Consider the following 54,538-nt stretch of genomic DNA (forward strand, 5'->3'; position numbering starts at 1 on the left):
CACATCCAGCCTGTAATCCCTGTAAACTGGCACGGTGTAGTGGCTCACACCTGTAATCCTAGCACTTTGGGAGGTTGAGGTAGGCAGATCACCTGAGGTCAGGAATTTGAAATCAGCCTGCGCAACATGGCAAAACCCTGTCTCTACTAAAAATATAAAATATTATGGGTGTGGTAGCATGGGCCTCTAATCCTAGCTACTCTGGAGGCTGAGGCATGAGAATCCCTTGAACCCAGGAGGTGGAAGTTGCAGTGAGCTGAGACTGTGTCACTGCACTCCAGCCTGGGTGAAAGAGTGAGACTCTGTATCAAAAAAAAAAAAAAAAAAAAATCCCTGTAAACTAAGTCGCTGTGTCCAGAGAGTGACATACCCTGAAGCAAGACAGTGAAGGTTTACTGCTGCCCCTGCCAGATCAATGCAAATGACTCCTGGTGTTTGGACCAGAATAAGCATTGACCAGCTCTTGTTGCCTATTAGAACCCAACAACTGTGCTGATCTGTCCCAAGAAGGACCACATCTGGAACAGTGCCTGCAGTTGGGGTTCTTACCAGAATAAATAAGTTTATCATAATGCTCTGTTGTTCTTCAAGGCCATCTTTCTTCTATTCTGGCCAAACTGAAGAGGTAATGGTGCTGTGATGGGACTCACCTCACATCTTTCAAAATTTGATAGTGGCATTAATCCCTGGGTGAAATAAGGTACAATTTTTTTTTTTAGACAAAGTTTTGTTCTTGTTGTCCAGGCTGGAGTGCAACGGTGTCCTCTTGGCTCACTGCAACCTCTGTCTCCCGGGTTCAAGCGATTCTCCTGCCTCAGCCTCCTAAGTGGCTGGGATTACATGCATGTGTCACCACGCTGGAGTAATTTTGTATATTTAGAGGCGCGGTTTCTCCATGTTGGTCAGGCTTGTCTCCAACTCCCGAGCTCAGGTGAACCACCCACCTCAGCCTCCCAAAGTACTGGGATTACAGGCGAGCCACTGCACCCCGCAAGGTACTATTTTTGATTTATTTTCTTGGTAGTTAAGGAGTGCTCCAGAGCCTTTCATATAGCTCCTCCTTTCCAAATGTCCTTGCCCCATGGTTTAGGAAGCCAATGTCAGGATTCTGCCCCTGTCGATACCAACAGCAACTCTCCGTATAACTGCAGTTTCAAAATACATAGCCCAGGAACGAGGCAGACTTCATGCAAAACTTTTACCTTTTTTTCTTAAGACTACTTAAGTGTAGTAGTGAGAAGGGAGGAAAGAGTAGAACAAGGAGTTCGATCAGTAACTGACTGTGAACAATCAAGATAACTCACTACCTTCGGACCAGCCAAAACTTTTACTTTTTTAAATCTGTGCCATGTGCATGTATTATGCAGTATATTCACAAAAAGAAAGAAGGGGGGAAATCCCATTTTTAACAATTAAATACATAATATTAAGTTTTTTAAATTCTCCTTTGTTTACCACTCCAAAATCCTCTCCTGCACATACTACTTTTTGGGAAACACCTAGTCATCTCATTTTTATCACACTGGTTGTACTATGTACCTACATGTCCACCCTCCCCATCAGACTCAGGATCAAGGAGTCGGGTCTGAGTGCCGCTGTCCCAGGCACAGAACGCTGGACCCCCAGTAGACCATACGTTGCAAATAAAGAACTTCGTCCCTTTCAACTCAGGCCGTCCACGAGCCCAGGAGTTCTGACTAGATGACGTACAGCAATCTTTTGCAGGCCTTTATGGTGCCTCAATAGTTCTCCCCTGCAAAATGGGAATGATCTGTACCTGCCTGGCTGTGCTGTTGAAAGGAGTCAGACGACGGGTGTGAAAGTATCCTAACACTAAATTCACTCATCCATTAATTCACTCATCCATTAATTCACTCATCCATTTAACAGGCAATTATTAAGTGCTAGGGTGGTGCAGCGCTATTGCCATCGCGTTACACTTGTTCCTCCGGCAGGTCGCATCCTTCCCATCCAGCATAGGGGGAAAGGGCGTCTCCCCACCAGGCTTTTCTCCCACAGAACTCCGGGTGGTGACCTTATTCAAAATGGCGCAGGCGGCCTCGGGGCCTAGTGCGGCGGCGCGGACTCCGCGTACCCTCTGACCTTTTGGCAGCAGGCGGAGGAGGAGCCGGGCGCCGCCATATTGGCTGTTGTCCTGTGAGGGGAGCGGCGACGGCGGCGGCGGCGGCGCGGCAAGTGGAGCGAGGGAGTGGCGCGAGCGGCAGCATGACTCGGAGGCGGAGCAGGCCGAGCGGCGGCGCAGGCAGGCGCGAGCGGGCTCGGGCCGCGGGGCCGCAGAAGCCCCAGGCACCCGAGCCTCCGCCGCCGCCGAGCCTGGAGGCGGGAGCGGGTGCAGGCCCCCCGGAGGCGGCGGCGGAGCCCGACCGCGACGGCCCCAGAGAGGACGACGAACCCAGCCTGGTGCCCGGCCCGCAGGTAGGAGCGAGCGAGGCGACTTCGGCGGCTCGGGCGCTTTCACCTCCCCGGAGCGGGAGCGGGAGTGGGGTGGGGTTGGGGATGGGCCATCCTGCCGCGGCTGGAGCAGCAGCCTTCCCCCGGGGCGGGCGCCGAGGCTTTCTCCTCAGGGGTGGGAATGGAGGCTGGACCCCTGTCCAAAGCCGAGGCTCGGTCCGCGCTCCTGCGACTAGGCTGAAGCTGCTCCCCCTCCCCGCCGCCCCGGGCTGGAGCGGAGACTAATATTCTGGCCGTACACCCACACTGGGACCAGGCTGTGATCCCGAGGCCGCAGCTCCGCTCTCGGCCCGCCACCTCCCCCTGGGCCCACCTGCTCCCTCAGCCACAGGCCATCTCGGGGCTCTGGGGCTGGAAGGCTGCACCTCTTCCCTCTCCCCCGGGAGCGGCTCCACTCCGTCCCCCTGAACCGCCTGCAGCCGCGGCCACCTCAGCAGCTGTGTCTCCTGGCGCCTCCTCGCCATACCCAGCAGAGCAGTTGGAGCAGACAGCCAGGCTGCCCGGAAGACTTTCTGGTGGGGCTTCTGCACTGAGGTGGAAACCCAGCAGAACCTGCCATTTCTCCCCTCCCCTGCCCCGACCCTCACATCCCGGGTTTGGAGAATCCTGCTGAGAGTGTACAGTAGGAGGATTCTCCAAAGCTTCCAGCTTGCCACCTGGAAGAAGGGCACTTTCTTTTGAGCAAAGGCGATAATGGGAGGTACCCTGCCAGTGTTCACTAAGAGGTGGGGTGACATGGGCTGTGGTTGCTCTGGGAGGGTTGTGGCACTCGGGGCTGGGTGGCTCTCCCTAAGCTTGCTCTGACAAAAGAGTTTTGAGTTGGTCTTTTGGCTGAGCCTGCCCAGGAAGGCAGGCTCCTGCAGGAGTCTTGGAGGGTCGGATGCGGCGCCGGATGAGGATGAGGCGTGGCGGAAGATGCGTTTGGCTCTGCAGACACTGCATCGGGCAGCAGGGGACTCTGGGAGGCTGGTGCAGCCAGAAGGCATGGCTCTTGACAGCCTTCTAGTAGAATCTCTGGAATTGTGCATGTGAGTGGGGTTGCCGTTTGGGGTACCTTCCCACAAAGCCTCCCCTGACCTCCCCAGTTGCGTCAGGTGCCCCCTCTGTGCCCACAGCCCTCTGTGCCTCCCTCTGGTATCGCTCCCCTTTCTGTGATGAAACGTTCTGTTGATATGTCTGTTACCTACCCTGGACTGTGAACTCCACAGGGGCACAGGCTATGCCATCTATCTCTGATCCTCCACGCCTCGTCCAGGACCCTGCTAACACAGAATAGAAATAACTAGGTGAATGAGAGAAAAAATGAATCAGTCCGGAACCTGTACTTATTGTAACCCAGTTTTCATGATTTCCTTTGTGTCTCAAATCACAATAAGGTTTTTAATTAATGAAAATATCACCACTTATTGAGTGTCAGAAGCTCCACCTTCATCCCCATCCCCATCTCCTATCCTAGGCTGACACTGGTTCCATAGGAGACTCCCCAGTTTGGAACCCAGACCCCTACAGGGTCTAGCTTCCAACCCTGAGGCCGCTTCCCCCACCAGCCTACTCTGGGCCCTCCTGGGAGTGCTGTTGTCCTAAAAGGGAGAATGGGAGAAGGGAGAGCGGGGAGCTCTTGTCTTCTCTTCTTCCCATTCAGCAGACCATAGAATACTTGAGGGTCTCTGCCACATAGAGATGCTAAAAAGCTTGGATGATGGCTCAACAATTCAGTTTTTATTGAGGACACAACTTTGCCAAGAGCTCTGAGCTTCATTAATTTCTTTGACATCTAGGTTCCTACCATATTCTTATCCACTCCATTGCTTGACCTGCTTCATTCATTTGTGCTGGGCACTTAACATACCTTACTTCTAATCTTCCCACCTCCCTGTATTTCTCCTCAGCTTTTAGCACAAATATGATGAATTAACTATTAATGTAATTATTTGTTTTTATTTGTGAACTCTGAGAGTTCAGGTGCCATGTCAGTTACCATTGTATCCCTGTGCCTGGTGGTTAACAAATGTCGATCAACAAACTGGAGGATATTATTACCCCATTTTTCAGATGAAGAAACAGAAACTCAGAGCAACTAAACATTTGCCCAAATGACTCCAACTATAGGTGTCAGACAAAAGAAAAGGACTCTTAGGTACTTTAGGGGATTTTTAACAAGGCTTTTTTTTTATTTAACTACAGCCACAAAGAAGGGAAACAAATTGGTAAATTCGATTCTGATTATGCCCCACTTTTACTGGGGATGGGGTCTGGAAGCAGGCTTTTGTGCCATGATGCAAAGCACCTAGTATAAGATTAGCATTCAGTGGGAGCCAGAGTTCCTCACCAAAGACATCGTTCTGCCTGTAGGAATGTCTTTGGTGAGGAACTTTGGCTCCCACTGCCACTCATAATCCTGTCTTACATATACAGAGTGGCGAAGGAAGGTGAAACTCAGTGTCGTATACCAAACTGAATCCAAAGGTGACAAATAAGACCACTTCCAGTCCACAGGCTTGTTAGGCTCACATGTTATTTTGTTTCTGTTTTTGTTTTCATTTGAGCCAATTTTTTACAGATCAAAAGGTTTCGTACACATATTTGGGGCTCTTTTTTAAACTAAAGATATGGTGATGCTGGGCCCACTTTTCCACGAGGCGCTAATCAGTAATCTCTGAGTAGCATTTGGCCCCTTTAGATAGCATATGCTCCTTAGGCCTCTTCTGGTTCTCTCCAGGCCCTTTCACTCATTTGCATAACCTGTACTCATTTAAAGCAAGACCTTGAGTTTAACTGGGATCCCAAATGGCTTAACTTTCAATTTTTTCAGGCCACTAAACCACATCTGTACCCTAACAATCCAGATCCTTGTTTACATCACAAGAATACTGAAACAGTTACCACATTATTAGCAAAGGAAAAATAGCAACAACAACAACAAAGAACAACTGAAAAAGCAATTGAAGGAGGCAATGGGGAATAGTGTTTAAAGACTTGGATTGAATTCCCAGCTCAGCCTCCTAGCTTTGTGACTCTGGGCACATTGCTTCTCTCTGACTCCATCAAGAACTTCACAGGAGACCTTGGTGGCCCACACCTGTAATCCCAGCACTTTGGGAGACTGAGACAGGATGATCCCTTGAAGCCAGAAGTTTGAGACCAGCCTTGGTGACATAATGAGATCTCTGGCTCTATAAAAAAAAAAAAATCAAAACGTAACTGGGCATGGGTGCACACCTGTAATCTCAGCTACTTGGGATGCTGAGGTGGGAGGATTGGTTGAACCCAGGAGTTCAGGTTACCCAGGACTTCAAGGAACATGCCACTGCACCCCAGCCTGGGGGACAGAATGAAACCCTATCTCCTTCTTTTAAAAAAAAAAAAAAAATAGCCAGGTGCGGTGGCTCATGCCTGTAATCCAAGCACTTTGGAGGCCAAGGTGGGCAGATCACCTGAGGTCAGGAGTTCAAGACCAGCCTGACTAACATGGTGAAACCCCATCTTAAAAAAAGAAAAAAAAATAATAGGCTGGGCATGTGGTTCAATGCCTGTAATCTCAGCACTTTGGGAGGTGGGACAGGTGGATCACCTGAGGTCGGCAGTTAGAGACCAGCCTGACCGACATGGAAAAACCCCATCTCTACTAAAAATACAAAATTAGCCAAGCATGGTTGTGAAGGCCTGTAATCCCAGCTACTTGGGAGGCTGAGGCAGGAGAATCGCTTGAACTTGGGAGGCAGAGAGGTTGTGATGAGACAGGATCTAGCCATTGCATTCCAGCCTGGGCAACAAGAGAGAAACTTTGTCTCAAAAATAAAAATATAATAATACTTCATAAGAGAAGCAACCTATGTAGCAGCTAGTACATAGATAGGCACCTCACCTAAGAGTTAGAGGTGGTTGTGCCAGGTGGCCATACAAAGCCTGAGTGTTCTGGCCTATTAGCTCTGCTCCTATCTTTCTTGGACCACTCAATTTGTAATCCAGGTAAACCCTCAATAAGTCCCCAGGAGACTTACTAGGATATAAACCAGCAGTTGGTGAGGAGAGGTGAGCTCATCCTACCCTTCCCCACCTTTTGTTCCCCCCACATCATTCTCTGGGACTTTGCCCAGTCTAGTTTAAAGGGACTCTAGAGATCCAATTCTCTCACTGCTCCCTCAAGAAATGGGAGCAAATGATCAGTCAGTATCTTTAATAAAACCATCTCATTATGTTTAATTCACTCAGCAGTTACCAAAACAACTTCTGTGTCAGGACCTTTATTTGGGGTGAACAGATGGATAAGATAGTCCCTGTCTTTGGGGACCTCCCCATTAGAATCACTGCCTGCCCAGTCTGTACCTCTTCCATTGCCAGAGGGAGGAAATGATACTGAGTGGATCCCTGCCACCTCTGGTTCTTTGCAAGCCAGTAGAGACTTGCTATGTAAAAATGTCAAAAGACCTTTTAAAATGAAGACTTACCCACTTAAGATTTTATTTTATTTTATTTTTTAAATTTAGAGATAGGGTTTTGCTATGTTGACCAGGCTGTCCTCAAACTCCTGGACTCAAGTGGTACTTCTCCTTCAGCCTCCCAAATAGCTGGGACTACATATACATGCCACTGCACCCAGCTGAGTTTAAAATTTTTAATTTCTGATATCAGATAGATGACCCTAACACCTTTACTTACCTCATTTAGAATTTTTTAGAGCAGGATCTATATTTTAATTCATTTGGGGGATCATGTATTGCGTGTGGTCCTTATGTACTCAATACACGGCTGTTAAACTAAATTATAATAATAAGTAAGGATTCTACCACTTTTTTCTTATCTGTCCCCCACAACTGGGCCAGGCTGGCAGTTATTCATTCATTTAGGCCAGCCATTCGCATGCTGTGATGCCCAGTCTTACTCTCACATGGCATTTATTGTGCAAATACTAACCGATCCCAGCTCTGCCAGGCCTGGGCTAGCTGCACTTGCAGAAGTGAATCAGACATAGTCCCTTACCACAAGGGGATCATATGTGTATGTGTCTAGAGAATATGTGTATAGTAATTGCAGTAATGCTAGAAGGAGGTAGAGCATCGGCTCCCTCTGACTAAAGGTTCAACTCCTGGACCCTATTTAAGTAACCTCTGGAAGTGTTTCAGTCTCTTGGTTTGTATTTTCATGTATAAAATGACAATCAGCCTTACAAGGTTAACGTTAGGGTCTAACAAGTGCTATATGGTTAACACAAGTGGTAGCTACGAGTACTGTAGATATTTGGTGTTGGGGTTACCCAAGACATAACCTAGAGGAAGATGGGTCAGAGAACGCTTCTCAGAGCTGAGTCTTCAAGGTTGTATAGAAGTTCTCCAGAGGACAAGGTGGGAGAAAGTCTAAACAAAGGAAGGAACTTATACAAAGACCCAGGGCAAGCACCACTCATTTGGAGAGTGGGGAGAGATCAGGCTGAAGGAGCTAGCAGCATTCTTGAAAACCATGCCAAGAGGTTTGGGCCTAATCCTATAGTGGTTAGGAGTCAATGAAAGGTTTCAAGCAGGAAAGAGAACATGATGTGCTTCAGTACATTTTCTGATAGCATGTGAGGAAGTAATTCTCAGTGGGAGAGACAGCTGTGACTGCTTGATTCCACCTCTCCCTTGCCCCAGCCTAATAATCATCAGATCCCCTGTGCTTTGCTGGACCCTAGCCCAGACTTACAGAATCAGTCTCCAGGTCTGGATCCCAGGTATCTATTGTTGAATTACCCAAGTGATTCTCATATTTGGCTGGGTCTGAGAGCTGCTGAATTGAGGGTGTCAGGGGTATCTTTGAGGAGACCTAGGGACCATAGGCTTCCCAGAGAGAAGCTTTCCCGTAAGCAACAATAGAAACAACCTTAGTTTAAAACAGAACAAAAAATGCTCCCCCAGTTCTGATCTGTTAATGATATTCACCAACTGCTAATCCATACACTAACCTGTGCCTACTCTGTGCTACAGTCTCTGCTGAATGACTGCAATATAGTGACTTGTGGGACACAGACTCTGCCCTTGAAAAGCTCACAGTATTGTGGAGAGGACAGATCTTACCCACTATGATATATATGATCAGCTCTATTCTAGAGATATGTTTTTAAACAAAAAAAGTGTTAGGATATCCCAGAGCAAAGCCAAGTTCATTCTTCCTATGGACCTAAGAGGATGTAACACCCAAATCAGCCTAAAAAAAAAAAAAAGAAGAAAGAGGCAGAAGAAACAGGATATGTGAAGGTGTGACTATATGTATTTGGTCCTTCTTGGCAGGATGTGCAGAAGCAGAGAAGGACTGAGGAGAGGCATGCCACATCTTGGGAAGGGCCCTGTGTTTGTGCTTTTGTTTCTGTGCCCATGCACCTACCTTCATCCTTCAAACTCTGGGTGGCTCTGAGCACAGTAACTGCATGGTTGTGCTGCCTGTGGGTCAACATGATGCTGTCCATCTCCCCTTCATTCCCCAAAGCCCATTAGCTCTCTTTGTTGTTCCCCCCTCCATTCTTAGCATGCTTAGCACAAGTAGGAGCTATAAGATCTATCTACTCTGAAAAGTGATGTAGGGAAACTAAGGCAGAAAGAAGGGGCTGGTAGAACTGTAAACATGGGAGGTTTTATTAGGAAGTTATAGTCAGAAAACATGGAACTGGGGGTTCAAAGAGGCCTTGAAGTCACTTGTCTAGTCCTCTTCCTTTGCTTCAAGAAATAAATTTGATTTGGGCAAGTCTCACTTTTAGTAAGTTTCCCTGTCATTTCTTCCAGGGCAGAAGAGGCAAGAAACTAACGGGTTTTGAGCACCTACTTTGTGCCAGGCCCAGGCCAGGTACTTTACATAATTTATTTCCTTCTTTCCTCACAACTCTGTAAAATGTAGTTTTATTCCCATTTCACAAATGAGGAAATTAAGGCTCAAAGAAATTGAGTAATATTCCAGATCATATGGAAAATGACAACTGGGATTTGAACTCAACTGTGTGTCTCGTCCCCAGAGTTCATGCTCTTCTCCCCTCCATGAGTAACCTGTGCTGGGGTTAGAGGAGCAGAGTGGTAGTTTGACCTGGAGATTCTGGTAAATCAGCACCTTGGGACCTCCTTGTGGCTGATTGCACCCAGGAGGCAGTTCAGTGGATGAGCCAGCCTTGTGGGGATATTAAAGCTGAGAAAGTTTTAGGTTTAAGGTCACTAGGGTCAGAGAGACTCACTCCCAACTGAGCTTGTACAACCAGAAAGAATTCTCCACTGACACAGTGTGAAACAGCTGTTTTACCTCCTGGAAGGGCCTGAGCCCACAGCCTGCATGGAATTTTGGATAAAAGCTCCTGGGAACTGAGGTGGGGTTGTGTCAGCTCTCTTACTTCTTGTTAGCATTAGAATGGTCTGAGATTCTTCTCACTGATTGCCCTCTCATCAGTGGCTCAGAGCGACTCATAGCATGTTGGGAGAGGGACTGATTTGGCACTGTTTTAAATTCTGCCTTGGTGTTGAACAGCTGAGACATGAGCCATATGGGCTTTAAGCATTCATTTATTTATTCAGTGAATGACTGCAATGTGCCAGGCCCAAGCCAAGCCTAGGTTCCTGGGCATATTTAAATGACCAAGGTCCATACCTTGCCCCCAGAAAGCTCACATTCTATCAGGGATTTAGGGACAGACAGAATACATCTATGGCACAGTTCAATGATGCTATACTAAATAGAATGAATTCTGCTTAGGTTGACCAGCAAAAGCTTCATTGACTTTCAACCAGAATCTTAGGGAATGAGTAGGAATTTACAAGGAGTAGATGTTTCCCAACACTTAGTGCAGTTGGCAGGAGGCAGGGGCTCTGAGAATGTTGAATGAGGGAATGAATGGGTGAATGGAAGAGTAAGTGATGATAACTATGCCAGTGAGTTTTTCTAGGCTGAAGATTAATCATTTTCTCTGTTTCTGAAAGGGAATTTTAGCTGCTGGTGTTGTCCTCTGCCTGCCTTGGTGACAGAGAGGCTCTTGGAGTTGGGTGCCTTGAGAGTAGAGTGCTCTAATGGGCCATTTCAGAATATAATTTGGGACCTGTTGCCGGGCGGCTCGTTAGATACAGCATGTGCCTTGGGGAAATCCTATATAAACATACACAGACTCTGGAGATGAAACAGAATCCATGGGGTGAATGAGGCCAGGTTTAGTGCTGGAAAGTCAATCCAGCTTCAGAGTAGTCCTTGACAGCTGTTTGGTCTGGCAATGGGTTATTCCAAAATTGTGGACAGAAAGGCCAAGCTAGAAAACAGAGTCATGCCCCAATAGCTATCTTTTTTTTTCTTTTTTGAGACAGGCTCTCCCTGTCACTCAGGTTGGAGTACAGTGGTGCAATCTTGACTCACTGCAACCTCTGCCACTTGGGCTTGAGCAATCAATCCTCCAACCTCAGGAGACCCTTATGTATTCCTAAAAATTATTGAGGAACCCAAAGAGCTTTTGTGTATGTTGTTTATATCTATTGATATTTACCAAATTAAGTATTAAAGCTGAGAAAGTTTTAAAATATTTTATCAATATTTAAGAGAGACAATATTAAATCTATTGTGTTAACATAAATAACAATTTTTAATGAAAAGTGTATTTTCCAAAACAAAATTAGAAGAATGGCCAGGCGTGGTGGCTCATCCCTCTAATGCTAGCACTTTAAGAGGCTGAGGCAGGCGGATCACTTGAGATCAGGAGTTCGAGACCAGCGTGGCCAACATGGTGAAACCCCATCACTGCCCTCTAGCCTGGGTAGATTTCATAGCAGAGCAAGATTTCATCTCAAAAAAAAAATTAGAAGAATGGTTTTGTTTACATTTTTGCAAATGTCTTTTCATCTGGCTTAATAGACTAAGGCTGACTTCTCATATACGCTTCTGTATTCAGTCTGTTGCAATACGTTGTTTTTATTGAAGTATATGAAAAAAATCCAGTCTCACACAAATATATAGGTAAAAAAAGGGAGGGGTGTTTCAGTAGCCTTTCCAGATAATTTTCAGTATTGAATATGAGCCCCTTATCAGTGAAGTCTTCATACTCATTTGTATTAAAGTCTGTTGGTCAATCCAGTGCTTTGAATCCATCATGTTTTGGTCATTTAGAAAATAGGCTCACTGAATTTTGTATATCTTCCAAATGTTTTCCATACCAAAAGATAACTTTTTTTTTTTTTTGAGATGGAATCTCACTCTATTGCCAGGCTGGAGTACAGTGGCACAATCTCGGCTCACTGCAACCTCCACCTCCCGGGTTCAAGCAATGCTCCTGACTCAGGGAGTCTCCTGCTTCTGAGTAGCTGGGACTACAGGCACATGCCACCATGCCCAGCTAATTTTTGTATTTTTAGTAGAGACGGGGTTTCATCATGTTGGCCAGGATGGTCTTGATCTCTTGACCTTGTGATCCACCCGCCTCAGCCTCCCAAAGTGCTGGGATTACAGGCATGAGCCACCACGCCTGGCCTTTTATTTATTGATTTTTTTGAGATGGAGTCTAGCTGTCACCCAGGCTGGAGTGCAGTGGCACGATCTTGGCACACTGCAACCTCCACCTCCCAGGTTCAAGAGATTCTCCTGCCTCAGCCTCCTGAGTAGCGGGGATTGCAGGAGCCTGCCACCACACCCAGCCAAATTTTGCATTTTTAGTAGAGACGGGGTTTCACTGTGTTGGCCAGGCTGGTCTCGAACTCCTGACCTCATGATCTGCCCACCTCAGCCTCCCAAAGTGCTAGGATTACAAATGTGAGCCACCGTGCCCAGCCTAAGATAACATTTATTAATATCACCACCAAGTTCATCAGAAAAGTCTTTGGAAGCTGTCAAGCTCATGATGGATACAAGTTTCAAAATCCTAATATTTACTTGAAAGCTTGCATTTTATATCACTGACCACAAATACCATCAGTTGTTTTTCTTGAAGTGACAGGCTCATTTTATTTGTTGTTCATTTTTTGAGAAAATGTGCCAGTATCCAAGTCTAAATAATAAGTCATTCTTTCATTTAAAAAATGGTGTTCCATAGTCACTTCCTTTTCCTTTGATTTTGTCTCTTTATCCAGGAAAAATTAGAATTTTCTAACTTAGTGCTTCTCAGGCTAAGACAGAAAAGTCATGGGCTTGATTTGGTAAGGGAACAGATAATGGTTTTAATGGCTACAGATGCCAGCCCCCTAGGCCCTGGAGCAGACCTAGAGCTCACTTGGCCCCTTCATTGCTCTGGGGATGTCATGCTGTAGCATGGATCCCCTGTGAGTAATCTCACACTCTTTATAGATTCTGGTTTTGCTTAGAGAGTGAAGAAAAATTATCTTGGAGCTTTTTTGAGGAGATCCAAAATCAGTAGAACCCTAGAACTTTTCTTCTCTCATCTTTTGCCTAAGGCTAGACCTGTATCCTCAGAGGCTCTGAAATTTAAACTGAGGTGAGCAGGAATAATTACCTGCTGCCCAGGGCTGCTGGATTCAAGAATCAGTTCCATCAGCCTTTGCGATAAAGAAAAATGGTTGGACTTTTCATTCATTCGATCAACATTTACTGATTATGTTCTTTTTGTATGAATACTGTACCAGGTGTTAAAAATACAGCCTGGGGCCAGGCGGGTGGATCACAAGGTCATCAGGAGTTCCAGAGCATCCTGGCCAACATGGTGAAACCCTATCTCTACTAAAAATACAAAAATTAGTTGGGCGCAGTGGTGCATGCCTGTAATCCCAGCTGCTCAGGAGGCTGAAGTAGGAGAATCGCTTGAACCAGGGAGGTAGAGGTTGCAGTGAGCCGAGATCGTACCATTGCACGCTAGTCTGGCGACAGAGCAAGATACTGTTTCAAAAAAAAAAAAATGCAGGTTGGGAGCAGTTGGTTGAAAGTCTGGGTTGACTGACTCTTCAGGGCATAAGGAGTCATGAATGCCAGAATTTGGAAAATGGCAGCAGATCACAGTCAAAGGGAACTCTGAACCAAGAGCCGTTCTCTGCCAAAGCAAAAACTTGAAGTAACCAGTGGCAATACTGACTAAATATAACATCTCTAGGCCTTGGGGTTCTCGTCACCCTTTGGCAATTAAAGTGAAGATGAAAATGGCAGAGAAAAGTTCCCAGTTCCACAAGGCATTGTACCCAAGGGGAGGCACCAGGGCCTAGAGTTAAGACATCAGCTTTAGGGGTGGCCCTCTCAAACTGCCTGGGCCTGAAAGAAGGACTCAAGTGTACCAGACTCAAAGAGGACAGTGGATAAGCTAGTCTTCAGTGTTGACTTAGAACAGAATGGCCAAGGGGCTTAGATAATAAATTGAATGCCTACTGCCTGGATCCCTTGAGCTAAGTGCTTTGTATCTCTAATGTGACTTAATCCTGTGAACAGCTTTATGCAACATAGGTGGTATCACTCAATCCTGTGGGCAGCTTCAGCTAGAACTTAATTAGCTTTTCAGGCCCTGTGTTTCTTCCTTTAACTAGGAAGACAGTCTATCCTGTAAAGTCACTTCCAGTGATAGCTAATCTCATTTATTTTGTGTACCACTTTGGCTCTGGGGAGAGCCATGTTATTTCCATTGACTGGGGGCATCTCGTTGTAATCCCTAAAGAATGCAGTCTTTTACTCTAATGCGGTTGAGATTGGAACCATTCTGGAGGTCAGGTGGACAGATGGGCCTTTCTCTGTAGGAAGCAGTAATTTCAAGCAGTGTCTCATTGAGCTGCCTGCCAGCTGCATTGCCATAGGGACACCAAACAAATCTGACTTTGCTACCACATGCCCACCTGGGCCCATGCCCCAAGCCAGGCACTGTGCTGCACTGTGAGGGATCCAGACAGGAATTAGACTTGGTACCAGCCTCTTGTAGAAAGGACAGTAGTAACAGGTAAATAAATTAAACAGAAGGCACAACTACTGTAACCAAAGTACAGTGTACTAGAAGGAGATGGGAAAGGAGAGGTGAATTATAAAAGGGACTCTGCAGGAGAAAGCCTGGAGGAGGTTGGCCTTAAATTGAGCCTTTAGTTTCAGCTACTCAGTGGTAAACATGAGAAGAAAGTATGTTTTAAGCAAGGGATCCCCATTAGCAAAAGCATGAAATAAAAACAGGCAGACGTTATTTTGGGAATTTAGGGAATTACTTCATAGGGTAGAGATTAAGATTTCCAACAAGTCAGCTTAGATTCATCACGTAGACACGTTCATGTAAAATGCAGTGACCATTTATTGTCTCCTATTGCTTCTGTTGTTTTAATGATTAATACCATGTGTTAAGCAACATGTATCTGCCTAGCACTGGACTAGATGCTTTATCGCATTTATTTCTCACTGCTGACCCTACAGATTAGAACTTAGTCCCATTTTACAGATGAGCAAACAGAGAGGGCAAGTAGAACTAGCCCAGCATCATACACCTGGTAAGTGACAGAAACCAGGATTAATGCCAAAGCCAATGTTGTTTCCACAAGGACTTCGGCACTAAGTGCAGTCACATTGGTTACACATTGAATTTATAAGAATTGTGTATTTGCTTTTAAAAACAGAAAACACACATAAATTGTATTATACATTTGAATGAATTGGTTATAACTACAAAACCATGTACAATCATCCCTCCACATCTGTGGATTCAACCAATTGTGGACAGAAAATATTCAAGGAAAAAAAACAATGGTCTTGTCTATACTGAACATTTATAGACTTTTTGCCTTGTCATTATTTCCTAAACAATATAGTATAGCAGCTATTTACATAGCATTTACACATTGTATTAAGTATTATAAGCAGGTTGGGTGTGGTGGCTCACTCCTGGCCAACATGATGAAACCCCATCCCTACTAAAAATACAAAAATTAGCGGAGCATGGTGGCGAGTGCCTGTAATCCCAGCTACTTAGGAGGCCTGAGGCAGGAGAATCACTTGAACCCAGGAGGCAGAGGTTGCAGTGAGCTGAGCTCATGCTATTGCACTCCAGCCTGGGCAACAAGAGCGAAATTCCATCTCAAAAAAAAAAAATAAAAGTAAAGTATTATATGTAATCTGGAGATTATGGGAGGGTACGCATTGGTTATACACAAAAACAATTTTATCTCAGAGGTTTGAGCATCTGCAGATTTCGGTATCTGTGGGGTGTCCTGGAACCGATCCCCCATGGGTACTAAGGGATGACTGTATATTGTGTTTTATAGGCCACATAAAGAATTTCAAGAATAACTGTACAAGATTTTAATCTTATGTAATGACTTTTGAACCTAGCATGCAAATGAAATGAAATGAAACTTGTAGTAAAATTATACATCCTGTGCTTGCCTTGTAGTCCTCATCATGGCAAGAAAAAGAACTCTATCTAGAGTCACCGTGGTACTTCGTAGCTATGGAAAGTTTCCTCTTTGCCTTAATTTCTCTGAACACCGTCCTTCTCTATCAGCCTTCCAGTCCTGCAGTTCCCATTACACAACTGTCTTGCTCACTGAAATTTTCCCTTGGCAGAGAGTTTAGGCTGTATCTTTTGTGAGTTCCACATGTAAAATTTGTGTCTCTCTCATACTCTTTTCTAAGTTCCTTGTACTTCCCGAAATGTTTCATTATGCTCCTGGTACCACTGTTTGGTTCCTTTTCTTTTTTGAGAAACTAAAGCCCCAAGTCAGTGTAATGGTAACATTACAGATTTGAGGATAACCTGATTCTAACTCATGGGAGAAAAATGATGGCATTATCTTACTGGTGGGATGAGGGTGATATTATTCCTCTAGGCCTCTACAGACACGTTACCCTGTGTTGGGTAAGTTTGGAAAGTTATGTCAGTTAACTACCATTGTGTAACAAACTACCTCTAAAACCTAGTGGTTTAAAACAATACCACCTTCTTTTTCTTTCTTTTTTACTGAGATGGAGTCTCACTCTGTTGTCTGGCTACAGTGCAGTGGCGCATTCTTGGCTTAATGCAGCCTCCACCTCCTGGGTCAAGTGAGTCTCCTGCCTCAGCCTCCCAAGTAGCTGGGACTACAGGGGCATGCACCACCATACCCAGCTTATTTTTGTATTTTTAGTAGAGACAAGGTTTCACTATGTTGGCTAGGATGGTCTCGATCTTTTGACCTTGTGATCCACCTGCCTCGGCCTCCCAAAGTGCTGAGATTATAGGCATGAGCCACTGTGCCCGGCCAACAGTACTATTTTCTATCTCTCATGAGTCTGCTTTCGGCTGGGCTCACTCATGTATCTCTGATCAGCTGGCCGATGAGCTGGGAAGACTTCGCTTTCTCCACAAGTCTCTCACATCCCTCCAGCAGCTAGCCAGGTCTTGCTCTCAGGCCATGGCAGAGGATACAGGAATGAGCAAGTCCAGCCATGCATGGAAACAAGTGGAAATGTATACACACTTTTCAAATTTATGGCTGGCAGCCTGTTTGCTAACATCCCATTGGCCCAAGAAAGTGACATAGCCAAGCTCAGTATCAAAGTGGGGGCAGATACACAGTTGCAGGTTATAGGAAGCCGTTAATTGGAGACATTAAATGCAATCAGTTTCCCAGTCAGGACCCCTCAATGTGAAAGCAAACCTATAGACTTATATTTTTAAGTCAAGTTTGTCCTAGTAGGAAAAATAAAAGTCCAAATAATGACTGTATTGGGCCTGTGCTATGGGCATACACAGGGTAGACACTTTACCTGCTATGCAGTAATGATCCTCACAACAACTCTGCAAGGTAGGTAGGAATTGGAGCCCAGAGAAGTTAAATAACTTGCTCAAGGTCACCCAGCCAATATGTGGTCAGGCAGGGATTAGAATGCATATCTATTTGATTGCAAAGCCCAGATTGTTTTCACCATACTCACTACTTTTCAGGAGCACCAACCAGAGCCTTACCTTCCCTCTGACACAATTTCCCATTGAGTTGATGCTTTCTAACTAGCTGTACAAAACCCTCCTCCAAAATGGTGCTGCGATCCTAAGGGAATTATGCGATTCTTCAGAAAACCCACACATTCTCCTAAATTGTCCATTGACTAAAAGCATTCTTTCCTTCCAGATGGGGATTGGTCCCTGAGCTCTACAAGGCAGCCCAAGAATTGTGGCCACTCCCAGTCATGCCAGAGAAGGAAGGGCCATTTTCTCTTTAACCTTTAAGATTTGGGGATATCAGGGAATTAGGACATTTGAGCATGAGCTTTGGAGTCAGGCTCACTAGGGTTCAACTAACTAGCTTTATAACCTTGGGCAACTCATTTAACTTCTTGAAATCTGTTTCTTCATCTAAAAAATGGGAATAAGAACACCTCATTTGCAGAGCTGTTACAAGGACTAAATTTAAATTATGTCTATAAAGTGCCTAGCCCAGTGCCCAGCACATAATAATTGGCATTACTAATATTGTTAACCATTATTTTGAAGGAGAGCCTTTCCCCTCCTGGGAAACCCTGTTTCTGTCTGTTGGACAGGATCCCCCTGCCTCCAGCCAGCCTGTGCAGACTTGCTGCCTGCTGTGTCACCGGGAACGCAAAGGCTGGGAAGAAGGCCCTTCTCAAAATGGACTGGTGTTGCAGGGTGAGAAGCTGCCCCCTGACTTCATGCCAAAGCTCGTCAAGAATCTCCTAGGCGAGATGCCTCTGTGGGTCTGCCAGAGTTGCCGAAAGAGCATGGAGGAAGATGAAAGGCAGACAGGTCGAGAACATGCAGTGGCGGTAGGTAACCGCTGACAAGGGGTACCTGAATGCAGGAGGGCTGCCTCCCCAAGGAAGTCAGGCTGTTCCCTGTCCTCAGGTGGCTCTTCTTGGGCAGCCCCCATGCCCAGGCACTGAGAAACGGCTGGGCTACACTGACACAGCATTAGCAGCTCAAGTTCAGATTTGAGGGGAAGAAGAGAAACTTCTGGCAGCCCACTGGTCAGTCCTTCAGGGTAGTCGGCACACAGGATGAGGATCCACCCATAAGTACTGGTAGATCATGAGCCTGCTGCCTTTGGCTCTGTGGCAGCTTGAAAACCAACCAGTACAATATGAAGGAGAGAGATCAGTTTGAGGGCCTGAAATGTGCTATAGTTAGAAGGACAGACACTTGGGAGCCATCTAAGTCTGCTGTCTCTTGAATCACAGTGACCAGACTTCCCTCGTTTCTCATGTCCCTGCAGATCTTCCCTTTTACCTGGGATCAGTTTAGCTTCAGGACTCCTGGCCAAAAGGCCCTTTCTGTTATTGGCAATTCTCTACTCCCCAAAGGCCTGCAATTCATAGGCAATCTCTGCCCCTACCAGAATCTCTCTCCCGAGTCTCCACATACTTCATGTAAGTGGGACCACCACAGCCCTTTCCCAGCAAAGTCCTGGCCCTCATTTGTTCTTGTAGCTGGAATTGTGTTCATTGTGTTTTTGCTATGTCACAGTGGCGTAGAGGAGAAGGGGCTCCCTCAGGAAAAGCTGAGGCAGTAGAGGGTCAGCTCTGATGTTTGCTGTTTGACCATGAGCCTTTTTCCTCCCCCTTCTCCAGATCTCCTTGTCACACACATCCTGCAAATCACAGTCTTGTGGAGATGACTCTCATTCCTCCTCATCTTCCTCTTCATCATCCTCATCCTCGTCCTCCTCTTCCTGCCATGGGAACTCAGGAGACTGGGATCCTAGCTCATTCTTATCGGCACATAAGCTCTCGGGCCTCTGGAATTCCCCACACTCCAGTGGGGCCATGCCAGGCAGCTCTCTTGGGAGTCCTCCTACCATCCCCGGTAAGTCTCCAGGCTCGGGAGAGAGCCAGGCCCTATAAATGTGGACAGCTGTGCTTTCCTATCCATGTTGTTCAAACAAATCACAAGACTGGTTACTAAAATAAGCAAAAGTGGAACTGTTCTGGTTGAAGCAGGGGCAGCTTAGACCTTGACTGTCTCTGGAACTCTTTCCCCACAACTCTGAACTTGAAAAATACTGCTAATAGAAAAACTGCCTCTCAAAGTTGTCACTGGCTCTGATAGTTCACATTGGATCAAGAGGGTACCCCATGAGGCCCATCTGAGTAGAAAGTGGAATCGTAAGACTTAGATCACCTGACCCCTGCAGCACCACAGACGACCTGCAACCTTGTCTTCCTAGGCCTCGATTTCCCCACCTAAGGGTTGGATATAAAAGCACTGCACTTAAATGCCCAAGAGATTGGCAGTGTACGCCAAAATGATTATTAGCCAGTGTAACAGCTGGTAAGTGTTCTTTAGATTCTGAAATAACTCTTAGAGACCCAGAGACATAACTATTGAGTTATTGGTTTATATATAAATATGACTTACTGGGCCGGGCGCGGTGGCTCACGCCTATAATCCCAGCACTTTGGGAGGCCGAGGCGGGTGGATCACGAGGTCAAGAGATCGAGACCATCCTGGTCACATGGTGAAACCCCGTCTCTACTAAAAATACAAAAAAAAAAAATTAGCTGGGCACGATGGCACGTGCCTGTAATCCCAGCTACTCAGGAGGCTGAGGCAGGAGAATTGCCTGAACCCAGGAGGCAGAGGTTGCGGTGAGCCGAGATCGCGCCATTGCACTCCAGCCTGGGTAACAAGAGGGAAACTCTGTCTCAAATTCAATCAATCAATCAATCAGTAAGTAAGTAACTAAATAAGTAAGACTTACTGTCATACTTCTAAATGAAGGGGCTGAGTTCTTCAAAATGGTGCCGTCCCCAGAATTATGAGTGTTGAGCAGTACGTAATTCCATTTATTTTGGTACATAAGCTGGAGAGTCATCAGAACCTTTTTCCCACCTCTCTCAAATCTAGGGCCCTCAAGATTTGGTACTAAGGTACATGTGGCACAGGGGCAGAGCCTAGGCCTGCTGCTTTCCTGGCTTCTGCAGGTCATCCTCAAGGCCTGAGAAGCACCTGTGTACAAGCAGATCCTAGAGAGACCCTGAGAGACAGAATACATATACTCTGCTCATGCTACAGAAAAGGCATGGGGCCTTGTGTGGAATCAGCATTCCTAGTACCTTCTTGCTTGGGCCTGGGCTCCTTGAGCCTGCTTAGCTGTGTTGCTGCCCACACAGAATCCTCTCCAGCTCCAGGGCCACCTGTTCTGGGAGGCTCTGCCCTCTGGTCACAGAAGCAGGATGCTGTGGCAGTGAGCCTGTGGGCTTTCCTTCCCAGGTATGGGCTCTCATTCTGACCCCTTTCTCCTCCCTCTGCCCACAGGTGAGGCTTTCCCCATGTCGGAGCACCACCAGCACTCAGACCTCACTGCTCCCCCTAACAGCCCCACCGGCCACCACCCCCAGCCAGCATCTCTAATCCCATCTCTCCCCAGCTCCTTTGGCTCCCCACCCCACCCACACCTGCTGCCCACCACCCCGGCAGCACCTTTCCCTGCCCAGGCTTCAGAGTGCCCTGTCGCTGCTGCCTCCACCCCCCACACTCCAGGACCATGTCAGAGCTCCCATCTGCCTTCCACCAGCATGCCACTCCTGAAGATGCCCCCGCCATTCTTGGGGTGCAGCCACCCCTGCAGCGGGCACTGTGGTGGGCACTGCAGTGGGCCTCTCCTCCCACCCCCGAGCTCTCAGCCACTCCCTAGCACTCACAGGTAAGTGTGCTGCATGAAGGGCAAATGCAGCACTTTAACTCAGAATTTTGGAAAATTTTTAGGTAACTTTGAGGTGGAAATTAAAGAGTAGACTATGTATTTTCTTTCATTATTTTTCCAATTGTAAAGAAGTATGTGTTTTGGCCAGGCACAGTGGCTCACACCTATACTCTCAGCGCTTTGGGAGGCCTAGGCAGGAAGATCACTTGAGCCTAGGGGTTTGAGACCAGCCTAGGCAACGTGGTGAGAACCCCCTCTATACAAAAAGTTTTGGAAATTAGCTGGGCGTGATGACATTCAACTGTAGTACTACCTTCTCAGGATGCTGAGGCAGCAGGATTGCTTGAACCTAGGAATTTGGGGTTGCAGTGAGCATTGATCACTGCACTCTAGCCTGTATGACAGGCTTCAAAAAAACAGAGCTTAAAAAAAAAACAACTAGTAACGTGGGTTGGTTTGTTTTGTATTTTGTTTTGTTTTGTCTTTAACTTGGAAGAACAATTAGAGATGTATAAGAAGAAAAATGTCCTCACAACCTAAATTCTACCACTGTAGTATATTTTCAAAATGATGTTTCTGTATATAAATAACATAATTAGATATTTGATATACCTTTTGTGTAGTAGTTATTTTTAACATTACGTCATAATCATTTCCCCAGTTAAAATTCTTCAAGAAACTTTTCAATGGCCATATAATGTCTTACTATATAGCTCAAGCATACTTTGTCATTCCCTCTGTTCCTGGACATGTAGTCATTTCCAGTTTTTTAACCATGATGAACGAAACTATAATAACCATCCCTGCACCTGAATCTGTTTGAATGAGAAATCACGTCCTTTACGGAGATTCCTAGAAGTAACTCTACTAAGAAAGGTTATATTAACACATATTTGAAAGAGAATTCTTTGGTGAAGATGTGTACTTTTATGTTATAAATCAGATCTGTGTTTATTGTGTATTTATATTTTCCTATTGGAAAGTCTCCAGTGTCTTGCACATGCGGGGTTGACAGTGTCTGCACAGTCTGTTGCCCGCCAGCATTCACTTAGCGTTGCCTCCTCAGCATGTTTGTATTCCTGTGGTGTTCTCGGCCTCTAGCTTCAAAGACTGGAGAACATCGACTGCAATTCATGTTTTTGTTCCCCAGTTGCTGAGCATTTAGGTTATTTCAACATTTTAACATTACCAACAGTGTCTCTAAAGATGCCTTTGCTTAAAGCATTTTCCTCTTTTGGATTTTTCTCATTGGAATCAAGTTTTCAGAATGAAAAAAGTTATCAGTCAAAGGCTGTTTAGGTGTTTTTTTGTGTGTTTTGTGTTCTTTTTGAGTTTTTCAGTGTGTTCTTAATACACATTGAAAAGCTGCTATCCAAAGGGCTCTCCAAATTGATGCAATCTCCAGTGAGTGCTGGTTTTTCCATATTCTCAGGCACACTATTTTAACTTTTCTAAAATCATTTTTGCAGCCTGGTGTGCTAGTTCATGCCTATAATCCCAGCACTTTGGGAGGCCAAGGTAGAAAGATTCCTTGAACCCAGGAGTTGGAGACTAGCAGGGGCATCATAATGAGACCCTGTCTCTACAAAAAAATTTAAAAATTAGGGCATGATGTACATGCCTCTAGTTCCAGCTACTCAGGTTGCTGGGAATGAGGTGGGAGGATCACTTCGATCCTGGGAGGTATAGGCTGCAGTGAGCTGACATTGTGCCACTGAACTCTACCCTGGGCAACAAAGTGAGAGCCTATCTCAAAAATAAAATCAATTTTGCTAATGCAATAGATAACGAATGGTCAGTTTGGAATAAACTTCTGTAAGCACCACTGATGATGATTCCTCCCACCATCTTTTTTAATCCTTGTCATTTGTTTAGCATCCTTTCTAGCAGCAGAGAGGGCTGCTTTGGACTGCTCTGGAAGCTGGGCACACAGCTCCTTGAGCTCCGTTCTTGCTCTCGGTTCCATTGCCACCTCAGCCTCACCCCAGTGTTGGGACCAGCCCAGTGGGTGCTTCAGCTGCTCATCAAATTATGGGATGTCTCTCTTCCTGGCTCAAATTATGGGATGTTTCAGGCATATGTGTCATTCTTACCTTGGGAAAATATTCTATATTACAAGATATCCCAGTGCTTCCTGAAATTCAGAGGCAGAACACAACAGTGAAGAGAGTATGAGTTTTGCATAGAGAGAAACAGGGGCTTGAGTTCCCTGCGTCTCCCCTGCCTGCACCCACCACGCATCCCTTCTCAGGGCACTGTGCATACCTCACTTTATCCTCCTGTTCATCGTGCATCATTGTCAGGGTCTGTTTGCATCCTTGAGTCCTGGCCACCTGTTGGGCAAAGCATTCAAGTTTTCGGCTTCACTCCCCACCGCTGCAAAGTGGGGATAATGACACTTCTATTGCAGGATTTGGGGGATGGTTAGAAATAATATGCCGAATCCAGAACCTAGCACAAACAGTGGCTCTTATAGTCTGTGGCCCAGAAGTCACTTGCCTTTCCTCAACTCTGTGCCCTGTGGTTAAGGCAGCTCCACCCACTGCTCCAGAGCACCAGACTTGACCGAGAAGCACCTTAGAAGTGAAAGGAGACTGACCTCGTGGATAGTCTAGTTTTCCAGAGGAGCCATCAGCCCACTACTGGGTTCAGACCTATTTATTGAGCACCTGCTGTGTGCAAGGTTGTTTATACTGTACACAGGGACCCAAAAATAGAAGTGACACAGCCCGTGCCCTTGAGGTGTGCAGTCTAGTTTAAGAGACGGATGCACACACACACCATGACAGTGACACACAATAAGCAGAGGATAGAGTGCAGTGTGCTCAGTAGCCTGAGAAGGGGTGCATGGTGGGTGCAGGCAGGGGAGGCATGGGTCCTCTTCTTTCCAGAAGAGCCACATTTGTGTTTGGGATGGGCCCTGAGGGACAGTGCAGGTGTTCACCCTGTTGTGGTGAGAGGTGCAATGCAGTTGGACTGCCTAGGATCTTTGTGGAGTGGGGCAAGTGAAGGGTGGTTTGGACAGCAGGTGGTGGTTGGGATGCTTCCTGGACTCCTGTGTCACTCTCCCTCACCTGTGGGCCTTCCTCCCCATCAGCAGGGATCCTGGGTGCAAGGGGCACAAGTTTGCACACAGTGGCCTGGCTTGCCAGCTGCCCCAGCCCTGTGAGGCAGATGAGGGGCTGGGTGAGGAAGAGGATAGCAGCTCCGAGCGAAGCTCCTGCACCTCGTCCTCTACCCACCAGAGAGATGGGAAGTTCTGTGACTGCTGCTACTGTGAGTTCTTCGGCCACAATGCGGTGAGTGAGCCTGCCCAGGCCAGAGAGGGCTGGGGGCCAGCCAAGGTGAGCAAAAGGAGCACCCTGCTCTCCCCAGAGGCCCCCTTGCTCATGGTGGTAATTACCAACCACACTGGGGCTGTGTGAGTCCTCGCACCTGCATCCGCTCGCTTGCTTCTCACAGCACATTTGTGAGGTAGGGGTTTTTAAACATTTTGCTACCTTTGCTCTTCTCGTGGTTTCTCTTAAGATTGACTTTTTTTCCTTAGGCGAAAGGAAAGGAAATGGCAGAGAGCTATGATTCTGATGAGTATGTATACGTGTGTAATCCCAGAGAAGTGAACGCTTGGGCGTGATGAAGGCAGAGTGGAAGCAAAAAGGCTCTCAGTCCCCCAAGTGTGACAGCCAGCCGAGGGACAGGCCATGAGCACAGACGGCGCCAGGAAGGAGGCTCAGATCAGAGGGCATGCTGGCTCTGGCCAGGGGGAGGAAGCAGTGCAGAAGTCTCATAAGGTGAAGAGGAGAGGGCCGCCGGTTAGGGTAGAGCAGCTGAGGATAGAAGAAATGAAAGTAATTAAATTGCTATAGTCACCTTTGAGCTAGGGGTTATTATCCTCATTTTAGAAATGACAGAATTGAGGCTCACAAAGACTCAGTGACTCGCCCAAGGTCATACAGCTTCCTAGTGATAAAGCCCGGGCTCCAACTTGTTTTCCTGGCTCCCCAGTCAATATTTGCCCAGTTCTGCCCTGTTTCCTCCCAGTCCTTTCATCCACTGCCACTGGGTTCAGCCTGGCTGAGAGGGTGAAGCCATGTGGCCTTGGTGGCTAATGGTAGAGAGAACAGTTGTCTTCCTTCTCATCACATACTTGGTGCCAGCGGGTGGGAGTGCTATGGGCCTCCCAGGCCCAGGGTGTAATGTCAGCACCTCCCCCTCCCCCAGCCACCCGCTGCCCCGACGAGTCGGAATTATACCGAGATCCGGGAGAAGCTCCGCTCGAGGCTGACCAGGCGGAAAGAGGAGCTGCCCATGAAGGGGGGCGCCCTGGGCGGGATCCCTGGGGAGCCCGCCGTGGACCACCGAGATGTGGATGAGCTGCTGGAATTCATCAACAGCACGGAGCCCAAAGTCCCCAACAGCGCCAGGGCCGCCAAGCGGGCCCGGCACAAGCTGAAAAAGAAGGTGGGTGTAGGGGAGCCCAGCTCTGCCATCTCTCATCCCTGAGGACCCTCACCCCAACCCCCAGGACTTCTGGGGCATGATGATGCTGGCTGCCAACGGCCTCAGCTTGACTTACTGTTCTGGGAAGGTCTGAATGAGTTTGGGAGGCATCAGGGTCAGGGAACCTGGGGGCAAATAACTGGAGGAAAAAAACGTGTCCTGGCCTGTGAAGCTGCTTGCTGGATTCCTCCAAGCCGAGGACTTGCTTCAGTCAGTCATTTATTCGTTCAGCAGACACTTCTACAAATACTGGCAGCCAAAGTGTGACACAGTTAAGTTTTCACCCAGGAGAAGCTGAGTCCAGTGGGGAGACTGACACAAAACTGGACAAGCATATTAGCATGTGACAAGTACTGGGATGAGGGAAGTCCCCCATCCTGCCTGGAAATGGCTTTACGAGAGGCTGACTGTGAGTACAGACTCCTCAGGAGGGCTCTCCTGGCAGCGGGCACGGCACATTCCACAGGAGCTTGACAGCCAAAACTGAGCAGAAGAGAGGCGGGATGGACAGTGTTGTTGAGGGAGGGCCTCCGAGGCCCTGCGGAAGAGCTTTGGCTTTATCCTACGGGTGAGAGAAGTCACTGAGGGTTTTAATCACAGAATGCACTTGGTCACACCTGCATCCTAAGATTATAGCGTGACCAAATGGAAGGTAGCTTGGAGGGTTCCAGGCAGGAAGACGTCAAGTTCGATGCCTCAGGCAGGAAATGCAGGCCAAGGGAGAGATAACTAATGGTGGGGCCAGAGAAGAAGAGAGGGATTTTCAGAGGAAGCCGAAGTGTTGGGCCATTGATCTGATGGCAGGAGAGGGAGATGGAGGCAGGGATGTCTCCCAGGTGTTTGCTTGATGACCAGCAAGATGGTGGTGCCTTTCACTGAGCCAGGATGGATTTGCAGAAGACAGTGAATTCAGTTGAGGCATGTTGACTCGAAGGTTCCAGTGAGACATCTAAGTGGAGAAGTGCAGGGCTAGCATTTACCAGCGCAGAGATGTAATTGAAGCCAAGGGAATCAACCAGTCCTCGGGGCTGAGGATGGAACCCAGTGAGCTATTTCCTCCTGCCAGATGAGCCCTGGAGCTTGATGGCTTATCCCTTGTGGCTTCATTACCTCTTGATCTGCCTACTCCCAACTGCATCTGCACAGTGACACGCTTGGGAGCTCAGCATCCGAAGAGATTTGGGTGTAACAACCAGCTAGTTCCAGTTCCTGGGTGGTCAAACAGCCCTAGTGCTTTGGAAAGCAGAAGTGATTCACCATCCTTTTTCAGCCCCAAGGACAACCAGGATCCTTCTCCTGCCACCTGAAGTAGTGAGCCAAGCCCTCCCACCGCTGCCTTCTCAATGTGGTTAGCACTGTTTCTCCCATGCAGAGTCACCCAGCCAGAAAGGTTCAGTGGGCTGCAGTAGTCCCTCTGGCCTTTCCTGGCTTCTTAGGGCAGTGGTTCCCAGTTAAATCACCAGAGAGCACACCCGACAGTTCCCAGGTCTGGTGTGCTTTTCATAAGTCAGTGTGCCCAGATGTCTCTTCCCTTTACTGATAATGCTATCTTCTCTCTCCCTTTCTTCTGACAAACTTTCCTTCCAAGTTCAGTTCAGCTGCTTCCTCCTTCATAGCCATCCTTGGGTAACTTCCACTGTATTCCTGCCCCACCTCATATATCTCCAGGTCGTGCTCACTCGTCCCACAGCTCACTGCACAGCTCCTGTCTGGCAGGCCCAGGCAGAACCAGGCAACCCTGCCTTTCCAGACTTAGTCGTGGGGCTGCAGGCAGGAGTAAATAGGCAGTGGCAGTATCATGTGTACAGAGACTGTGGTCATTATCTCTGTAGACAGCAGCCTCCTCCCTTGTCTCCCCCTGCCTCCTAGACTTCACAGTGTAGCTGTCCACCAAAGCCTAGCTGCCCCCAGTAGCTGTTTCATGACAGCTTCTCCTTCTCTCCTGCCTCAACGGATGGATACAACCCAGTGTCTCTCTGCTCCCTTTTCCCACTGCCAGCCCGTGGCTCTCTCTCCTTCTGTCTTGGTGTCTTCTGTCTACCCAAAGGGGATAGTCATGGGTTGGCAGTGGGAGAAGGGAGCAGAGAGACAATTAGCCTGCTCCTTTAAAACTGCACCCCTGGCTGTGTCATCTGTGACCTCCATATCCGCTGAAGACTCTCCTGACACTTTCTCTTCTTCCCAGGCCAGTCTGTTCCTCACTCACTTGAATGGAGTAAGCATTGCTAAGTATTGGTAAGAGGGCAGGCAAATTGACCCATCACTCACTCTCTTAACAGTACTCGATTCCTTGCCCCACTGTCTTTCCTTCAGACCCACTCAGAAACACCGCAGCCCTGGGTTCCACCCCAGCCTGGCTCTCCCGTTCTACATCTCAAGAAAAGCACATGAGTGAATCTGTGGCACCTAGCCATGTGGACTCTGCTTGCCGAGCTCCCATGTCGCCAGGCAGGCTTCTCATGGTTCCCTGGGCTTCCTGTGCCTTAGCACATCCATTCCCCACAGTCCCTCTGTCAGGCCTCAAACCACAAGGCCTTACCAACCCATGCCTTATTTTTTGGCAAATAACTTCACTTTCTATTTCAATGAGGAGAAAAGCCCTGTACAGGGATTCTCCTGCTGTCTTGCCATTCCCACCTGCAAACATACTTTATTCCTTGTCATGAGAATCTCCCTTTTCCCGCCTAAGGCCCATGTGGTACTTTCTTGACCCCTCAGCCCAGCCACAGGCTCCTGCTATAGCTTAATCTCTCCTCTGTTCCTATCCACATTTCATTGTGTCCACCACTCTCTTTGTTGGAAGTAAAGCCTGTTACCTGTCTCAGCCCCTTCCCAACCTCTTCCCTGTCGTCACATCCACATTTCTTCAAAAATGATGTCTGCATTCACTGTCTTCATTTCCCCTCCAGTTAGCTCACTGCAGACCATTTTCTACCCACACCCTCTCCAGAGTCACCAGTGACTTTTCTGTTGCCAAATCCATTCTCCTCTCCTGTTCCCGTCATATCAGTCCACTAGAGAACATCTGGCATTTTGTGTTTGTTCTCCTTCTCAAGCATTGCCTTTGGCTCCTCTGTCCTCAGCCAGGCAGGAAAGGGCAGGGGGACTACCCTGTTTTCCAGATTTCTTACCTTCCTCTCTGATGTCCTTTCTGTTCCTTTGAGTTCCTCTTCCTCCACTTGACCCTCCTTCATAGGGACATCTCCTTGGGAAAGAGAGATGCCATCTAGAAACAGCCAGATAGTGTTTCCTCCCTGCCCTGCACATCCACATCTTCAGTTGCTACTGGGCACCTCCTTGTTGTGCACATCCCACAGGCATCTCAGACTCTGCACATCCAAAGTTCAGCTTGTAGTCTTTCTCCAAAGAGGCCTGTCTAGTCAGTGGCACTGCCTCCCACCCCATTGCCTGAGCTGGAGCCCTGGGCGCCGGCCTGAGGAGTGCATCATAGCAACCCAGAGCAGCGTGCCTGGAACTGGATCTCAGTTTGATGCTTGGCTCTGCGACACTTACTGTATGACCTTGGGCAAATCACTTAACTTCTAAGCCTCAGTTTCTTCATCCATAAAATGAGAATAACAGAACCTAAGTCAGATTGTTGTGAGGATGAAATGGAATGATGCATGGAAAGGTTGGGCAGAGTGCCTGGCACGTGTGAGTGCTCGGGCAATGGAGCTGCTGTGGCAGCCATAGTGGTCGTCAATGTTTCTCTGACTTTTCTCATTTTCTGTCCCTACCCATCACTAAAAGCCCTATCCATGACACCTCACTGATAGTTCAGACCAGTCCACTGCTCTCCACCCTACTACAACTACATTAAAAGCCATCAGTGACTGGACATTGCCCTTGGGCACACACCCTGTAGGGCCTGCAGGGGTCTTCATAGTCAGCCCCCGCCCAGCTTGCCATCTTTATCAGCCTCTCCTTTCTGGCCTTCCTGCCCATCTGCCCCATCCAACCCCCACATCCCCTAAAAAATCTGGGCTCCAGCTATACCTCTGAATGATTTGCATTCCCAGAAGCTTTTCCATTTCCAGCCTTTCTGCTTGCTATTCCTTCTCTGTAGAAAATGCTTGTCTCACTGCCTCCAGGATGATCCAACTCCTTCAGTGCTCAAGTTCCCTGCCGCCTCTGGGAAGCACACCCTGGTGACCCAGTCTGGGTTGGGAGCACCTCCTCTAGGTTCCCAGGTCACCCTGTGCTTGCTTCCATGCAGCACTTGTCACTGTCACTCTGAATTCAACAGGCTGTTTGCTGTTGTCTCCCCAAGCAGACTAAAGTCAGCGAGGCGGAGACTGTTGCTCGTACGCTAAACTCAGGGCCTGCCCCACTGCCTCAATGGTTGGTAAATGGTCAGACAGAATTGAGAAACATATGAACTTCTGAAGAACAGGCCTGGTTATTTGGTCCGGGCTCTCCTACTTCCTAGCCGCTTCCTGTTCTTTCCAAAGTCGAGGTTTCTCTCCTATAAACAGAGGGTCATGATGCAGCAAAGACAGTGGCGAGGGTTAAGAGATACCTATGGGAAGTGCTCACCATAGAGCAGAAAGTGTATGTTTCTGTGCTTTCTCCTCTTGCTACCAGAGTGTATATGGTTCCTTCCACACCAGTAGTTGTCAGACTTTTTTTTTAGCAGCAAAACTTTTCTGTGAAATCTGTGTGGTGCTGGGGGGAAGCGGCGTGAAGGGCCCTCTGTCCTCATTGGTCCAAACCCAGGGCCTTTGAGCTCTACCCATAGCTAGAAATGCTGCTGCAGCTGCTGCAGGATGAGCTGCTCCCTGAGGGTTATGAGGCCCAGCCCCACCTTCGCACATGGAAAGGGACCCCACACAGACTCTTAGCTGTCCTCATAGTGACCCTGGAATGTAGAGATACCTCCTCTTTCTAATTTACAAATAGGGAAAGTAAGGTTCAGAGAGAATAAGTGATTTGTCCAAGGTCCCACAGAATAATTAACCATAGTCCATTGTGGAGCCAGGGTTCACAAAAGATGAGAGTAAGTGCCTGCTTGCTGGGGCACAGAGTCACCCTCTTTATGTTGACTCTGAGGTGGTAGCAAGCCCTCATTTCAGTTCCCTAGATCCAGTTGTATCAAAGCCTACTGGCAGGGCCCAGCCTCTCTGAGCCTTCCAAGCCTCACTTAGGTAAGGAGCAGCTCTCACATCTTGCTGTGTAGGCCAGTGTGGTTGTCTATGGTATGCCACTGGGCACACTCTAGGTGTGGCCTTGATTACTTGAGACCAAGTGTGCAGCAAGTGGACTTTCTGCGGGAACACTGCCCTCTTTGGTAATACCCAGACATAGCATCAGGAAGGCACATGCCCTCCCAGCCAGAGCAGTCTCTGCCCCGACACCTGCCTCCTGTAAGACCCCATGATGGTGTGGCTTTTTTCCACCACCCACAGGGGTGGAGAGAATGCCTATCTAGTAGCAGTCTTCACATGCATCCCCACTTTGGCTTTACTTCGGAATTATTGTCCCCATTGTGCAGATGAGTGCACTGAGACTGGGGCTCTGGGTGAACAAGCTGTAAAAACCCTACCCCCTGTGGGTGTGACTGTACCCCTGCCACCAGGACATGCACCTGTGTGGCTGCATTTTGCCCTCACTCCTGCAGAGTCGGTAAGCAAGCTAGGATTTTAAGGCTTTGCCTCCAGCAAGTTTGTGGCAAAACTGGGCCCCAGGTTGATAGGTCAGGTATCACATTGTGCCTAGAAGTTGACAGGCCCCTGCTGAAACTACCTCTTGTCTTGGCAGGAAAAGGAGAAGGCCCAGTTGGCAGCAGAAGCTCTAAAGCAGGCAAATCGAGTTTCTGGCAGCCGGGAGCCAAGGCCTGCCGCGGAAAAGCTCTTGGAGTGGCCCAGTCAGGAACTGGATCGGGTCAACAGCTTCCTGAGCAGCCGTCTGCAGGAGATCAAAAACACTGTCAAGGACTCCATCCGTGCCAGCTTCAGTGTATGTGAGCTCAGCATGGATAGCAATGGCTTCTCTAAGGAGGGAGCTGCTGAGCCCGAGCCTCAGAGTCTATCCCCCTCAAACCTCAGTGGCTTGGCAGAGCAGCAGCCTGACATCAACCTTGACCTGTCCCCTTTGACTTTGGCCTCCCCCCAGAACCACATGTTACAAGCTCCAGGCGAGCCAGCCCCACCATGGACGGAAATGAGAAGCCCCCACCCACCATGGGTAGAGGTGAGGGGTCCCCCTCCTGGTATCGTCCCCGAGAACGGGCTCGTCAGGAGACTCAACACGGTGCCCAACCTGTCCCGGGTGATCTGGGTCAAGACACCCAAGCCAAGTTACCCCAGCGCTGAGGAGCCAAGCTCAAAGGATGTTCCCATTTGCAAGCAGGAGCTGCCTGAGCCTGTGGCCTCAGGTGGGAAGCCGCGGAAGGGCAAGAGGCAGGGCAGTCAAGCCAAGAAGAGCGAGGCAAACCCAGCCCCTCAGCCCCCAGCCGGCCTAGAGGCTCCCAGTGCCAAGGGTCAGGTCGTTGGCCCCAAGCAGCCAGGCAAGGTCCCAGAGCCTCCCAAAGTAGGCAGCTGTGCCAAGGTTGGAGAGGGGAGCCAGGGGAGCCAGCCAGGACCAGGTTGGGCTGGCAGCCCCAAAATTGAGAAGGAAAAGGGCAGCTCCTGGCGAAGCTGGCCAAGCGAGGCCAAGGCACGGCCTCCGGAGCAGGAATCTGTGCAGCCCCCAGGCCCAGCAAGGCCACAGAGTTTGCCCCAGGGCAAGGGCCGCAGCCGCCGGAGCCGCAACAAGCAGGAGAAGCCAGCCTCCTCCTTGGGTGAGTGCACCAGGAACCAAGTGGCTGACCCCCTACCCCAGCCAGGCCACGGGGTGGAGGGGCAGCCTTTGTGTGTAGGCAACGCTGCCCCCAGACCATAACCCCAGAGGCCTGGCCATGGGCACTGAGCCCTCCTGGCTGTGTCTTCCTAGACGATGTGTTCCTGCCCAAGGACATGGACGGGGTGGAGATGGATGAGACTGACCGAGAGGTGGAGTACTTTAAGAGGTAGGTGTGGGCTGCCTGCTCTCCCACTATGGAGGACTCCAGGTCCTGCCCACACTCAAGCCCCGTGTTGTGCCTCAGGCCTCAGAAAGGCCTGCTCCCTTGCCCCTGACCCCTTGGGGAGGCTCGCTGCCCCTCTAGGCCCTCTCCCACCAGCCTGCCTGCTGAAAACTCACAGAGCCACTGAGCAGGATGGCACATCTAGGAAGGTACAAGAGACAGAGAGGAGGAAGCATGTCAGGCTCCAAGAACCAGGGCTTTTTCCAGCTTTGTTTGCTTTGTGTCTTCACTTGCACATTCTCTGCTTTGCCTGGACTGAGGTCAATGAAGCAGTCTAGACCAAGAGTCTAGGTGGCCATGAACACACAGCCTACTGATAAATGCCATGGGGTTGGGAAGGATAGAAGGGGTGGGGGCTGGCCAGGAGGCCTTCCCAGGAGAGGTGGTAACCAAGCTGAAACCTGAAGTAAGAATGAGTTGGCCAGATAAAGTGAAAAAGTATTTATGCTGAGGGGGTGGCCAGTGAGTACAAAAGATTAGGGTGAAAGAAACACAGCATACGGTCACCCTCCATATCTGCAGGTTTTGCATCTGCGGATCAAAAATATTCAAGAAAAAAAGCACAAAAAATAGCAATACATTACTAAATAATGTGATTTTTTTTTTAATTAGTATTTTTGGCCAGGCATGGTGGCTCACACCTCTAATCCTAGCACTTTGGGACCCGGCCGAAGCAGGCAGATCACCTGAGGTCAAGAGTTGGAGACCAGCCTGACCAACATGGTGAATCCCTGTCTCTACTAAAAATATAAAAATTAGCCAGGCCTGGTGGCACGTGCCTATAATCCCAGCTATACTCGGGAGGCTGAGGCAGGAGAATCACTGAAACCTGGGAGAGAGGCTGCAGTGAGCTGAGATTGTGCCACTGCACTCCAGCTTGGGCCACAGAGTGAGACTCCATCTCAAAAAAAAAAAAGTATTTTTACAGGCTGTGGCTCACACCTGTAATTTCAGCACTTTGGGAGTCCAGGGCAGGCAGATAATCCAAGGTACTTGAGGTCCAGAGTTCAAGACCAGCCTGGCCAACATGGTGAAACCCCATCTCTACTAAAAATACAAAAATTAGCTGGGTATGGTGGCACATGCCTGTGATCCAAGCTACTCAAGAGGCTGGGGCAGGAGAATCACTTGAACCTGGGAGTCAGAGGTTGCAGTGAGCCAAGATTGTGCCATCGCACTCCAGCCTGGGCAACAGAGCAAGACTCTGTCTCAAAAATAAATAAATAAATAAATATGTAATAACTATATAGCATTTAAGGTCTTTAAGTAATCCAGAGATGACTTAAAGTATATGGGAAGGCCAGGTACAGTGGCTAATGCCTGGGATCAGCACTTTGGAAGGCCAAGGTGGGAGGATCACTTGACCTCAAGAGTTTGAGACCAGCCTGGTCAATATAGTGCAACCCCATCTCTTTTTTTTTTTTTAAAAACATAAAGTATATGGTAAGAGCTGTGTGTAGGTTATATGCAAATACTACACCATTTTATATAAAGAACTTGTGCATCTGCAGATTTCCATATCTGGGGAGGTCCTGGAACTAATCCCCTGCAGATTCAGAGGGACAGCTGTACTTAAGGGAACGATAGAATCCAGCCCAGCAGAGCTAGAAAGTCAAATACCAGCTGAGGAGGGAACTGGAATCCCAAGGCAATCTCACTGTCTTCATACGTTGTCCCCTGGGCCCAGTCCAGAAGCCCCCAAGCCAGCAAAGCTCCTATGCCTGCTAAACCCTAATACCTGAAAGCCAAAGAAGTTGTATAGAGAACCTGGTTTCTTAGTGATGGGGACATGGTACCTTAGGAGTCCAGTGAGGAAAGGAGGGAACCTCTGATTGTCCTTCTTTTGTGTCCCTCAAACCCAACAGGTTCTGTTTGGATTCTGCAAAGCAAACTCGTCAGAAAGTTGCTGTGAACTGGACCAACTTCAGCCTCAAGAAAACCACTCCCAGCACAGCTCAGTGAGGTACACAGACCCCCAAGTGTTACGTGCACTGCCTCTGCCTGTTCTTGGCCACCTTCTATGCCCCTGCCAGACCATTCTGTGCTCTGGGGCAGAGGGAGTTGGACTTTGAGCATTGGAGCCCTGACTTCTGCACCTCCACAGCAATGGCATAACTGGCTACAATCTCCAAAGGTCTAGGCCCCATCTCCTCCTACAGCCACTCAGCTGTAGGCCTCTGTTCTATTCCTCCTCCCTGGGCCCTCCTGCCCATGTTCCTGAAGGGCCCCTTCCTGGACTGCCATCCCCTAGGGTATCACCACCAGAGTCTTACCAGCTGCTTTCAAAAGTGCCCAGGTAGCTGCTGGACCCATAGGGCTGCCCTCACCCCTAATGTTATCAGACCTCGCATAAAGTCCTACTTCTTGGCCTGGACTCCTCAGTGTAGGCTACCAAGGTGCTTCCCAGCTGAAGCAGTGTAAGAAGGGGCTGGCCTTGAGTGAACATCATAGAGGAAGGCCATCTTGTAGGTCTGACACTTTGTAGGTCATTTAGGCATGGAGGAGTTAATAGGAGCTCCCCGAAGCAGGACAAATTCCATGAGGATATTGGTAGCCACACTGCCTCCCAGAAGAAGAGACCTGGCTGCCACATGGCTTTGGCATCTCCTCCCAGCCACCCACACAGGTCCTTTTGTCTGAAACTGATGTATCAGATGATGATCTGGACTGGGAACAGAAAACTGGAGACGGCATTGAGCCTGGAACCCTATTGATGAAGAGAAGGGCAGCTAACAGGCAGGCCTTGGGCTGGGCTGGGGGCCAAGTGGCTCTGCAGTTTCATATCTCAACCCTCAGCTGCGCTCCTGGGGTCAGGCCTTTTCTGGCTAGCAACCACACAGCTGTTCTGAAGACAGTGGAAGGCTGAGGCAGGCAGCTGAGCTCACAAACAACTCACTTCCCCTCTGATGGCCCCACCTGTCTTTTTCCTCTTTCTGTTGCCAGAGCAGCTCCTCTCTAGGCCTAAGCAGCAGACTTCCTGGACCCTCAGCTCCCCAGGGGCAGCCCAGAGAGCCTGCAGCCAGGGCAGCCTTCAGAGCTGGGGCTCCCTATGACCTTTGTGCTGCTCCAGAGTCCAGATCATCTTCCTTACACTCACTTTAGTTTTCTGCTCTGAGGGGGCTATGCTCAGTCGGCCCCCTTTGCCAAATTAAGATGCCCATAAGCCCCAGAAGTGTCTTCTAGAGCCAAGGTGCCCTCCCACCTCTCTTCTCCACCTCCATGGGAACCAGGAGCAGCAGGAACCCCAAGCACTTCATCTGTTATCCCTACTGAGAGAAAAAGAGATTGCATCTCCTCCCACAAGCCCAGTTCTATCATCCTAGAAATCAAATGCGATCGTCTTCTTCCTCTTGACCCTTTTTCACCTTGTCTCGTCTCCTTACCAAGATAGTAGATGCCACTCTCCCCACCCCTAGTAAGTGCTCTCCTTTGACCCTCTCCACCCTTCTCCTGGCTGTGCACCTAGAGTCAGAGGCAAGAGCACAGTTGCACAGCTGGCCTCCCAGCAACTGCCGATGGGCACCAAGTGCCAGAGGCTGGATCTACTAGGTTGTCCCACATCTTGTCAGGATCCCGGGACTGGGGCTATGTTCCCCAACCCATTAACCTTCATCCTCTGCTACAAGTGATCCAGGGAATCTGTTCAACATTTTCAGCCCAGGGAACAAAAATAGCCAGCTGTTTCTGCCACCAGGGAACCAAACGGCACGGGAAGGGTGGAGCATGAGCTGTTGCTTACTGTGATCCTGCTCTTTTCTTTCTCAGGCCCTGCCCAGGCTGAGCTTCTTCAGGGTGTCCTGAGGCTCTGACTGCCAGCTGAAGGCCTACAGTTTTTCCCTCCATGTGCTCCACCTACCCACCTAAGACCCTCTCTGCTCCCCACCATCCTGGACCAACCAAAAGCTGAATGGATGCCACACTATGCTGGGGCCCCTTGACCTCAGCAGAGCCGCTTCCTGGTGCTACGCAGCCTCCACACTCAGAGCCTGCGGACTGGGCTGGCCTAAGGGCCGGGGCTGATGGTACTGCTGGCCCAACACTGCTCTCTTTGTGTTCGGTTTTTTGTTTTTATTTTTTTCCAATTATTTACTTTTGATACTGTGAAGATCTTTCATGCTGAAAGATAAAGCAACATTTGGACACAGAGTTGGCATGTTGGTGATTTGCTGGTTTGGGTGGGGAGGGAGTTAAGGGTGTGCTCAGAAGCATGGGCTCTGCCTTAGTCACTAACCTTAGCATGTGCCATCCATCAGCAGTTTAGTACTGTTGTCCCATTTTACAGATGACGAAACTGAAGCCAATAGGAAAGTGACTCAGCTGAACTCAGTCTGGCCAGTTAGGGTTGAACACAGACTGGTATGACTCTGGCATCTGTGCCCTTTTCTCCTGTTGGGAGAACTCTGGTATGTTAACCTAGGGCAGCCCCTTCCCCATTCTTTCTTGTTTCCCTCTTTGCAAGTTGGGTGAGTTGAGGAGGTTGAAGTTGGTCTCTGTGCCTGTGGATGTGCGAAGAGGTGTAGGAAAGACAAGGCCTTCATGGACCTGTAGCCTGGGCCATCAAGGCCCCTTATACTGACTTCACACCAGTCAGGGGAAGTTGGGGGTAAATTGAGTTTTTTGTTTGTTTGTTTTGTTAATTTTAATTAGAATAAGGCTTTTTAAAAGTTCAAATTGAGTTTATAAATTAGATCTGATTTTCCAGTGGGGGTGGGACATATAACTGAGGACTTGAGAGATAAGAGGATAATGAACCCTTCTGTAAAGTCAAGCAAACTACCTCATCCCCTGAAATTGGTCTGGTTTGTAAATTTAGGTTTTAATATGAGTTTGCCCAAAATGTCCTTCACACACTTGTGTCCAAACTCCATGCCCCAAATTTAGTTTTTGCTCCTAAAACCAACTCGAGCTTACGTGGGGAGCTCACAGGGTCACGAAGAGCCATGTATTTGAGTGTTATGAGCAGGACCAGAAACCATGTCCTCCATCTTTCCCAGGTTGAGACCCACCATGGGACTGGCAGTAAGCACCAGCTTTTTAATTTTTTTTATAGAGATGGAGTCTTGCTATGTTGTCTAGGCTGGTCTCAAACTCCTGGCTTCAAGCCATCCTCCTGCCTTGGCCTCCCAGAGAGCTGGGATTACAGGAATGAGTCACTGTGCCAGGCATAAGCTTTTTTTTTAACTAAAGAAGAGAACAGCAGTGCCCACAGACTCACAGTTCCTGGTCCCCGGCCTTTCCCAATCCCCAAGGGAAATGTGGACACTTCCCTGTGAAACCTTTCTCTGTATCTATTGGCTGTGTTTCTCTCTCCTATGGGCTGTTGTACATTCCTGCCCTGCTGCAGTTGAATTGGCAGTGCTACCTAAAATTCTGCTTCATCCAAAATTTGCAGGTCTGATCAAGCAGCCCATCTATCTACAGAAACAGACTTCTGTGAGTGGCATTTGGGACCTTCGTGCCTGGGCCCCTGACTCCAGTACTTGTTCCAGCCATGCTGGACTACCTTCCTCTCCAGTTAAGTCCCATGCTGTCAGGTCTCCCAACTTTCACATATTTTCCTCTTCTCAGTTTACCCTTTTTTCATGAATTCCTGCGTATCCTTCACATCCCAGCCAAGGCCATTGGCCTTGGCCTTTCAAGGGTCATAAAAACTATGACCCTTCCGAAAGTGGTACCTTGTCTTAGGATCGTTCTCTTTAACTTCAGCACTACTTATCTGTATTTCTAGTCTCAACTAAACCATAAGCTCCTCCCACACGGGGTTTAACCATGTTGGTCAGGCTGGTCTTGAACTCCCCACATCAGGTGATCTGCCAGCCTTGGCCTCCAAAGTGCTCGGATTACAGGCGTGAGCCACCACGCCCGGCCTTTTTTTTTTTAAATGTGCCTTGATTATCATCCACTTCAGGGCTGTGCACGATGCCCAGCACATATTCCTGAAGGAAATAAAGCACGGAGCTGACCAAGTCATTCCTCCTTGTAAGTCTCTAATAAAGTTGAGACCTACTCTGAAACCACTTACTCTGACAGTCACCGCACGCATACTCTGGGTGCAATCTCCTTCTCCGGGCTTAGCTCTAGCTGCACCATCCTACCCTAGAAGCAGTGCTGTCTCCTGGTGAATCTGTGTACTTGCACGTCGCCAGACCTGTATTCCTGCTAGGCCCTGGTGCAGGACGCCTCTCCCGTCCTGAGATTCCCACGCTTCCCGGGAACCGCCCCCCAGGCAGCTCTGTTAGAGCATTTACAGTAATAATCGTTTGCATTTATACGGGGCCTCCCAGTTCAAAACCACTGCCATCCGTATCTGATACGTCCCCCAGTCAGCAGCAGTCAGAGTGGCAAGTTGCGTCGAGCGGTTTATCCAGCAACCTCGGCTGCCCCGGCAGTGATGGAGGCGCAGGGGGCCCACGCGAACTCGGCCGGGAACACCCGGCCCTAGAGAGCGCACTGTCCACCAGCAGGGGCGTGCCCAAGACGCCATGCCCTGGGAGAGGCTGGGCACCTGGCAGGCCGCCCCGACTCGAGATCTGCGGGCTCCACCGCGAGCGTCTTCCTCTTCCAATGGGCTTGGTTGAGCCTTTCAGCGCATGCTCTAAGTCCTCCAGCGTCCCACAATGCCTTGCTACCACTTTCGCCCTCGGTCCTGGCAGCCACCGCGTAACCACCCAGGAGGGCGATAGCAGCTCCGGAGCAAATTTGTCCCTCTGCGCGATCCGGAACTCCGAGGTCGTTGCTAGGCGCCGACGTTCGCTTCTTTACATCGGATTGGGTCCCACGCATAGATGAGGCGGGGTTTCGCTGTGGCGCACAGGCGTACAGCAAAGAATGGAGGAGTCGGAACCCGAGCGGAAGGTAGAAGCCAGGGGAGGCTCCGCGCGGGTGGGAGCGGGCGTGAGGAAGGGCGCCGGCCGTGTCTGACTCCTGTGTGCTTGCAGCGGGCTCGCACCGACGAGGCGACTGCCGGAGGAAGCCGCTCCGAGGCGGAGGATGAGGACGACGAGGACTACGTGCCTTATGTGCCGTTACGGCAGCGCCGGCAGCTACTGGTGAGGGGCCGGCGTCCGGGGAGGGATGGGGTCTCGTCCCAAAGCCATGATCCTGATGCGGGCCCTGTGGACCCCTTGCCCATTCTATCTGTGGGACCTGGGTGGAACCTTAGCTCCAGAAGCTGCTGCAGCGAAGACGCAAGGGAGCTGCGGAGGAAGAGCAGCAGGACAGTGGCAGCGAACCCCGGGGTGATGAGGACGACATCCCGCTGGGCCCTCAGTCCAACGTCAGCCTCCTGGATCAGCACCAGCACCTTAAAGAGAAGGCTGAAGGTGGGCTGAACAGCACTGCCTGGGTGGGAAGGGAGAAGCTGAGCCTGACGCACCATGCTGGTGTCTGTCTGACATCTTCCACTTCTTTTCTCAGCCCGCAAAGAGTCTGCCAAGGAGAAGCAGCTGAAGGAAGAAGAGAAGATTCTGGAGAGTGTGGCTGAGGGCCGAGGTATGGTTGTAGCCAGGATAATGAGGAGGTGGACTGAGTCTCCTCCTACCAGCTTCAGGCATGTTATATCTCAAGGGATCTGGCCTCTCAGAAGCAGGAGCCAGCCCTGAGCCTTATCTTTCTCCTCAGCATTGATGTCAGTGAAGGAGATGGCTAAGGGTATCACATATGATGACCCCATCAAAACCAGGTATGTCTGTACAGTCTGCAGTTGCCCTTGCTTAGGATGGTATGTGCAGGAATGCTCCCAGGCCAGCTGTGCCCAGGGCTCTCTTGATCCCTTACCCATCCACAGTTGGACTCCGCCCCGTTATGTCCTGAGCATGTCTGAAGAGCGACATGAGCGTGTGCGGAAGAAATACCACATCCTGGTGGAGGGAGACGGTATCCCACCACCCATCAAAAGCTTCAAGGAAATGAAGTTTCCTGCAGGTACTCGGGCTGGAAAGAGACTACACTTTTATAATCAAATATTTGGGAGGTTATGTCCTAGCCTCCACTGAGCTCAGCCACATCTGCGTTGGGTCCAGTCACTAGGGCTGGAGGGATGAGGAGAAGTTTCTTTAGGTCCCTTGTTGCCGCAGCTGTATGTGTTCACTGTTCTGTGCTGTTACAAAGCTTCAGGAGGAAAGTGACATTGGGCGTAGACACTGGATAGAAATCTTGGCTGCACCTAGCCTGTGGGCCTTGGACAAGTCTCTTTTTTTCTTTTTTTTTCCTCTCTCTGTCTGTCTCTCTGAGCCTCAATTTCATCATCTGCAACTTGAAGTGGTAGTGCCAATTTTACAGGCTTTGGGGCTTTGAGAAAGTACCTGTGAGTCACGAGGACGGTGTCGGTTGGTTTTCATAGCCATCCTGAGAGGCCTGAAGAAGAAAGGCATCCACCACCCAACACCCATTCAGATCCAGGGAATCCCTACCATGTGAGTATGGACTGTGGACCTAGGGTCCTCGAGGAGGGCAGTAACAGGGAGAAGCAGTGGGTAGGTATCCTTCATCTTCTGTTGATATTGACCCTTGGGTCATCCTCTCCCAACAGTCTATCTGGCCGTGACATGATAGGCATCGCCTTCACGGGTTCAGGCAAAACACTGGTGTTCACATTGCCTGTCATCATGTTCTGCCTGGAACAAGAGAAGAGGCTACCCTTCTCAAAGCGCGAGGGGCCCTATGGACTAATCATCTGCCCCTCAGTAAGATAGGCTACCCTGGAGGGCAGGTCAGAGACTGGGGCTGCCATCTGGTGCCAGCCTTTGTCCCTCTGCCTACAGCGAGAGCTGGCCCGGCAGACCCATGGCATCCTGGAGTACTACTGCCGCCTGCTGCAGGAAGACAGCTCACCACTCCTGCGCTGCGCTCTCTGCATCGGGGGCATGTCCGTGAAAGAGCAGATGGAGACCATCCGACAGTGAGTGCTTGTGCTCCCTGCCCCCACCCTCCACCATCTTAGAGTCCATAGAAAAACTAAAGGACCCCTTACCTTAGCTACTCCACAGATCTTCACAGAGGTCTGCTGCGAGTCCATACCTCAAGGAGCTCCCAGTCTAATGGGGAGGTCAGTTGGAGGAGGACAGAGGGATATGGCTAGGTACTGTGGGAGGACAGCAGATGGAAAGGCCCACCATGCTGGGACATCTGGGAGGTGGGAGCTCAGAGAAGGCTTTGCAGGGAAGGTAATATTTGAATTTGGAAGAGGGGCAGTCCAGGCTGAAAGTGCAGAGTTGGATGGCCCAGGAAGGTCAGGGTCATTCAGTGGTCAGTCAAGGAGGCTGAGGCACTGGAGTAGGTCTGGATCCCAGCTGCACCTATATCCTTTCCATGCTGTGCAGTCCACTGCAGACCACCAGAGGCCTTGGGCCCTCTGTTCACAGATGGTCCAGTCCCCATCCTGGAGATATTCCTAGTCTTAGGAAGATGTTAGCACAGAAAAGGTGAAGCCAATGTACCAGGAAATTGTGCCCAGAGTCAAGCCTCTGGAGCTTTAGGACAGCCCCTTGGTGAGAGGACTGATCCAGGAGAAGTGGGAAGGGTGTGCCAGGCCGAGCAGTGGCGAAGAAAGCTGCAGTGCCTTGGGAAAGAGTTGTATGTTATACATTGGGTCCCATAAGTGGTAGGAATGACAAGGAGGGGACAGAGAAAGAAATAGGAAGGACAACAGAGAGCAGAACAGATGCAGGGTGTCTGTGGGAGGTGACAGGCCAGTGGTCCCAACCTCAGGGTCTCTCCTTGGTCCCCAGCGGTGTGCACATGATGGTGGCCACCCCAGGACGCCTCATGGATTTGCTGCAGAAGAAGATGGTCAGTCTAGACATCTGTCGCTACCTGGCCCTGGATGAGGCAGACCGCATGATTGACATGGGCTTTGAGGGCGACATCCGCACCATCTTTTCATACTTCAAGGTGCCAGCCCCCTGCCCAGCCAGGGCACCCCCGCACCACCCCACCACCACACCCACATTGAACTGTGGAGACCCCATGCCCCCGACCACCCCACCCACTGCTCCTACTTCGTGGGCTGTGTCTCAGTTGCTCAGCTTCCCTAGACCCCATGCCCCTCAGCCCAGCCCTGTGTGCCCTTGGTCGCAGCCCCCGTTATTCCTCAGGGCCAGCGGCAGACCCTACTCTTCAGTGCCACCATGCCGAAGAAGATTCAGAACTTTGCTAAGAGTGCCCTTGTAAAGCCTGTTACCATCAACGTGGGGCGCGCTGGGGCTGCCAGCCTGGATGTCATCCAGGTGGGTGGACACTCCTGATGGGCAGTCTCTCACTTGTAGGGGCTGGATCTGACAAGGTGCCCTGAAGCTGATTGGAGCCAGGGGTCTACCTTATGAGGACTGGCGGTTTTATTCAAAGCCCCTGACCCTTAACCAAGGCAATTTTTAGGGCATCCAGCCCTTGGAGGTCAGAGGCTTCTGGCCACCTCCTTATCCAGATGAGGGGCTGTGTGACAGGGCTGTGGTGGCTAAGCCTAATCTAGAGATCACCTGACCTGATCCCTGTGGTGGCAGGAGGTGGAATATGTGAAGGAGGAGGCCAAGATGGTGTACCTGCTCGAGTGCCTGCAGAAGACACCCCCACCTGTGAGTGCAGCTGGGCCAGGCTGGGGCCAGACTCCCCAGGACCAGGAAGGGCTTTGGATGGGACAGAATGCTAGGGGAGGTAAGGTGGGTGCCCAGGCAGTCAGCCCCTGACTTGAGTTGGTCTTTCTGGACAGGTGCTCATCTTTGCAGAGAAGAAGGCAGATGTGGACGCCATCCACGAGTACCTGCTGCTCAAGGGGGTTGAGGCTGTAGCCATCCATGGGGGCAAAGGTCAGGGTGGTGGAACCACTGGCATGGACCCCGCTGCTATAGTGGTGCTTCACCTAACATCTTCCCCTGCCTGGTCAGCCTGCTACTCCCCCACTCCTATGTTGGCTCTAACAGTGTCTACCTGACCCTCCCCAGACCAAGAGGAACGGACTAAGGCCATTGAGGCATTCCGGGAGGGCAAGAAGGATGTCCTAGTAGCCACAGATGTTGCCTCCAAGGGCCTGGACTTCCCTGCCATCCAGCACGTCATCAATTATGATATGCCAGAGGAGATTGAGAACTATGGTAGGGGCTTGGGACCCAGGGGCACAGGCTAGGCAGGGGAGGGCCAGGCTAGGCTTGTAGTGTCCAGCAGTCAGCCAGAGACTCCGTCCCTCTCTCTGCAGTACACCGGATTGGCCGCACTGGGCGTTCAGGAAACACAGGCATTGCTACCACCTTCATCAACAAAGCCTGTGGTGAGTCTCACCAGAGCCACTTCAGCTGTTCCTAGGTCCCCTGCCTGTGGCCATCCAGGTTCTGGCCGCAGGGCCCAGGGTGGGGCCTGATGCTTCCCCACTCCTCCCCCAGATGAGTCAGTGCTGATGGACCTGAAAGCCCTGCTGCTGGAAGCCAAGCAGAAGGTGCCACCAGTGCTGCAGGTGCTGCACTGTGGGGACGAGTCCATGCTGGATATCGGAGGTGACTGCGGGGCAGGAGCTGTGTGTCCCCAGCTGGCGGGTGGCAGGGAAGGGTACTGGGAGTCAGAAACACACAAAACAGGTCCATGCTGGCCATCAGTGGACCGACGGTGCCTAATGGGAGGCCCGAGGTCCAGCGCGTGGATCCCGGCCTGTGACCTTGCTGACCCCTATCCCCATTCCCCCAGGAGAGCGTGGCTGTGCCTTCTGTGGGGGCCTGGGCCATCGGATCACCGACTGCCCCAAACTTGAGGCTATGCAGACCAAGCAGGTCAGCAACATCGGCCGCAAGGACTACCTGGCCCACAGCTCCATGGACTTCTGAGCCAACAGTCTTCCTTCCTCTCCAGGAGGCCTCAGTCCCCAGGACTGCAGCCACTCTATGCACACACAGCAGCCCCCTGGACAGAACCAGCATCCTCAGCCCAGCTGGCCTGGGCTGGGCTGGGCTAGGCCTGGCTGCCTGTTCCCTGTGCCCCTCAGAATTACTATTTTTGTTCCCTTTCACCCCAGCTGCCATTAAAGCACAAACCTCTATCCCAGCCCTGGCCCTGCATCTGTGTTTCACCTTGTCCGCCCCCTGGTTCCTGGGCAGACCTTGCCTCTGACCTCCGGAGCTCGTCAGGCAGGGCCCCAGTGTCTCCCACTAGCATTGCCAACACCCAGCCTGCTGGTACTTGGCCGTGGAAGGAGTCAATGAGCAGGTTCCCGTCTCTGGGAACTCAGGGTCTCTCCATTGGGTTGTCTGCATTTATGACTCAAGGAGGGATTTATGACACATTGGCAGGCCAAGAAGAAATGGTTGGATTCTGTGGTCTCTCTGGCCACCTGTCACAGTCCCCAGCCTCACTCTTCCTGTCAGTGGTGTGATGTTTCAGGGGCTTCTCCTGAAGCCCCTTGGGAGGCTGCTGCTTGCTTCAGGCCCCCCACCCACTGCCTGCGTGCTTCAGCCACACGTAGGAAGCCCTCTGCTCCGCTGACCAAGGAGGCAGCAGATGTCATAGAACTGCTGTTTAGGCCACAAGCTCTAAGCATGCTCTGTGCCCAGCTCTGAGCTGCGAGAACTAGATGGGCCAGGGAGATGGCTGCCAGGGAAGCTCTCTGAGGAGAAAGAAAGATGCACACGCAGATACATAGACGGCAGTCACAAGACCACTGGCAAATGAAGCAGCATCTCAGCATCTGGTGAGAGGTAGGCAGGGAACGGCACAGGTGGCTGCAGTTCCTTGTGCCAGGCACTTTGCACATATGGCCACATGCTCATTACAGTGGGACAGTGGTTGCTCAAGCCATATTTGTCACTTGGTGTGTGGCCTTGGGCAAGTTACTTAATTTTTCTGAGCGCTGATTTCCTCACTGTTGAAATGGCAGTGAGAAAGCAAAGGAGGTGGTGTCTGAGGGGGCTGGAGCTCAGGGCTGCCTGGGCCACAGTGGGCACAGAGCCAGGTGCCAGGAGGCCTTTAGGAAATATTTCCTGGCCAAGTGCATGCCTGAACAGCATTTCTCAGCCTGCTTCCATATTCTCTCCCAGAGGTGGCACTGAACGACGTGAGGCTGTTCTAGAATAAAGATAAACACAGCCCCGCTACTGGCCTGCTAGGCTAACCAACAGAAAGAGCCCCCAGCAGGAAGCAAAGCTTTAAATGAACATGTGACCTCTCCGGGCCCCACTGGGACCTGCCACCCACACTCACGTGGTTGGAGCCGTTCAGGGCTGTGGATCCCACATGGACTGGATGCCCAGTGTGACATACTGCGAGGGCCTTTGTGCTCTAGGCTTGGAGTGGTCAGCAAAAGCCTCCAGGAGGAAGAGACAGCCCACTGCCCCGAGCAAGACGGCGGTGAGGGGCCCTGGAGGGGCTGGTCTGGGGAAATGAGACTGAGGGAAATGGAGGCCAGAACATACAGGCCCCTGACTTGGGCTAAGGAGCCCAGGCTGCACCCCAAGAAGGAGAGAGACGGGTTGGTCTTGAGTTGTAGCGAGTGCTGCAAGGGGCAGTGGCCCCTGGGGGAGATGCTGAGGCTGGGATGGGCAGGGGCTTATGGGGTGGAGAGTAGCAGGTGAACATGAGACAGATTTCAGGGAAAAAGAAGAGGTGAGGCCCTCAAGCCAGGACACTGAGTGGGAAATCCAGGAGCTGGCTAGAGAAGGCAGGGCCAGGGAGTGTCAGGCCCAGGATGCGTAGCTAGCTGCCCAGGGCGGGATGGGGGAGGGGTGGGAGCTCCTGACTCTGGAGCCAGCCTGCGGTCAGACGCTCATGCCCAGCTGACCCAAGTGCAGGTGCAGGCCATTTGCCTTCAGGTGGCCAGGGGCTCCTTCTGGGCAAGTGTGGGCTCCTTGGGCAGCTAGAACCCCAGGGAGGAAATATGTGCAGCCCTCAGCCCCTGAGCTAAAGACAGGAGTTTTCACTGAAGAGAGACTCCCCTCCCCCTAGCCTGCAGCTGCCTCTGGACGGAGGGACGGGAAGTGGCCAGAAGGGGAAGTGTGAGGAGTTCCCGTCCAGCCTGTCATCAGTCACTCCAGGTCTTGAAGCAGCAGCCCTGCCTGTGGCTGTGGCCATGGAGCCCCTGGAGACCCCCGTCAAGGACGGCATCCTCTACCAGCAGCATGTCAAGTTTGGCAAGGTGGGGACCCCTTGGCAGCCCGGCAGCTGCCAAGGACCAATAGGGGGCAGAGAACCCTCTCCCAGGTCGGACAGCCCAGGTGGGAGGCTTGGGAAAGGAGTCAGGGTGGAGGATCCCACCCAGGTATGGGGAGTGTAACAGAGCCTGGGTCTCGGCCTGAGACAGCGGGGGCTGAGCACACCCTGCCTTCAAGAGAGATGGGAAATGCAGGAGCAGCAGAGGGTAGAAGGCACAAACCTCCCATCAGGGAAAATCTTCACGGTCTCTGACCCATACATAGAATACTGGCACCGAGGGCCCTAGGGAGGGCGAGGGGCTGAACTGCAGGAGGCCCCAAGGGTAGAGCCCCTCCGTGCAGCAGCACTGTCCTGGGAGCAAGAAGACAGGGAGGTCACCTCTCCTCGGCAGCAGCCCCACACCCCCACACCCCCACAGCTCAGCTGCAGCTGCTGCCCAGGCAGATAAACTGTTGGTTTCCTTTGCTTGAAGCTGTTTGCATGTTTCCTTCCTTACCAGTGTGAGGTGGAGGCCTCCCTTCCACCCCAGCCCTTGGCCTGTGGCCCAAGTGCCCCTTTCTTGGAGGTGAGAAGGAACCAACATAATAATGGCAGTGTCTGGTGGTCGGCCCAGCCACTGGATTCTTTATAGACATGACCCAGTAGCACCCCCAACTCATGTTCTCATGGCCTTTTGAGAGACAACACTGATGCTCGAGGAGGTCACAGTTAGGAAAGAGCAGGCTGGAATTTGAACCCGGGGCTAATCAATCCCAAGCACAGCCGAGGCCTCCTTCCCTAGTGCTCTGAGAAACTGGAGAGCACTCCTGGCTGGGAGCGTTTGCTGAGCAGCTTGTGCTGAGCCAAGTGGCATAGAGAATCTGCCACCCAAAGGTCTCCTCCCTCCCCGTCCTCTCCCGCAGAAGTGCTGGCGGAAGGTGTGGGCTCTGCTGTATGCAGGAGGTCCATCAGGTGTGGCAAGGCTGGAGAGCTGGGAGGTCCGGGATGGTGGCCTGGGAGCAGTGGGTGACAGGTCGGCGGCGCCTGGCCGGCGAGGGGAGCGACGGGTCATCCGCCTGGCTGACTGTGTGTCCGTGCTGCCGGCCGACGGCGAGAGCTGCCCCCGGGACACTGGTGCCTTCCTGCTCACCACCACTGAGCGAAGCCACCTACTAGCTGCTCAGCACCGCCAGGCCTGGATGGGCCCCATCTGCCAGCTGGCCTTCCCGGTGAGTGCAGCAGGCAGGTGGGGTGGTTGGGCTGGGGCACCTGCCCCCTACTTGTTCACCTCCATGCTCAGTCGCATCCTGACACCCAGCAAGCTCCACCAAGCACCTATAAGCCTGGGAAAAGTAAATCTGTAACGACTCTTGGAGGGCCATGCGTGCCATGGAGAAAATGGACTGCCAGGGAAGCAGGAGAAAGTGAGGGAGCGACAGGCAGGGTGACCAGGGAAGGCCTCTCAGAGGAGAGCCCTGAATGCCAGGAGTCTGCTGGGCAAAGGTCTGAGGACAGGGGCGGCCTGGGAAGCTGCAAACAGAGGGAGAGCATGGGCAGAGGCCCTGAGGCTGGACAGTGTGGCGTATTCAAGGGCAGAAAAAAGGTGACGTGGTTGGAAGGGAAGGGGCTGGAAGGAATGCAGGAAGAGCCCAAGTTGGGGAGCTTGGGGGAGTGGCTGAAATGCCCTGGGCCACGTGCGTGGTTTTGTTCTGAGTAAGAAGAGAAGCCTTTGGAAGGTTTAAGCCACACTCACTTGTAAAGCCCCACAAGGTCTGTGATGGGTCAAATGGAAGTGAGCCTGGCGGTTCCTCAGAGTTAAACAGTTACCATGTGACCCACAGGTCTACTCCTAGGTGTGTGTCCAGGAGAAGTGGAACAGGTGTTCAAACAAAACATGCACATGTGAATCAGGAGGATCGCGTGAGCCCCTGAGGCCCAGGCTGCAGTGAGCCATAATGGTGGAGACAAAAAATCCACATGTACATGAATGTCCATAGCAGCGCTACTCACGGCCACCAGATGGTGGAAACAGTCTCATGGCCAACAGCTGACAAATGGATAAACAAAATGTGGTCTGTCCACAAGATGGAATATTACTCAGCCATAAAAACGATCAAATGTGGCCAGGCGCGGTGGCTCAAGCCTGTAATCCCAGCACTTTGGGAGGCCGAGGCAGGTGGAGCACAAGGTCAAGAGATCGAGACCATCCTGGTCAACATGGTGGAACCCTGTCTCTACTAAAAATACAAAAAATGAGCTGGGCATGGTGGCACGTGCCTGTAATCCCAGCTACTCAGGAGGCTGAGGCAGGAGAATTGCCTGAACCCAGGAGGCGGAGGTTGTGGTGAGCCCAGATCACGCCATTGCACTCCAGCCTGGGTAACAAGAGCGAAACTCCGTCTCAAAAAAAAAAAAAAAAAGCAAACAAACAAAACGAACAAATGCCAGGCACAGTGGCTCACGCCTGTAATCCCAGCACTTTGGGAGGTCAAGGTGGGAGGATTGCTTCAGCCTAGGAATTCAAGATCAGCCTGGGCAACATAGTGAAACACTGTCTCTTAAAAAAAAAAAAAAAAAAAAAGAAGGCCAAGTGCGTTGGCTCACGCCTATAATCCCAGCACTTTGGGAGGCCGAGGCGGGTGGATCATGAGGTCAAGAGATCGAGACCATCCTGGTCAACGAGGTGAAACCCTGTCTCTACTAAAAATACAAAAATTAGCTGGGCATGGTGGTGCGCACCTGTAGTCCCGGCTACTCAGGAGGCTGAGGCAGGAGAATTGCTTGAACCCAGAAGGCAGAGGTTGCGGTGAGCCGAGATCGTGCCATTGCACTCCAGTCTGGGTAACAACAGCGAAACTCCGTCTCAAAAAAAAGGAAAGAAAGAAAGGCTGGGTACGGTGGCTCACGCCTGTCATCTCAACACTTTGGGAGGCTGAGGTGGGCAGATCACAAGGTCAGGAATTTGAGAGACCAGCCTGGCCAACATAGTAAAACCCCATCTCTACTAAAATACAAAAATTAGCTGGGCATCGTGGCAGTCGCCTCTAATCCCAGCTGCTCAGGAGGCTGACGCAGGAGAATCACTTGAACCCAGGAGGCAGAGGTTGACTGCACTCCAGCCTGGGCAACAGAGCAAGACTCCGTCTCAAAAAAGAAAGAAAGAAATGTACAGACTAGGTAATTCCATAGGGATAGAAATCAGAGGAGTGTTGCCAGGGCCTTAGGGAAAGGAGAGGTGGGGCATGAGTGCTCATGGGTACAGGGTTTCCACATGGGGTGATGTGGTAAGATCTGGAACTAGACAGTGGCAATAGCTACACAACCTTGTGAATACACTAAAAAGCACTGGGGATACACTTTAAGATGTAAGATGGTTAAAACAGTAAATTTTATGTTCTCTGTATTTTATCATATTTTTAAAAAATCAAAAAAAGGCAGTTGAGGTTGGGCACGGTGACTCACGCCTGTAATCCCAGCACTTTGGGAGGCCAAGGCAGGTGGATCACCTGAAGCCAGGAGTTTGAGACCAGCCTGGCCAATAAGGGAAAACCCTGTCAGTACTAAAAATACAAAAGTGTAGCCAGGTGTGGTGGGCAGGCACCTGTAATCCCAGCTACTTGGGAGACTGAGGCAGGAGAATCATTTAAACCTGGGAGGCAGAGGTTGCAGTGAGCCAAGATTGTGCCACTGCACTCAAGTATGGGAAACAGACTGAGACTCCATCTCAAGAAAAAAAAAAAGAAAAAGGCAGTTGACAGGAGCAAGGAGCCAGGTGAGGAAGCTGTGTCATTTGATCTGGCCATGCTGCTCTGGGCCAGGGTGGTCCTGGTAGAGGAGCTGAGTGGGAAAGAGCCCCAAGGACATGCTGAAGGCCTGGGTGTGGGGATGAAGCTTAGGCAGAGGTTGGGGGCACCTCAAAGGGTCGCAGCAGATGGTTGTGGTGAGATGAAGGAAGACACCTGGGGCACTGCTCCCTGTCCAGCTCACACGTGTGTCTCAGCCCGAAGACTCCTGTGCCTGCACTGCTGTAGGCTGTCAGATATACAGGAGCCGGCCTAGGCCCCAGCCAAGCCGAGGGGCTGTAGAGGACATCACCTTGTGTGGCCTGTGATCTGCAGCTCTCAGACACCCTCAAGCACAGCACCTCTTTCCCAGCCCAGCACTCTCAGTGGGAGCCAGGTGGGGGAACAGGCTCAGAAGGGGACCTTAGCTTTTGCAGCGAGCCAGGCAGAGCTGGAACTGGAACCCAGGTCCCTGGATGCCCTGGCTTGTGGTGGAGTCCTGGGGTACTGACCCCAAGGGAGGGGACAGGGCATGGGAGTGGGGTGCTCTCACCTCTGACTTGAACTCATTCCCCAGAGCACAGGGGAGGCCTCCTCAGGATCCACAGATGTCCAGTCTCCCAAGAGGGGCCTGGTCCCCATGGAGGAAAACTCCATTTACTCTTCCTGGCAGGAAGGTAAGTCAGGGGAGGTACAAAGGCAGCTTTAGTCCCCCTACACCCAGGGCTGGGTCTTGGGGGACTGACGGGGCTGTCCTGGCCACTTGCTACAGTGGGCGAGTTTCCCGTGGTGGTGCAGAGGACCGAGGCTGCTGCCCGCTGCCAGCTGAAGGGGCCAGCCCTGCTGGTGCTGGGCCCAGATGCCATCCAGCTGAGGGAGGCCAAGGGCGCCCAGGCCCTCTATAGCTGGCCCTACCACTTCCTGCGCAAGTTTGGCTGTGACAAGGTGAGGTGCAAGGGTGAGAAAGGTAGGGGGCTGACACCCTGGACCCTCCTGCTAATCCCCACCCATGTTGCCTGTGCCCAGGGTGTGTTCTCCTTCGAGGCTGGCCGTCGCTGCGACTCGGGTGAGGGCCTCTTCGCCTTCAGCAGCCCCTGTGCCCCTGACCTGTGTGGGGCCGTGGCCGGGGCCATCGCCCGCCAGCGGGAGCGGCTGCCAGAGCTGGCCAGGTCCCAGCCCTGCCCCCTGCCACGGGCCACCTCTCTTCCCTCCCTGGATGCCCCTGGAGAGCTGCAGGAGATGCCACCAGGGCCCGAGCCACCCACCTCCAGGAGGGTGCGCCTGGCCGAGCCTGGGCCCCAGAGCCTGCCGCTACTGCTAGGACCAGAGCCCAGTGATCCGGTGTCCGGGCTCTACGCCTCGGTGTGCAAGCGTGCCAGTGGGCCCCCAGGCACCGAGCACCTCTACGAGAACCTGTGTGTGCTGGAGGCCAGCCCCACGCTGCGTGGCGGGGAACCTGAGCCCCATGAGGGCCCAGGCGGCCGCAGCCCCACAGCCAGCCCCATCTACCACAACGGCGAGGACTTGAGCTGGCCTGGCCCCAGCCACGACAGCACCCTGGAGGCCCAGTACCGGCGGCTGCTGGAGCTGGAGCTGGATGAGGCAGGGGGCACAGGCAGCCCTGGTTCTCAGGCAGGCTTCAAGGCCAAGTTGGTGACACTGCTGAGTCGCGAGCGGAGGAAGGGCCCTGCCCCCTGTGACCGGCCCTGAATGCCCAGCAGAGTGGTGGCCAGAGGGGAGAGGTGCTCCCCCTGGGACAGGAGGATGGGCTATGGGCAAACAGGGTGCTCCTGCAGACACACGCCTGTGTCCACCCTGGCCTGGACGGACAAGGCAGACCACATGTGGAGGGCCTCAGCCCTGCCCTGCCCTGCGTATGTACAGTGTGCAGACTTGCAGATAATAAAGCTCAGAGCAGCTCCCAATAGGGGCACTCACAGCACACACCCCCACTCGCGATCACTGCAGTGAACACCAGCGCCCTGGGCTGATTCCAGGGACACAGGTGACCTGGCCTGACCTGCCACCCATGGGCTCAAATCCACTGCAGCAGATGGACAAGATGCAGATCATTAGGGCTCCATGTAGCCCCGCACATCCAGAGTCGCACAGAGGCAAGTGGAGGGAGAGAACCGTGAGACTTGCTTGTCAGACTCAGGAAGGAGCAACATGAGGTCCCAACTGGAGACCCAGAAGCCAGAGCTGGGGAGGAGCCAACGGGGGTGGGGAGGAGGTGAAAAGGATTTCAGAGACACACTCACCCAAAATGCTTGTTCCCTGCTGAAACTCCAACCATTTGCAGAAACTTCTGGGAACCCCAGGCCTCAGTCTCCTCATCTGTAGAGGAGAGAGAACAAATGACTTATTAGGCATATTCCTTGATGAGAGTTTTGCTGCGTGCCTACTCAGTGCCAGGCACTGGGGGACACGACCGTGTTCAGGACAGCTTCGGTCCTGTTCTCCAGGAGCCAGCATTCCAGGGGGAGAGAAGTTTCCTGAAGACTGAATGCTGCGTTCCCTCCTCTGCTCCTGTTGCCATCCTAGGAGCCAGCCATGCTCATAAGCATCACACCTCCAGGGGTCTGGCTTCTTGGCCCTCACCACAACGCCACCTCATTTGCCCACATCCTTGGCACATCCTGGACCTCATCTTCACGACGGACACACCGTTTTTGCTCTCTCTTGTCCAAGCCCCATCCTCTGGCCACCTCCTTCCAGCTCACTTCCTCTAGCACAGCCAATACCACCCCTGCTCAGCGTGTCGACCTGCAGGGACCCTTTTCTGGCTCTCTGAGGCCTCTGCCCACCGTCCTCTCTTTGTTCCACGTAGCTTCTGTGTCCACCATGGAGTCCTTTCCCCGCTCTCCTTTCTCCTTTCATCCTATTGGTCTGGCAAAGCCCCGGTCTTTGGGTGAACCCAGACCTCCTCTGTGCCTGCACACAGCTGCCCACAGCCAGAGAAATCCATTTAAGCAGGCTGCCTGCATCCTCTTTAACAATGCAAGGTAGGTGCTCCCTACCACCAATACCCTGCTCCCTAGAGGGGCAGCTTTTCTCCTCCCCAGAACCTCCTCTCTGTCTCCACCAAGTGTCTCCTCACAGGCATGTTGGGGAAACAGGTCAGTCTCTTGACTGCGTTTGCAATTGTTCCAGCATCCATCCGTCTTCTCCTTCCTGCCCCTACAATAGAAGAAATGTCTGTCTCCAGCATATACTCTGATCCCAGCTCCTCTCACCTCAGAGTTTGGAAAACTGCGCTGTCCCTGCTGTCTCCTGGACCCATTCATCCTATCAGCAGCAGCTCTTCCAGCCACACACGAACATTCTCTGTAATTTCCCATCTTAAACCTTCCCTTGACCTCACATTCCCCTTCAGCCACCTCCCTGTTTCTCTGTTCCTCTTCACAGCAGAAACTCTTCAAAAGAGTTTATTACTTTCATTTCCACTTTCTCACCCACATTCTCCCCTTAATTAACTCTCCTTCATCCCCACGATGCTATTATGTGGCTCTTATTTGAGTCACCAACTTTATTCTCCAAAAGCAACAAGGCCTCCAACTTCTCAACAGCGTTCAGCTCTGGTTCCAGAAACACCCCACTGCCTGGTTTTCCTCCCACCTCACAGCTCTCCCCTTCCCAGCCTCTATTGCCGTCTTTTTTGAGTTCTTCCCAGGGCTCTAGGCTCGATACAGTGTAGCTCAACCCTGGATACATAAAGAATCCCCTGAAAGTCCTTAAAAATGTCCACACATGTCCTGTGAGTGACCTACCAAGAGAATAAAAGATTTTTTAAAAATCAAATGCCCATTCCTGGGCCCACAAGCAGGGGCTCTGATTTCGTCAATCTGGGTAAGGGGTCTGGGCATCAATCTTCGTTAGATTTCCAGATGACTGTAGTACACAGCCCAGGTTGGGAACCACTGGCCTCAGCCAGCCAGTCAGTCTCCAGGTGGATGGTGGACTCTGAAGGTCTATCTTCAGTGCAGACCTCCCCCTGAGCTCCAGATTTAGGAATCCCACTGCGCATGAGACATCTGGATGTGGAAAAGGCATCTCCAGATCCCATGTGTGAAAGGGGGTTGGGGAAGTGG

At 50.9% G+C, this 54,538-nt stretch overlaps 3 protein-coding genes and 1 long non-coding RNA gene across 21 annotated transcripts; all 4 read left to right on the forward strand.

Moving 5' to 3' along the window:
* Window positions 1-2,140: 2,140 nt before the first annotated feature.
* On the forward strand, window positions 2,141-36,708 carry FAM193B (family with sequence similarity 193 member B). Of its 17 annotated transcripts, none has more exons than XM_035290578.2 (11): window positions 3,424-3,500; window positions 9,225-9,285; window positions 17,881-17,986; window positions 18,925-19,159; window positions 20,612-20,999; window positions 24,097-24,298; window positions 25,221-25,460; window positions 31,257-32,277; window positions 32,430-32,505; window positions 34,428-34,525; window positions 36,328-36,708. In XM_035290578.2, exons 3-10 carry the CDS (start codon window positions 17,969-17,971, stop codon window positions 34,522-34,524), a joined length of 2,277 nt encoding a protein of 758 aa, XP_035146469.2. In that variant the 5' UTR covers window positions 3,424-3,500; window positions 9,225-9,285; window positions 17,881-17,968; the 3' UTR covers window position 34,525; window positions 36,328-36,708. The 17 variants fall into 17 exon arrangements, with proteins under 17 accessions (XP_035146459.2, XP_035146460.2, XP_035146461.2 ...); XM_078364613.1 differs by having other exon boundaries at window positions 17,986-18,123; XM_035290568.3 differs by lacking the exons at window positions 3,424-3,500; window positions 9,225-9,285 and adding an exon at window positions 2,141-2,436 and having other exon boundaries at window positions 17,881-18,123.
* A 2,657-nt stretch (window positions 36,709-39,365) lies between these two features.
* Window positions 39,366-44,586, forward strand: DDX41 (DEAD-box helicase 41). Its single transcript, XM_017969544.4, has 17 exons — window positions 39,366-39,417; window positions 39,501-39,611; window positions 39,725-39,884; window positions 39,979-40,053; window positions 40,183-40,243; window positions 40,349-40,485; window positions 40,904-40,976; window positions 41,093-41,246; window positions 41,325-41,461; window positions 42,291-42,453; window positions 42,657-42,788; window positions 43,062-43,133; window positions 43,268-43,364; window positions 43,500-43,649; window positions 43,751-43,822; window positions 43,935-44,045; window positions 44,233-44,586. The coding sequence occupies exons 1-17, from the start codon at window positions 39,391-39,393 to the stop codon at window positions 44,367-44,369; spliced, it is 1,869 nt and encodes a 622-aa protein (XP_017825033.1). The 5' UTR covers window positions 39,366-39,390; the 3' UTR covers window positions 44,370-44,586.
* Window positions 44,587-45,100: 514 nt separating this feature from the next.
* On the forward strand, window positions 45,101-45,628 carry LOC144581371 (uncharacterized). The gene is made up of 2 exons (XR_013532005.1): window positions 45,101-45,236; window positions 45,576-45,628. It is a non-coding gene; the product is annotated as an uncharacterized LOC144581371 (long non-coding RNA).
* A 112-nt stretch (window positions 45,629-45,740) lies between these two features.
* On the forward strand, window positions 45,741-54,243 carry DOK3 (docking protein 3). 2 transcript variants are annotated; one of them, XM_008990042.5, is made up of 6 exons: window positions 45,741-45,885; window positions 46,480-46,669; window positions 47,589-47,894; window positions 51,025-51,124; window positions 51,220-51,392; window positions 51,474-54,243. In XM_008990042.5, the coding sequence occupies exons 2-6, from the start codon at window positions 46,604-46,606 to the stop codon at window positions 52,155-52,157; spliced, it is 1,329 nt and encodes a 442-aa protein (XP_008988290.1). In that variant the 5' UTR covers window positions 45,741-45,885; window positions 46,480-46,603; the 3' UTR covers window positions 52,158-54,243. The 2 variants fall into 2 exon arrangements, with proteins under 2 accessions (XP_008988290.1, XP_035146476.1); XM_035290585.3 differs by having other exon boundaries at window positions 51,220-54,243.
* The last annotated feature ends 295 nt before the right edge of the window (window positions 54,244-54,538 follow it).

The sequence above is a fragment of the Callithrix jacchus genome, chromosome 2 (assembly GCF_049354715.1).
Source record: "Callithrix jacchus isolate 240 chromosome 2, calJac240_pri, whole genome shotgun sequence".
NCBI lineage: Eukaryota > Metazoa > Chordata > Mammalia > Primates > Cebidae > Callithrix > Callithrix jacchus.

Bases quoted from the DNA above. Each gene is read 5' to 3' on its own strand.
- DOK3 (XM_035290585.3), top strand. From the start codon at position 46,604: ATGGAGCCCCTGGAGACCCCCGTCAAGGACGGCATCCTCTACCAGCAG. The intron at 46,670-47,588 runs GTGGGGACCCCT...CCTCTCCCGCAG, and splicing joins AGCATGTCAAGTTTGGCAAG to AAGTGCTGGCGGAAGGTGTG. The intron at 47,895-51,024 runs GTGAGTGCAGCA...CTCATTCCCCAG, and splicing joins TCTGCCAGCTGGCCTTCCCG to AGCACAGGGGAGGCCTCCTC.
- FAM193B (XM_035290568.3), top strand. From the start codon at position 2,227: ATGACTCGGAGGCGGAGCAGGCCGAGCGGCGGCGCAGGCAGGCGCGAG. The intron at 2,437-17,880 runs GTAGGAGCGAGC...TCTGTTGGACAG, and splicing joins GCCTGGTGCCCGGCCCGCAG to GATCCCCCTGCCTCCAGCCA. The intron at 21,000-24,096 runs GTAAGTGTGCTG...CCTCCCCATCAG, and splicing joins CCACTCCCTAGCACTCACAG to CAGGGATCCTGGGTGCAAGG.
- DDX41 (XM_017969544.4), top strand. From the start codon at position 39,391: ATGGAGGAGTCGGAACCCGAGCGGAAG. The intron at 39,418-39,500 runs GTAGAAGCCAGG...GTGTGCTTGCAG, and splicing joins AGTCGGAACCCGAGCGGAAG to CGGGCTCGCACCGACGAGGC. The intron at 40,977-41,092 runs GTGAGTATGGAC...CTCTCCCAACAG, and splicing joins ATCCAGGGAATCCCTACCAT to TCTATCTGGCCGTGACATGA.